Source organism: Alligator mississippiensis, chromosome 3, assembly GCF_030867095.1.
Source record: "Alligator mississippiensis isolate rAllMis1 chromosome 3, rAllMis1, whole genome shotgun sequence".
Classification (NCBI taxonomy): domain Eukaryota; kingdom Metazoa; phylum Chordata; order Crocodylia; family Alligatoridae; genus Alligator; species Alligator mississippiensis.
In genome coordinates this window covers 195,290,549-195,362,637 of record NC_081826.1, presented here as the reverse complement: position 1 = coordinate 195,362,637, position 72,089 = coordinate 195,290,549, and the positions used below count along the sequence as shown (strand labels likewise).

Here is a 72,089-nt window from a genome sequence, read left to right as displayed (position 1 = left end):
TTTGGGGAAACTGTACCTCAAGCTGCGGACAAGCAAAACTCGTGACATGGGTGACACTGTGTGTGTTAAGGTGTAACAGGGTGAAAGCTGCAGGGATGGTAGCCCCTGCTACTGCCATGAAGCCTGCGAACTGTCAAGAAGATAGGTGCAGGGCCTTCTGGGTTCTGGGGCCCTGTACCTCTAGCTGCTGACAGGCAAAACTCATGAGATGGGTGCTTGTGCAACTGTGTCTGTCTTGGGGCGGGTTGGGGGGGGGGACTACTGCAGGCCTGGCTGCTAAGCTACTATGTTACCAGTTACCAGTCAATCATGATTCACTGAGGGACCAGCCCAAATACACAGTATCTAGCTAATGTGATGCGTTAATGGGCAAGGATTAACACCTACAAAACCACAGAATAAGGAGAGGAAATAATCAATACAGACAATCAACTGCCCCAAGACAGACACAGTCAATTGCACGAGCACCTATGTCACAAGTTTTTTCTGTCAGCAGCTAGGGGTGCAGGGCCCCAGAACCCCCATGTGCCTATCTCCTTAACAGCTGGAAGGCTTTGTGGCCGCAGCAGGGACTAGCAGGCCTGCAGTTTTCACCCTGCTGTGCCTTAACACACACAGGGTCATCTGTGTCATGAGTTTTGCCTGTTAGCAGCCAGAGGTGCAGGGACCCAGAAGCCAGACTCCCTCTGCACCTATTACCTTGAAACTTGGCAGACTGTGGCCTCAGCAGGGATGACCACCCCTGCAGTTTTCACCCAATTGTGGCATAACACATACACATGACATGAGTTTTGCTTTCAAGAATTTGGGGTGCAGTTTCCCCAAACACCCCACACCTATCTTCTTGAAACTTGGCAGGCTTTGTGGCCTCTGTAGCACTGCTGCTTTTATTTTAAAATAGTCACCGTACATTGTTTTCCACACCCATGGAGAGTTTAAGGAGTTCACGTCAAAAGGTCTGGCATGTATAATTCTGTGAAAGCTCTTTATAAATATTGGTAATGTCTATGTAGTGAAAGTGTTGTGGGCTAGAAAATAACTCCATATCTTCAATTTTAACGTTCTGTTAAACCTCTCTACAACTGCTGCTTTGACTTCATTATGCATCACAAAATGGATATTATACTGCTTTAACAGTTTGGTTAAAGGCTGATTATAAACATTCTTTCCTTAATTTTCAAGGTACACGACCCTCTGTGGAAATGGTTTTAAAGTCCTGGGCTATTTCACCACCAAATTGTTTGTTTTTTAGATCCATAGGCAAGGCATGCTTTGATATGTCTATTATCATTGAGGAAAATTGCAATATTGACCTATCAACATTTTCTGATAAACATTTTGTTGAAAATTTGACAACCAGCTCTACTAAACACTGTTCAAAGAATTTGAACTATTGATTTTATTTTAAAAATTTCCAGGGATGTGTAAATATGGAGCAAATGTTGCAAACAGTATCAGAAAAATCTTTGACTGGCTGGGATATCTGCCAGCATCCCAGGAGAATAAGTCAGGGCTACCTTCAAATTGCAGAACAAGACCCATCAGCATACCTCCACACCTACTGTAAGTCATACTGTAGTATATGAAAGATGGGAAAGAATAGTATAAGGGGCACACCTCTTGTCAAACTTTAAGCCCTGCCCCTTGACAGGTGCCCCACCCCCTTGGACACCATGTTGGCCTCCATCCTGGAAATGGAGGTCCCGCCCCTAAAATCTGACCTTTGCCACCAGAAGTTCTGCCCCTTGCTCTGGAAGCACTTGCTTCATCATCTTGATTGCCATACTGGAACTGGAAGTCCCACCCTGTGGCATGGTGTCTGGCTCTGATAGCTTCATCCACATGACTCTGAAACCCACCCTCATTGTCACTATGCTGATCCCAGAAGTCCTTGCTTTATCACATAGTTCATGACCCCAGAATTTCTACCCACATGACTCCAAAACCCACCACCTCACCAGCATGTTGGTGGCTATGGTGGCTGCCATATTGGTTCCAAAAGCCCCTGTACCATCAGAAGGTCTCTGACACTGATAGCTCCATCCATGTGACACCTTGCCACCATGCTGATGGCCATCTTGGCCTCAGAAATCCCTCCCCTACTGCATAGTTCATGAAATTAGAATGTCCACCCCTTGACAGGAAAACACTGCCTCCCAGGGGGCCTGCCCTCATGGTACATGGCCTACCTCAAGGACTGCAAAGTTCTGTCCCCCTTGGCCATGAGAAGCAGGCACAACCTGTCAGGTAGTGGGGGGTTGTGACCCCTCTAACAACTTGTCTTATCATGGCCAGCTAATTGGCCCGCCCCAAGAGCACCACTGAACCAATCAGAGGAAGTATAGGACCATGTCTGGACCTCTGATCTTATTCCTCAAATCCCTTTCAACACCTTCTCTTTCTGATACAAATCCAAAGCCAATAGTATTCTGTTTTATCAGGACAAGTGTTTAGTATTATTGTTATACTCTGGAGTGTGGTAGTGCCAAAGGGCCCCAGTCATGCATCAGCATGATGTTAGGCAATGCTTGACTTTCTAAATTGGACATGCCTTTACACATTTAACTGTGCCTCCTCCTCACTGCTGCTGTACAATTTGTATGGAGAAACCCAGTGAAGAGGTATCATTCAGTTAGACACATGTCTACAGCACAAAAAAAATTCAGGTAAGGGAAAAAAAAAACAGGTAAAACAAATGTTTCTGAAATGTTGGGAAGATGTATTCAGAATCAAGTTCTCTTGTCTGTCTCTCTTGCACATTTTATGCATTGCAGGGCCAGCTAACAGGACCCTATGTGCAAGTTCATACTTGTAAGATATGGACCAAAACATCAGACAAGTTTGTACCCTGAGAAAAACCCTGCCAGTGAGTGGCTAGAGGGGTGGCAGTTGGGGCATAGAAGGCATTTGAGTGCCAAAGAATGGAGTCAAGGGGAGTCGGTCTTAACTACCATGGCAGCTCAAGGTCTCTGGTGGTAGGGGTGGCAGCTGCTTATGTTGCTCCAGCACAGTCTGACCCCTTCCCCTCCATTAGTGTTGTTTCTGCTACAGCACCTGCATAGGTCTGCTGCTGCTGCTTCAGTGCAGACTCCCTTAAGACTCCCCATATTGTGATGCCCTCTAAGTCAGCACCAAGGGCTGGTGGCCTGCTCATCCACATCAAGTTATGCTACTGCAAGACCAATGGAGGAAGCAAGGTCATCATTATCTGATGTCTTTCCCAGGAGCATTTCTAATGCATGAACATTAGAGTGGCCCAATGACAGAAGTGTCAGAAAACACAGCAACTGATCAGTCAAGTGCTACCAGAGCAAGTAGAATAAAAGAAGTAAGGAGTAAGGGAAGTGTTTCAGTGTACAGAGGGGTGCTGGACTATGCTGACTGATGCTACAAGACCAATTTAGGTGTTTTACACTTTTGCCTAGAAACTAGATCTGAGTTAATCAACTATTAGGCTCAGCTTCCATTTGAAGGACTAGCCATGTATCAATCAGTCAATCACTTTGCCATGATCTCCAAGGAAGTAGGACATCATTATAATAGCTTACTTATGACTTCCCTCCAAAATAGACATTCTGGGCACATCCAGACATATGTAGACATTTGGTTCCCTGGGGACAAGTAATGGCAGTGCAACTTGCACCACCATTACTTGTCCCTAGGGAATGCCTCTGCCATGTGCACTTTGGTATGTGGCAAGTTGCCCTGGGTGGGGTAGGGGAGGCTGGGGTCAGCACTGTGCTGGCCTCAGCAGCCTTACCTGGGGTCCTGGGGGTTTTTTCTGCATTTTTTTTTCCTCCTGGATATCCAGGAGTCATACAAACCCATGGAAGAAAAACCCAGCACAGCACATGCTCAGTCAGCATGCCCTTGCAGCATGGAGAATGCCAGACTGTGTGGTATGTGGTGCTGCAACCGTGTTTGCAGCACCCATACCATATGACCACACTCATCTACACGTGACCTCTATGACCAAACAAAGAACTTGTGTTAAGATCCTTCTTGAATCTTTGCTTTTTACTTCTTTGTCCTACTTACAATCGTTTGTGGTATTTGGTTCCTAAGTATTTAAAGGAGTTGACTGTTCAAGCAGCCTTCTTTTAGTGCATACATCTTTATGTGCTTTCTTGTTATGCACTCCTGTGGATGTGATTTTCATTTTGCCCAAGCTAATTTCCATCCTATAAGATGTTCCTGTGATGTCTAGTTTCTCAGTCCATTCTGACAGTATTTTTACTGTTCTCTCTAACAAATCTGTCACTTGTAAATCAAAGGTGACCGTATCTTTCTCTCTGTGATCAAAACGGAACCTTCAAAATCTTCAAGTGGCATAATATAATCAAGAAAGAAGCTGAAGAGAAGAGGCAACCATGACTTACCTTAACACACGTTTTAAATTGTGGTACTTCCCACTGAGTACCCAAAAAGGTACTTCCCACTAAGACAGAATTGAAGATGTTGTTGCAAAGTGATTTGATATGAATCGCTCCTGGACTGATATTATGTTTTGCTATAATTACCTACAGAGCTTCATGCCAAATATGAGAGAACTGTTTTGAAATCTATATAGATATGGTAATGGCTCCAGCTGGCAGTCAATTTATTTTTCACAAAGTAGTTTCAAATTACAAATGGGCTCAGTTTGACAGCCTTTTCTGAAACCTGTCTATTCTCCCACTAGTATATTTTCTACATTAGTTTCAGTTGACTCAACGAGATGTGCAGCAGTACTCACTAATTTTAAAAAGTGGCCAGTCACCCTTATAGTTATGTAATTACTGCATTCTTGTAAGCTTTCTTTTTGTTATAGGTATCACTACTGATTTTTGCCTAGTGCTCAGGCAAATTTCTGTAGTGCTATGTACTGCTAAAGATATTGTAAAGTACATCAATAATCAACCATGATCTCTCTCCCCTACTTCAAAACATTCTCCAGGGATGTTTAATTGCTACCTCAAATTCAGCCCTAAGATTGGTCATCTTCTCTATCTTGATTGTTATTCAGTTTGATGACTGTATTTGGAAGAGATTTAAGATTATCATTATATAATTCTGTAATACATTCTTTTTGTCCTTTAGCGAATGGTCTAGTTACAGTAAGATAAAGTTTATTTTTGTTTTTAATTGTTTTTATTGTAGCTTGTTGATTCCTGTTGATCTTTTTCACAACTTAAATGGTTCACTTAAAATATCATAGGAATAGCACTCTGCCTAAAGAAGAGAAGGTTGAGAGGGGACTTGATAGCAGTTTACTGCTATATCAGAGGTGTGCATCAGGAGCTCGGTGAACAACTGTTCACTAGGGCACCCCCAGGGAAGACCAGGACCAATGGGTACAAACTCCTGGAAGCCTGCTTCAGGCTTAATACCAGGAAAAACTCCTTCACAGTCAGAGTGTCCAGACTGGAATAAACTCCCTCCAGAGGTGGTGCAGTTGTCTACCATGGAGGTTTTCAAGAGGAGACTAGACAGTCACTTCTCTGGGGTCACCTAACCCTAGTTGTCTTCCTGCCTAGAGCAGGGGGCTGAACCTGATGATCTGCAAGGTCCCTTCCAGCCCCTACCTATCTATGAATCTCTTTGATCCTTTGACATCTGGTTAATGTATCTAGTTTTCCTTGGCTTGTCTCATCTTTGATCTAACTTCTTTAGTCACTACCTTGTAATCCTCTACCTCCTTTTGCTATTTTTCATTTTGGCTTTAACTTTCTGTGTTGACTACATAGGGAACCTTGATTATGTTATCTATGTTCTATTATGAATCTTTTGCATATGCTTGATATCTGAATATCCTCATTGGTACGTAGGCAGACAAGGTTCTTTGGGAAGATGTGATATCTTTTATTAGACGAACTAAATATTTGGAAAAAATGTTCTTTGCCAGCTTTCGGGCAGAAACACCCTTCTTTAGGCATAGGGAAAATCTACCCAAAGAACCTTGTTTGCCTATGTCCTTAGACCAACACAGCTACAATCAACAACCCTCATTAGTATGTGTGTGTTGCAGGGTTGGGGGTTACTTGTGACTATTTGTGCATGAAAAGGGTTAAATGTAAAGGGCAGGATGAAACAAAATTTTGGGTTCATAATCCTTCCCTTCAAAAATAAGTTTGTAAGGGTACAAATGTTACAAAAGAAAGGTTTCTTGAGAGGATATCACTTACTGTGATCTGTTCAGAAGTCTGCAGTAGAATTTGTCTTTGAATCTAGAGTGAAAAGGGGAGTGGGAGAGGGGAAGCTGGGAGTTGCCCTGGGTGCATTTTGTTATGCCTTTTCTTTCTAAAAGAGCTGTGATTCCTGAGCCCGCTATCAGATGATTCAAGGTCTAAGAAGGCCAGGATTCTGTTTTACAAACTGAAATGTAGTAGTGCCCCCTAGCAGCAAGGAGCATCAGCGAAGCAAGGAATGACGGCAGTCTCTGGTGTGGGGCTCCTTACCTGTCATCTACCATTTTGGATCATGTAGGTGGTACTGCTATTGAGACAATTCCTGGGTAAGCCTCCTTTCCCAGCATCTGGCCTGGGTAATGGAGCTCTCCTCCAATTTGCTCTGTGATGGAACAGAGAGTCCTTTTGCTGCAGAACTAGCACCTTTGGCTAAGGGATTAACTACCATGTCCCAAAAGGGCACGGAAGAGGTAAGGGCCAGCAGGTACACTAGCCTCCACAACAAGTTAACCCTGTATGGAACCTAAAGAGATCTCTGATAGAATGGATTATGGTAAATTGTGGTCAATTTTGAATAATTGTTTTGTTGGAACTATTAATTGTTAATTTTCCCTTTTAATAAATCTTGTTGTAGTTTGCTATTGCCTGCTCATTTTGGAACATTCAAGTACAATTTATTTCCCCAGATTTCTGGTATGAGGTATCAATCAAAATGGTAGAACTTTCTGTGAAACCCATACATTTGAATTTGTACTTTGTTACTGTCGTCCAGTGCCTGGCAAAAGGTTTGCACATAGGAGCAGTTTGTTTTTGGTATTGCATGCTCCTAGACTCCCCCTCCCCCTTCACCCCCCTGCTTCCCAAGTCTTTTCCGCAATCTCAGTTAGACTTTCATTAAAGTTATCTATAATGGCTTGAGAATTTTCTCAAAGGATGAGGGGAACATTTGTTTTTCTTCAAATTGGGTTTGTAATTATTCTTGAACCCAAGGATCTTGAAGTTTATCATGTTCATACTTCATAGTTCATTCCTTTCATTTTGTTTTCCTAGTCTTGAGTATCATCTTCACTAACTGATGATCACTTCCAATATCTATCCTAGAAAAGGTATGTGTCCTATATGTGTTTACAGAACTTTGCCAGCATTTGGACACAAGGATGCAATCTATCTGCCAACGATACCAATCTTTTGGTACAAGCCAGGTTATTCTTATGGAGGACTTGTGGGAATGGACATTAGCAAGAATAAAACTATTAAGATAAGCTAATTCAAATGGTCTGAAACCACATTCACTAAATGCCACACAAATTTCCTAGCTGTACCCTTCTATTCATCACCAACAGCCTCTCTAGCCTAGACGTTATGATGTCTCTGCATAATGCTGGTATCTTCCCCATGGTGTCTTGTTTAAATTGTTTCCAGTTCTCGTGCTAAACTCACCTAGTTATTACTCAGCATTTATCACTGAGCAGGTAGCACTCTAGAGGCTGGGGTGGTTTGGCACTGTTGACAGCCCAGAGATTGTAAGTTCAAGGCCATATAAGAAATGCTCATGACTCAGTCATATTACAGTGCTCTTTTAGTATGGTATTCACCACACTGCTATGAGTCTCATTATTCTAGATACTTTAGTTTCCCTTTAAGTGGGTTGTAGCATTGTCTTTTTTTCCTTGACCTTTATTGAATGCTTACTGGACATAGGCTTCTCTCTATAAAAACTGGGCTCAGATCTCTTTCTCTCTGATCTATGCATGCAGTTACCGTCCCCGCAAAATGGGACTCTGTGGCCCAGCTGCCCTAGAAACTTAGGATCAGTTCTGATCTTCCCCAATAGCTTAATCATACTCTTTCCTAGAGTCCCAATGTTGTGGACACAGAGTTTACAGTAAACTATTTAGGGGCACGTGATAGTTTAAAACAAATAGATGCACAGGCTTTATTCCCCAAGGCAATTACCGTTCACTTCAGATTGCACAAGCAGTATTGAAATCTAGAGAAAGTAATGCACTTAAGTACACATTGCCCATGCCCAAAAAACACACAATAGTGGGGAAGAAAATGAGGCAGGGTAGAGTTCTCCAAGGGGCTCAGGATCCCTGGTTCTGCACATAGTCCCTCCAAATTATGAAGAATCTCTCTGCCTCAAGCCACAAGTTTCCTACTTCTGTTGATCCCACAGTTAAATAAAATCTGTTATGAAAGCATGCTCCTTTTTTTTTTCTCCTCTTCTGCTCATACCTGTGTACCTGAGAGTCCCCCAATTTTCCAGCCTTTAAGAGGAGGGTTAAATAGCTGTACCAACTCTTGGCTCCTTGTTTTGCCTTTGGGCAAAGTCTACTGCTTTTTAGATTCTAATACGAGCTCCTTTTGTCCTTGGTAGAGAAGTTGGAGAAAAAATGAATTTTCTCTAAACTTCAGCTTTCACAAGATACTTGTACCTGAATGATTCTCAGTTGCCAGGTCTGTCACCAATGCTTGAAATGTCAGTCCAGTCTGGAAGTAACAAGACAACCAGATCCTTTTTCAAAATATTTGGAAGTCTGATGCAGAAGGAAGAGAGCCTGCATTATCAAACAAAATTTATAAGCTGTTCATGGATTTGTGCTGTGTCAGTTTAAGGGGTCTATATTAATTCATGTTTAGGAGTAAAGGTACCAATGGCATACCTCTTTAGCAACAGTAAATTTTAAAAATATTTTAAATGTATAAAACTTGGGATGATAGGAAAGGAAATTTGTCATGCAGAATATTGGGATGACTTTGTTTGCTTGCTAACTGCTTGGTCTTGTTAGCTTATTGTCCAGCAAGATGGTATCATACCCCTTCAAACAGTTCACAACATCTACAAAGAGTCTGGTTTGAGTTTAAGTACAGAGCCATTGGTGGGGCAAGTGAAGGGTGTAGGGCAATGCATGCAGAGTTATCCAAGCAGAATTAAGATATGTACAGACTATATCCTATTTTTAGGGAGAATTTTCTGTTAACTGATAGAGTGGCTAGAGTATATTTAGCCCTTATTCCTTTTCCCCCTCTATTTGACTGTTGTGATCTGACCTGTTTCTTCTTTCCTCACCTCCCCCTCCACCCACCTCCAACTGGTTACCAATCTGTGACATTTTTGCTCATTTGTTACAGTTGTGCAAGCTGGTCCTGCTGTGCATGAAAAAACAAACTGGCTCATTTCCTCTCTGCATCGCCATCCCATATGCACAACATCAACACAGGGCCCTCTAAAACTATATTACTATAGCAACTAGGCTCAGATCTCTCTCTCTCTCAGATCTATTGTCTGGGTAATAGATTCAGTAAAAGGATTCAGTGCTACATAAAAGGTTCTCGACTGGATGTTTTAATATCTCTTTATTACTTTGTTGCTTCTTGTATTACTGTAAAAAGGCACGCTCATAAATGTAAGATGAAAACCTAGTTTGGCATTGAGTGGTAAATATCAAGCCTCTAAAATACTTAGCTTCAGTTATTACCTTTTAATCTTTTAAATGCTTTAAAAAGGTAGAAATCATACTACTTTTTCACTGAGAGCAACTATGAGAGCTATGCCAAGCTAATCAAAGTTTGTAACTTACCATATATAGTTTCATGAGCTTATTACTGGTAGTGGCAATGTAGTTCTACTTCTGCAGAGTATTACAAGTGTGATTAACTCTATGTAGGTGAGTAGCACTTTCTTCCCTACCTTCGTCGCCCCCCCCCACCCCAATTCTAAGTTTGCGTAACCTAAATGTAGACACCGAAATGCACAATTAAGCACCCAGTGATGATGATCAGAAGTGCTGGCTAGCCACTGCAAAAAAAAGTGCCTTGAGTGCGGTATGAAAAGATGGTGACATGTTAAGTATGATCATGGTTTAGTTATCTGTATTTAAATGCTGCATAGTCTATCTTTCCTTTTCTATATATCTGAGGCTCACAACATCACTTCTTTTCTAGATTAATGCTCAATTTGTATTCAAGTATAGCTTTTTGCATTGATGATTTTTTTTACTTGAAGGTAGAACCTTAAAAAAATTTTAAATTGTATAAATTCGGCCTTTTTTTTGCAAGAAACAACTTCTGTTACATCTGTTCCATAATTTAAATAAATCCAATGAAAACAGTTACATAACAATACTACATGTTTTAGTAGTGTTTGAAAGCTGATAACTGTAACATTAAAGACCTGACACAGAAGTAGAACATAAACAATAATGAAGCTGAATTAATTTCCTTTCATTCTTCAAGTGAAAGGAATTTAAACATTAAACAAAGAATAGATGAATCCTGACAAGAAGTTTAACTGTTACATTTTTTCATTTCTAAAATTTTAAAGTGCTATTGGTAAACTATGTGAAAAAAATGGATCTTTACAAGATATGATTTTTAAACTGAAAATGTCCCTTTAAATATGGATACAAATCTTTATTTTTAAATCTCATTGCTCAGTTTTCCTCTTCTGTATCTTCTTCTTTTGAAGTAAGGTGGACTCTAGTTATTTCATTTTACAGAATGAAACCTGATGAAGTATTTGATGTGTGCATGCTGTTTCATTCATATATTGGCTCAGCTGTCAAAACCTTCAATGGAAATGGATCATGAGGGTAAGATGAGTAGGACTGGGACCCATATGTATATGAGGGTTTCTTTTTCTAGCCAGCATCTCTCTTTAGTTTTCCCTTTTCTCTTGTTTTATCTTTCACAGAAGAATGATTTAGTAAACGATGAATTAAGGCATGAACCGATAAATTAGTCTGCACAGTCAATCAAACAAGAAACATAGCCTTTATAAAAAGGGAAGGAAATATGGTTAAAAGAACTGTGCCCTGGGACATCTTAAAAGAAAAATGAAGGTAGGAGGCTGCTTACCCTCTCAAGAAATAAGAGGTAGCAAAATAGCCAAATCCACAAATGTAAGATCTTTATTATTCACAGGCAATAAAGGTTCTCCATTAAAATCAATGAATTGGCTACACTGTTGAACAACAGAAGACTACCGGCAGTGTTTGGATGAGTCAGTTTGCACTTGGTTGTTTACAAATTCCTAGATTAACTAGTATTTGTGTACTGAGGTAGTTGCCTCATGGTCTTCAGTGATTATTGGAATTCATGATCTAAAACTGAGAATATTGATAATAATTTTTATGAAGCTGCAAGCATTTTTCTGAAGCTTAATATCACACACAAAAAGCTAAAAGAGTAACCAACACTGTTAAAAATGTCAAGTGCTTTAAAGATTTTCTGAAGACAAAGGAGAAAATTGAATATTGATGCTCTGAAATATCCTGCATGGCCAGTAATGAATGATAGAGGTGGCCTTTTGCTGGATGTATGCACACAAATCGTAAGGAGCTTCCTTTGTTTAGTAAAGGAATTGTAATTCAGCTTTCCATTTTTCATACCAGCTTTCTAATGTAGAATGGGTAAAACAACATGACTTCTGCTGAAAGTTGTTTAACTCCAGACATTTGCTTTAGATGGAAGAGGTGTTTTATAGGACTGGATATATAAAGAATCCTAGCAAAATATGAGAAATCAACAGAGCATATGAACAGCTATCATACCCAAGAGACTTGAATTCAGTATGAAGCAAGATCATAAAATGATAAAGAAAACCAGTGTTGAATTACTTCTGTGATTAAAAAAAATAGACAAGCTGTTTTGGAAAGGCTTTTTGAGTTGACAAGCCTGTATGAAATAGAAAACCTTCCTCAACAAGGCTTAATAGGCAAGCTGTATTCATATCACAACAGGAAATGTTTCAGTATCTTGGAAAATATGAAAGAACATATCTGACATTACCTGACGCAGTGAGCTCAGGCTCATGCTTTGCCTCTCTGCTTTAGTTACTCTATGGTGCAAATCTACCCTGAAAGGAAATTCATGATTGTTACCTGAGAAAAAATGTTTCACATTCAATTATTCAAAATCTTGGGGATATCATCAAGAAATAAATTATTTGTCTTGAAAGCTGTCAAGTATTCCATCATGCTTGACTGCAACCAAGGCATTGGTAAAAAAGAAGTAGACATCAATGGTTGTTAGATATGTTTCTGCAGAAGAAATAACTGGCACAAGAGAAGGCAGTGTTAGGTTGAATTTTTAACACGACAGCGTCTAGAGGTGCTGGATGGAAGGCAATTTTTCCTTGAACAGTTAAAATATATGTGAATGAGTGCAAGGCCTGAGACCTGAGGTGAATGGCTAACTGATCCATAAATGAATTATAAAGCCAATTTTTCTATGGTGTTTTGAACACAATCCCTTGATGGAAACATTTTACAGCTAGCAAGGCAAATTCTTTAAATCTTAACTCAGTGATGACACAAAGCATTGCGCGGAAGCTACGTTATTTTTCAATACGAACCAAAGGTTTTTGCCTGGCCTTGCTAGAACTTCTCCGCTATTAGAAGCCTTCAGAACTTACCAAGCTTGTAAATTTATAAAGGCTGGGAGGTATTGTGACTCGTATGTGATCAATCTATTTCCAAAACCCTTAAGTGAAATGAGATGGGAAGGCAGAACTGACGCAGTCCATGTTTTTTTGGTATCAAATATCAGCAGCTTGTGACTTTAGGTTCAGTCACTGATGATTTATGTTTTAAGTGATGCTGACCTGCTGGTTCACAAGATCTACAACTATGAATTCCTGTGCAGTGTGGACTTCGGCATGATGTATTTTAGGAAGTCAACATCACAAGTACCTTCAAGAAGGTCAAGTGGCTATTGAACATACTGTGTATCAGCCAAAAGCTTCAAATAAGGGATTTTTTAGCTAAGTTACTGGCTGATGGGCAGGAAATTAAAGATATCATATTTACTGAATTAGAAAATGAGGTCCCTCCCCCCCCCAATTTAGCATGGATGAGGGAAGCCCCTTACCTTACAATTCAGCATGAGGCAGCTGGGGGGTGGTGGGGAAGGCATGCAGCTGCTGTGGCTCTGGCCCCAACCTGGGCCTGAGCCTGGAGCCAGGGCTGAGGTTAGGGCTTGGGCTGGGACTGGAGCTGGAGCCATAGCAGCCACATTTCCCCCCCCCCCCCCCATCTCTGCATACCCTGCCACTCCTCCCTCACAGCCCCTCATTTCCCCCCTGACCACCATGCCACTCTCTCTCTCTCTCTTTTCCTCTCTGCCACTTTCCTCCTTACCTTTGCTCTGTGCCACTGCTGCTATGGGGCCAGGTGGGAACAGCAGTGCCAGCTCCATGTCACTGCTATGGGGCCAGGCTGGAGTCTGTTCCATGTCCTAGGCTGTGGCAGGGATGGAGTCTGCCAGTGTGGAGCAAAGGTAACAGGAGGGGGGATTGAAGGGCAGGCAGGGGAGGAGAGACTTGGAGGGGGGAAGGGAGATGAGAGGAAGGGGGACAGGGACCTGAGGCTGTGGGTGGCAGAACCAGGGGAGCGGGGACCAGGGGAAGGGGGAATTGGGGCAGTCTGAGGCTGCAGGGGGGTAGGCACAATGGGGGTAAGGTGGTGGTGGGGTCAGGCAGCCAGGGGGCAAGCTGCCCATCTCTCCCAATGCCTGCCCCCTATCACCTGCCCCATTACTGCCCTAGCACATCCCTCCTACTGCCACCCCCACAGTCTGTCCTCTACCACCTGCCCCATTACTACCACCCTCATCACCAGGAATCCTGGTTTTCTCTGATTTTAAACCAAAAATTGGGGATTTTTTTTTAAGAAGTAACCCCAAATCCACATTTTTCCACGATTAAAACAAAACATCATTATATATATTAGTGGTGTTTTATTTAAATCACGGAAAAAATGTGGATTTGGGGTTGTGTTTTTTTTTTTAACTGAAAATTGGGGATTTTTTTTTTATCAGAGAAAACCAGGATCCCTGCTCATCACTCTCTACCAGCACCTGCAGTAGTGGGGGTGGCAATTTAAGATGATCCTCCAATAATTAGATTTTGTACATGGAAAATTATAATACATTTATAAATTTTCTGTGTGTAGAATCTAATTATTGGAGGTCATCTCATATTCAAGTAACTACGGTAGGTCGCCACAAGAAAAATAACTTGAGGAAAAAGGGAACACTTGATTATGAGGCCTGAGCTTACTGGTTAATTAATCCAGAAAACTACAAAGCCAATTTTTCTAATATGTTTTGGGTACAGTCACTTGATGGACGAATTTTACAACTACAGAAACACCAGAAATTGTTTTTATATGATATGTTATGATAGTGAAGGTACCTCAGAGAATGAAAAAAAGCAAAGAATTCAGTTAAGTAAACCAAGAGAAGCTGGATTGGACATCCTTTGACCTAAATGGCCTAGATCTTTGGAATGAACTGAAAGCTCTTGAGAGGTATGTGAAAACTGGGACATCTCCACAAACCACATTGGAGTTTCTGTACTTTGGCAAAGAAGCTTCTATCCTCACTTGCAAAATGTATCCTTGGTACTTGAAACTGTATTAACTTTGTCTGTATTTGTTGCGAGTGGAGAATTACAAGTTTTCTAAATTCTAAAAAATGGCAGTTTAAAAAGACATATTTGGATTCTATAATAGCTCAATCTTGACTGGCGGGCCTTGCTTAAATTTCAGTTTAAAGCCAAATTGCAGAAATTATTGGTCTGAAAGATGCCACCTCTGAGTTTGTATGTATAAAAAAGAAAAAAATACTAACCAGTAGTCCCAAATCTTTGTGAAAAAAGGTTTTAAAGGACTACTTGTGTGTGTTATTTTTAAGTTCTTCCCTTCTTTCATACTTGTATTTTCACAGTAAACAAGAGTGATAAATTATTTCTCTTATTTTGTTGGGGAGAAGATAACAAGAAAAGCCAAACGGTTTCTGCCTACACTAGAAATAGGCCAAACTGTCACAGTATGTGCGCCAATGTCCAAGGTCTATGGTGCCTTCGTCTGCAGGGGATCCCAAACTCTGATCAGGATTATGTCCCTGAGTTCTCTTCTGGCTTGAACTACCTATTCCAGTCCATTCTCACAAAACACAGTACAGGTGTTGTCACATGACTAGGGGCCAACGCATTCACCATGTTGAGCTCTTTCCTTTGTGTGAAGAAAATCACTTCCCATTCCCCAGGATCATGCTCAAATAAGTAAGCTACAGGGGACTGTAGAAGAGCATAGTTCCCATTCCTCCCCTCAGCAATATTGAACTTTGCATGGGAGTACTTCTTTGAGAGAGACTGGGCTCAGTAAAAGAGTCCTGATAATCACACAAATGAATAATTTCATAGAAACATTATAGGCCAGTTCCTATCCACAGTGAACAAAATCTTTCCCAGGTTAGCCCATGAAAGGAGCACACTGGGGCAGATTTCCTAGGGCCGCTTTATGCTCTTGTCTCCCCACTACTGTTAATTGGGTAGAATGAATGCAAGAGGCTTGGTCTCTTGCTGAGTAATGCCTCACTGACTCTGGAAGACAAAGAGTCTCCCCTTGCACCTCCAAGTCTCTTTCTTCTCACCATCTGAGGAAAGATCATCTGCACTTCTTTCCCTATTCCTCTGAAGTTCAGTTACATTATGTCTGAGCTGAAGACAGAGGTTGAAGAGAATACTTCCTCTCTTTTCTCCCGGCTTTTTTTCCCATGAAATTGCTTTCTACTCCATTGCCAAGTTCTGTTCCCATTTTTGCATTAGAGTTTTGAATTGCAGCACTTTTCAGCTGTGCTGTTTCCAGCAGAGTTTTTGGAAAGTTACTGCTGATTTTGTTTCCTTGGTCACAGTGTGCAGTAAGCCACAGTATGCTGGCCTTGACAAGTTAGCATCTGAAATCTAGTCTATCATTTTTCTATCATACTATCAATATACATCAAAAGAAATATCCTCCAACATTCCCACCATTAGAATCCCAGCTACAAATAAAGTAATGAGGTTTATTGTAGCGATTTTTGCCTGTCTACCAGCTGTAATTGACTGTATGGGCTGGAATTTGACTAAGGGCTAAGCAGTCCCAGTGTTTTTACATCCGTCAAGTGTGTCCTCATTGACCTGTACCTCCTGGTGCCATTGGGCTTGGTCTGGCTTAATACTATGCTCAGGGGTACAAAAAGGCCCATGCACCACATGCTGTGGCATGAGTTTCTGTACGTGTGTGCTCTATACCCCACCTCTGTTTCCATTCATGAGTAGTTTGGTGCACTGCTGGAGCAGTGTCCCCATTCCTGTCTTGCTCAGATGTTCCAAAGTTAAGATGCTATGGAGGATAGCCATTTCACTGGTATATAGTGACTGGGTAGTTTATCTGTTTTCCAGTCCATGCAGATGTAGTATCTTTCTCTGATCCCTGTAGTCTGTGTACTTCTACTTCCTCTCTAAAATGCCCAGTAAGATTTGAAATGTAGCATTGGGGGTTGGCTTGAAGCTTCTTTCCCCTTGGCTTGGGTTTGTCCACCTCCCCTCTGCCACGTGACCCCTCAAGTTCTCTCATGGGTCCCCTGTAGGGAATGATCCCCTCTAAGCCTTTTCTCTAACTAAATCAGGTGTCTGCAAAAGCATAGAGTTACTTCCCTTTGGTGGACACATCCCTTAGGTCTCAGTCTCTTAATCAAGGTTTTAAATTGCAGGAGCAGAATATAGGTAACTATTCCAGGCTCATCAACTCATAAGCACCTTCAGCATGTTTGGTTACCAATCATTTCCCCATTTTTAATGTCAGACAATCAAAAGAAGTCTTGACGTATGGGGCAAGCATGCAAGAAACATTTTCAGCTAGCATCATAACCCTGGCTGATAACTTTCTAACCAAAATGTTCAATGGGGGCTTGGAAGGCTAGAAACAAGGTCTTACTAACCTGATGGTAGCAGTAGGCCTTGACTGCTATTACTTACTTTTCATTATAGTTAATATGCATACAGAGTCTTCAGCCTACTTATTCTACCATCACAATCCAATGACTGTAAAAAATTAAAATGCAGGTAATTCATGTTGAATATGATTCAAAATCCACTTAGCCAATGAGTCTTTCTGTTTTCTTCTTTGGGTTTGGATTAGGTTCCTAGTCACTGCCAAGATATCACTAAAGATGTTGTTTCCACACAAAAAATCCTAGAAGGTTGTGGTCCAGTAACAAGGGATGAAGAATTGTTCAGACTAACAAAATAATTAATATGACAATACCATAATGCAACAGTTTTACCTCTGGAATGAGTTAATACCTATCAATCTATATGCTTACAATCCTCTTGCACTTTTCTTTCTTTGCTGAAAATTCACATATGCATTCCTCTTTTTGGGGCACATGGCATATACATTACTTGTCTTCCTTTTTCTTCTGAGAAGAAAGATGTTTTAGTGGTTAGGGCATTCAGTTGGGCTGTGGAAGACGGATTAATTTCTGATCCATGAAAAAAAGCTTCTGCCACCACATACTGAGATCCCCTGAAGTATTTAGTTCCTAAATTTCCAGGGTTTTTTTAATTATTATTGGGAAATGGGCAACTATCTACTATGGAAAATCTGAGCCTTACTCTCTGTGTCTCTCTTCCCATCTGTAAAGTGGAGATAATAGCACTTTCTAATCTTATGGGGTTGTTGTGAGGATAAATGCATAAAGATTCAGAGGGCTGAGATAACATGGTGACCTAATATAGACAGACTAACTTCAAGGTCATTGGTGTTGGGCTGCTGTTGTGTTAGATATATATAGTGTTAGCTGATGGTAGGTTCCCCTTCCCCGCCAAATATTTGAACAGGATTTATCTAGTATCCTTAGATATTTCACCTACACTAAATTAGCACAACTGAAGTAATCACTGACTTCTAGTCATAGGATGGTAACCCTTCCACATTGCCTTGTAGGCTCTGTTTAAGATTTAGACTAAATTTCCAGTCTTTTTTTCATTATTGGGAATGTGGGCACCTATCTACTATGGAAAATCTGAAGCTTACTCTCTGTTTACTCACCTGACAGTGCTAATATTGCATGACATCCTTTAAAGATCATGTGGCACCTGTGTTGAGAATCACTGTGTTATTCTGAACTCAGGCAGAAGGTAAAGCAGAGTAGCACCTTAGATACTAATGGGTTCTAAGAGGCCTGAGCTTTCATAGGCAGCAATGCCAACATCTGACCAAGTAGGCTGTTGTCTATGAAAGCTCAGGCCTCTCTGAACCTGTTAGTTTCTAAGGTGCCATCCTGCCCAGTCTTCTGCTTGAGCTAACTGATAATCATAGAAAATTAGGGTTGGAAGGGACCACAGGAGATTCCATGACCTCTCTGGGTAGCCTGTTCCAGCGTTTCACTATCCTCCTAGTGAGAGTTTTTCCTAATATCTACCCCAAACTTCCCTTGCTGCCACTTGAGGCCATTGCTCCTTGCTCTGTCCATCTGCCACCCCTGAGAACAGTCTAACTCCATCCTCTTTGGAACCATCCTTCAGGTAGTTGAAGGCTGGCACTTCCAAGTCACAGCCCCCCAGCCCTGCTGGTGCCCCTCACTCCCCACCACAGCCCTCTGGCCCCGCTGATGCCCATTGCACTCTACTCACAGCGCCCTGCTCCTCCTAGCCCTGCTGGAGGGGGTCCCAAAGCTGACAGGGCTATGGGGCCAAGGACCCAGGTTTGCAGCCCCCCTGCCTCCGCAGCAGTGCCCAAGCCCTGGCTGCTGCCCATAGGACATAGCAGCTGCTGTGGCAGAGCGGACCACGGAGCCCAGCTCCTGCTCCTCCATGGGTGGCACAGCTGGACTGGAGCCCATGGTGGGGGGTGGGTGTGGGCTGATGCTTCAGGCTTGGGTTCCACACCTACTGCCCTCCCCTGCGGCTTCTGTAGCTCAGTGAGTGGGACCCAATGCAGAGGGCAGAGTAGGGCTGAGTGGGGGAAGCCCTTGCCACTGCAAGCCCCATCCTGCCATGGCAAAGTGCCCTTAGCCCACCTGGCAACCACAAGGGGCACAACTTGGCCACCCCCGCTGCTGCTGGGTGGGCAGGGAGTGCCTTGCTTGGGCAGCACAGGGCTCACAGCAGCAAGGAGCTTCTCTGCCCGGCCCCACTTTGCCCTGTCATACTGGGTTCTGCCTGCTGGGCTGCAGAGGCCCCTGCAGGGAGCCTGAGCCTGCACTGGCCAGCCCACCACTGCCCCCCACCCCTGTGCACAGATCTGGGGAGCAGGTCATCCCGATCCCTTCTGGGAGTGCACACAGCAGCAAGGAGCCAGTCCCCTCCCCACTTCCCAGGTGAGCTGCCTGCAGCTCCATCCTGCTCCCCTCCAGGGCCTTGTAGCCGTGCATTCTGGTCCTGGGCCCCAAGCCCCATGCACTGCTCAGCTGGGCAGCAGCCCCAGCCCCAACTCTGCCCAACTCCCTCCCTTCCTTCCTCACTATGGGGCCTCAGTTCTCCACTGCCCCCCGCCAGGTTTACCCACTGAAGCTGCTGTCCAGGCTGCCTGGTGGCCATGTGCATGTGTACATGCAGACATATGCATAGTGCCCCCTGCCTGACTGTCCTCTTCCCACTCCCCCAAGCCCCTTGCAGGCTGGAACTGCGCCAGCCTGTAGAGAACTTGAAACTTGAAAAAGTGGAAAATCTGTATATTTCTCCATTAAAATGAGAAATCAGCATATTTCTCAGTTAAAAGGGAAAATCTATGGGTTTTTTTGTTTTTCCATGAGAAACAGAAAACCTGGATACCTGCTCATAAGTCATGTGCCCCTAACTATTTTCACTGTGCTCTGATGGACTCTTCTCCAATTTGTCCATATCCTTTTTGTAGTGGGGGGACCAAAACTGGACACAGTACTCCAGATGTGGCTTCACCAATGCTGAATAGAGGAGAATAATCACTTCCCTTGATCTGCTGGCAACACTCCCATTAATGCAGCCCAGTATGCCATTAGCTTTCTTGGCAACAAGGGTATACTGTTGGCTCATATTCAGCTTATGGTCCATGTAACCCTGAGGTCCTTTTCTGCAGAGCTGCTGCCCAGTGAGTCAGTCCCCAGCCTGTACCAGTGGGGATTATTGATTATCTTGAATTTAACATGACCAAAAAGTTTAGCCTATAATTTGGCTGCTGTAGGGCCTGGGTTATATTTAATCACAAAATATGAGCTGTGAAGGGGGGTGAAAACAGATAACTGGATCTCAATTTCAGATCTACAATACTGGATTGATGCAGTACTTGTTTTTCTCTAGTTTTGTATTTGATTAATTATTTTAAAAGTAGAAAACTCTGATTGTCATTAAATAGAATATCTCAGTCTATCCTTCAGAAAGCAAGGTCATGTTAGCATGTTTTGTGGAGTATAAAAGGAATCCAGGAGGGAGAGAAAGAGAGTCTCTTTTTAAAAAGTACCACTAATCTATGGATTGGTTACTGAGTATAATGCAGAGGTAGGCAATTATTTCAGGCAGAGGACTGCTTACTGAGTTTTGGCAAGCCATCAAGGGCTGCACGACAGGCAACCGGGGCAGATAAATATTAATTTTCAACATTTTTAGGGGCCTAGAATGGCCTGGCGGGCCGCATCTGACACACCCATGGTATAATGCAACCTGATGGACTAAAGCTGGGAAGAACACTCTCTCAGCTTTATTTGCATAAATGCCAGTTTACTTTGTTTATTTCTGCGATCACAAGAGAAAAGTTTGAATACTTTGTGTTGCCCAGTAAGCCAGTAAGCTTTTTTCCCCTCTAGGAAAATGGTTTGTTGTTTTTTTAATCTCAGCTACCGCTACCTACAAGTGATTCACAACATAGTTTTGTTTCCATTTTAAAGCGGTACCCCTAGTGTCCAGGGTCGTTTATGATGCCACATCTTCCTCAAGGAATGTGCACTACTTGTATATCTGTGACCCTCATCTTGCTAACAGTTTTTTTCATTTTGCTTGATTTTTTCCATGCATTTCCAAACCCACTGAACTCAGGAAGATGAATTCAGGATGAAGAGCATACTGCATACATGTAATAGTCCTAAGAGCTAACAAAGCAGTATGTTATGGTTTGCTCCAAATTTGAAGCCATTCTCATCTACCAGTCTGGTCCTGTATCAAAATTTAGGTAAGACATTGACAATGCTCTTACATCTGAGGACTGAATTGACAATCAAGAGACCATATAGACTTGCTCTCTTCTGGCAATTTTTAAAATAGGATGAATTGACCAGGTAAATGTTTTCCTTTTGTGGACAATAAACAACACATGAAAGCAGAGACCATACCACAGATTTGCATTATGTGGCAGTCAATAGACATCCCCAAGGCTGTGTTTTGACATCAGTCAGTAGCAATGTCTCAGTTTCCACGTAATACCTGCACAGCTGTTTTGCCTCAGCCTTTATTTAGATCTGCCTATGTAAGGAAAGGGACTTGTTAAGTAATCACCAACTGTTTTATTATAGCTTTGCCATAATTGTGAATAGGCGAATGTTTTACACATACAGCAAGTAATGATCCTTCCAAAGGAAATGCATGGTGCCACTCCAGGGAAATCCTTTATTCCCTCATGGATCCCATGAGTTTGGTAAACAGAGGCTGCTTAGGCTACAAAAAGAAGTAGACCAAATGAACTCCTGTATCACAAAGCATATCGCACCAGTTATAATAATAATAATAATAATTAGTGTCACTCATGGATCATCTTAAAAGAGAATGGAGCTAATTATCACCTACCACTAAAGGCAACAACAAAAAAAAGCACCAGAACGAGGAAATCGATCATTTTACCTCCGGTGCAGGTGGCATAATTTCTTTCCTCCCTATGCATTGATTATCTCCACAGTTGACAAAACCCCAGGGCTTTACTGTAGGAGTCAGCTTAAGGCACACAGTGATTAGTCTTCATTTGCACGCTCACAGCTCAATAGGCAGCAATGTCAGAGGAGAGAAGATCAGCCAAAGCCAATCACTGCAACCTGTGGCAGTAACAACATGCCAGAACTCTTAAACTGCTGTAAGGTTTGACTTCCTCCCCTCTCCTAGGCTCCTGCCACACAAATACACCAGTATTGCTTTCTGCTGACACTTTTGCACCTGGCACCTTCTTGATTTCCCAGAATGTAGAAAAGACAGCTGGATTCTCACAGGTTCATCTGTTGAAAGTTGCCTGCTCAAATGAAGAACAAACAGACAAACCTGGTGAGTCTTCCATTTCTCTCAATTTCTCTGAGGCAAAGGGAGAGGTTTCATTTTTATTCCAGAAATTCAGATTTTATCTTTAGTTGATCTTCTATGACTTTCTTGGTTAGAAAAATCTTTGGGAAGAAAGCTGTATTTTAGCAGGCTTTTTTTTATAGGGGTGGGGGATTTTGGGTCAACTCAAAATTAAATACAACCTTTTTTTGTTTTTTCAAAGCTAACAAAACCCTTATTGACTCAATTTTGATGACTGGCACAATGTCAGGGCATTATGGATATGGTTTTACAGAGTAAGGAGTTAAATAGTTTTCAGCTGTATCTCTTTAGACGAGGTAGATAAAACAATGAGCAGAGAAGGATTTCCACTCTATTAAGCAGTCTGACAACTTCCACATGAATGAAGTGCTATAATTTAAACCAGTCATGGAGTTTAACCCACATTTAAAAAAAAAAAAAGTCCATAAAAATTAAGTGATTAAAAACAACCCAAAGAGTCAGAAATTGTGTTTATGAAACTTGTGGTATAGATGTGTCCATTTCTGTTCGTGCATTGCTGAAGATATTTTAGTTAGCATGTTAATAGTTGTCCCTGTACACACACATGCGGATGCTTTGTGTAAAGGGGTATGTTTGCTTTGTTGCATGTGTAGTTTTTCCATTCTCTTTTAATAAGGCGGATAATGCAAGTGAATGAAAATATAAGGTATTCATTTTATCTCATGGAGAAAAGCATAGAAATGAAGCATTAGATTTGACTCCACTTAACCATGAAAGTTTGTTTTAAATTATATCTGCATGTTTTTGAAAACTGGAGTTTCTGTGTAATGAAATCATCTGTCATAAAAAGCATGATTTGATTCTCAGGGAAGACAGACAGACAGTTTCCACCTAAAATTCCTTGTTTTCATTTTGTACCTTAAGGAGATGTACAATTATATTAGGTATTATAGAGTGGGTAAACTTTTATATTACTTGTTTAATTTGACCAAGTGCAGGTAGTAAAATGTATTCTTCTAGGGATTCTCTGAAAAATATTTTAGTAAAGTAATATGTTGGGTGTAGTTACAATTTAAAATAGCATTTTATTCCAGATGGCACTAATTTTAAAGGGCTTATTAGACTATAACTTCCAGCACATTTTTGTCTCTCTGCTTCCATTTTTCATGGTATTATTTTATTAGAATAGTTGGCAATGCTTCAGTAAGGTAAGTTTGGTGTTGCTTCCTAAGGGAGGTAAGTTTGAAACCTGTCTTGGAGTTTCAGGCATAGGTGTTACCTTCTGTTATTAGAGCCAATGCTGGACATCGACTTTCTTGAACAGCACTTCTTATGTACTCTGAAATTGTAGTCATTGCCCTGTGATTTGAAAGAATGAGGAACTATATGCCTAGTCTATTGCCCATTGCACTGGTTTAGCTTGAAGCTGATTTTGCAGGACTATACAAGCTATTTTATTATTATTGTCAATAGTGTTCACAGAGGTTTAAAACTGAAACTGTAAATTCATGTGACTATAAAAAGAGGTCACTGGATGGTAACATCTTTAAACAGAATCTTAGGGTCTTTTTAAGTTAGATATTTATGCATAAACATTGTGGGGTCAAAAGGTATACAGTACAAGTGGTTTTTACTCCTGAGATTAGTAAGAGCATTCCCATGTAAATAACCAAAAGAGACTTATAAGTGAGGTTGAGATCTCTTATTGCTATGAGAATTTTCCAAAAGGGTCCCACTGTGTGTATTGTTATAGATAGTGGAAAAAGCACTCCACTCTTCTCAGTACCACAGGGGTCTAATCATTGCTTAAAAATTATTTCAAATATATTTTCTTTTTCTTAAGGCATGCTATGCGTGTGTGTATGTGTGTGCATTTGTGATGTTAGCATGTCTTTGAAAGGTATGTTATCATATGATGAATTTCGTACAGTTTGTTGTTCTCTGGCTCACTAACTTTAGTCTACCATAGTTAATTGTAGAAACCTATTGTAGGTTGTTTTTCATCTGTGACCAATGATGGATATAGAAGTTGATTATTGTTCATATATTTATGATTAACTGATTCCTCCCAATTTTTATAGCACTTCAAAAGTCACCTGAGACTTTCCAGAAATTTTTTTTGTATAATATCCCACTTTGAAAGTAGTTTTCTGATATATTTTTCAGAGTTTGTAGTTTCTCCTCATGCTCCCCCCCCTTAAAGGAAGAATATTTGGATGACAGACATCTATCATACTCCTGCTGCTTATGTCATAATATTCTCAAAAGCAATTTAAATGTTATGCCACAAATAGAGTATAACTTGAAGTAAGTAGTAACCAATGTGAGTAAGACTGAAGTCAACCGTTCTGCTTTCATGTGAACTTTTAAAAAGGAAGAAGACTTTAAAAAAAGAAAAATTCCTCCAAAGATTATTCACGAAGATATGTTTTCCAGTAAGGCATGAGCAGGGATCTGGGATTTCCATTTCCCATGGAAAAACAGAGTAAAACATGGACTTCCTCCCTTACCAGAGTAAAATGCGGATTTCTCATTTTAGTCCCCTGCAGGCTGTCAGAGTTGCAGGCTGCAACGGGCTGAGGGGAGAGGGAGAAGGGTGGTGAGGCAGGGGGCAACAGTCTGGAGAGCAGCTCCTGCATGTAAGTGGGACTCTATAGGGAGGAGGGGCATTGGGCAGGGCTGGGGCTGCCCAGCTGGGAGGTGCATGGGACTTGGGGCCCCAGCAGGGAGAAGGATGAGGCTATGGGTGGCTCATCCCATGGGCAGAGGGGTGGGGCCAGCTCCCTGGTGCTGTGCGCACTCTCGGGGGTCAGGGTGGACTTGTTCCCCCCAGATCTGTGTGGGGGGTGGGGGTGGGATGGGCTGCCCACTGTAGGCAGAACCCAGCGCTGCAGGGTACAGCATGGCTGCGCAGAAAAACTGCTTGCCTCTGTGAGCCTGGTGATACATCCTCTGTGCACAACCCCACACCACGGCCCCCTCTGCACATGCTCATACAGGGGAAGTGTTGCCAGGGCAGTGCAGAGCTTGGAGTGGCAAGCAGTTTTCCTGCATGGCTGTGCTATGCACTGCAGCGCGGGGTTGCACACACTGGGCTGTGGAGGCCTTGGGGGAGGGCAGCAAGGCAGGAGCCCAAACCCGCAAAATGCCCACCTCCCCGTGTACAGATCTGGTGGGCACAGGTCCCCCCTGCCGCCCCCAGGAGCATGTGCAGCAGCAGTGAACCATCCATTTCCACCCCCCCAACTGAGCCCACAGCAGGCAGCAAGGGGGAAGCTGGGCTCTGCACCATTGCAGCACCCAACTGCTGCGGGTTCTCGACCCAGGTCCATGGCCCCATGACCCTGCCAGATGGGGGCCTCCTCTGGCAGGGCTGGGGGAGCAGGGGGCTCTGGGTGGGGGGGGTGAGGGGCGCCAGCAGGGCTGTGGGAGGGATGTAGGGGGAAGTGAGGGGCATGAGCAGGCTGGGGGGGGGATGTGAGGGGGCGAGTGAGAGGCAGCAGCAGGGATGGGGGTGCTGTGGGGGGCCTTTAATTCTAATCATGGATTTTGGGGTTTTTATCAGAGAATTTGCTGCTTTTTTATCAGGGAAAACAGGATCTCTGAGCATAAGTATACTTTTAAACTACCGGAAACTTGGAGGATTATTCACCTGACAAAAGTAAAGAGTAAACAGTAAACTAATTTATAATTTTGCAACTAGAAGTTAAAAATCTTAGTTGCCTTGTAGAGTTGCTACGTGGAACAATCTGTGTTGAAGCTGCATCTACTATAAGTATATTAATATATGCAGTATAATGTTTTCTATTGATTAGTACAAAGACAATCTTACCCTGGCTAAAAACAGCCTTTTAATGTTCAAATCTAGGTGTGTGTGTGTGTGTATTTATATGGGTATGCATTTTAAAAGTCCATTTTCCCCCTATCACAACAATGTTAAACTACTAATAATGCATATTATTGCTCACAAACTGTATTTCTTTTAAATTGTTTTGTAAAGTGTATCTTCACAGAATCCAGTGCTTTTCAGCCAATAATAAAGCCTGTACAGCTATATAGTATGCTCATTAAGACAGTTTTACATTACTGCAAGGAAAATATCAAGCTGACTTTGGGGGAAAACGTGCAGCGATCACCACAAAAGAACAATGGATTATGACCCTCTTTATTTTGCTTGAAGCTCTGGAGTGACTTCTGTCCTCATGGAGTCTTTGCCTTTAATCTGTTTCTCCTTTCTATCTCCAGTTTCCTGATACTATATCCCTCAGAAATCCAATTTAGTAGGCAGGGGCCATAATTCAGGAAAGCCATCATACATGTATTTTAATCAATCCATAAAACACTTAACTGCTTATATTAATAATAACTAGTTCTTGCAGGGCTTTTTATTGTCAGGTGTCAACACTTCTTTACAAGATAGTGAATAATTATATTTACTATCTTGTAACTGGATGTGCTTAATTGCTTTGCTTTATTTATTTTTAAAAAAATCAAGACCAGAACTATACTTTCCTGTGTCTCCCATATCATCAATGTTTATTACAGTTATAAGTATGATTTGTGTTTTCACTTTATTTGGATATCAACTCAGCTTTCTGAATTATCCAGCGTTGGCTGGATCATTGTTCTTGAATTCTATATCCAAATTTAGTGTATTGCTAGTGAGGATTAGACTTCACTTTATTCTGAATTGTATCCTGTGGTGTTAGCAAATTTTACCAGTGGGCTGGCTTATTGTTTCAGCTGGTAAAGTACTATACAAGCACTCAAGACTCCTACAATTGAGTTCAATCTAAGGACTGCTTGAGCCTTGAAATTATTTTGGCACTATCATGCATATTGCATTTTCCTTTGTTAAAGGAGGCTAACTTTCTCTCAGCCTGTTACTGACTCAGAGTGGCATTACAAGCAAACAAAAAGAGCTTTGTTTTTACAAGACTAGTACTCATGTGGTGTAGGTTAATAACCTACTGATGGTGTTGATTTATATAAGGAAAATGAGGATATGAGAAAACAAGGCTATTGAAATGACAGGATAGCTGAAAACATTAATGCCTGACTTGGAGAGGCCTGCTAACTTCTAACTTTTTTTATCCCTGTAACACAATTTTAAGATTTTAGCTGCTGTTATACGAATCAACTAAGGTGACCTTCACCAAAGATTAGGGTGTGAAAACTTTTCCTCCAGTTTGTTTATTTTGGAAATAGTCACTTTCACAGTTTCTCCGAGTTAGCAATTTCCCCCTGCTGTTTGTGCACATATTTCACAAAGATGGGAGAAAAAATACAGGAAAATGACTGTTTAAAAAATAAAACAAAAGAAACAGAGTTTGTTGGTGTTTTGTTTTGTTTTGTTTTGTGTTGTTTTTTTTTTTTTTTTTGAGGGAGATCAGGGATGGGTATGATGTCTGAAACCTGACTTTCACTTTGTGAAACTGCCTAGATTTTAAGCTGATTGTATCTCTTTAAATGGCACCCTACAACATACAATGTACAAGTTTTATATTGGCCTTTTAATAGGTATATACATCTTGCAATTTGGAGCACGATAATTTTAATGTTACACAAAATGCGTATCTGTTAATTTTGGGATAATAAACTTTTAAAGAGCAGCTATGTTCCAGCTTACCATGTTCTCAGTCTGGCAGCCCATCTTGTGATAACTAAAATTTTCCAGTATATTGTGAATTTCTGACGTAGCACTCCTTTATTAGATGTATGCCCTATAAAGTAAACTGACCATTTGCATGTTGCTGAAATGGAGATGATTTAAATTTTGAGAGGCATCCAGGGATACTGCAAACAGTAGAGGCTGTAATGTAAGCATTTTCCTTGCCTAAATAAATAAAGACTTCCACAGCACTGTTGTTCTTTTTAATAGGAAAATATGCAAACCTGAAGATTCCCTTTTTGATACTAAAAGGGGACTGTTTGGAATGAACAGTGTTGATACTTGACCATTTTGGTAGGAAAAAACACAATTCCAACCTAAACCCCTGCCACAATTCCAATGAACATTTAAGTAGAATTTTTAAATGGTATTACTGAGTGTAAGCCTTCCCATTTTTTTGCCAGCAAAGACAGTGAAATTTAGTCATAGGCAACTGCATAATTAGCTTGAAAATTAAATGATGCCTTTTACCCCAGGAAACTGGTATTTCATCATGTGCAAAATACATTTTAATTTATCAAAAAATTTCTTCTGATACTTCACGTGGGCAGATAGAGAGGGAAGGAATCAACAGGTTAGTTGGTAAAAATGTTATACCATTTTTGAAGCTGCGTAATTTTTTCCTTGAATACTCCAGCATTGTCAAGATTTGTCTTACAGGCATCTACTGCAGACTACAGAGGAGATGAAATGGTGATAGTAGAAATATGAGTTAGAGTGAAGTGAGCTCTCTAAATGTTGATCTTTTTCAGTATGTTATTTTTCAGAACATGCCTCCATCTTCTGAGTTGCTGAGTATATTTACACTTCAGATTTAGCAACAGCAAAATAATAACATACATCAAAGAAAATGTTATTACTGTACATTTATCAGGGGTTTAGGAACTTTTTAACCAAAAAGCCCCTGATCCTACAAAATACTGATACCCAAGGTGAGTTTTAAATATAAGGGTAAGCCTGTTTAAGTATTTTGGGGCTTAAAGTTAAGCCTGTATGTTGATATTTTATAAGACAGTAGTCTCTTATCCCTCACTTTACTGCTCTAGATACCTAGGGCAGTGGTTCTCAACCTTTTTAGATCTGGGGTACCCCTTGGAAAATGCTGGTTTTTAGTTTTTCTCCTGGGGTTTTGTTTTGTTTTTTGCTCTATTATGGTTCTACAGTAATTGCTCTGTTGTCAAGGACTCAACGACCAAAACAGGTCAATGTTTTTAACACAATGAATTCCTATTTGAAATCTCTGGGTTGATCTTGTGAATCATGTTTACATACCTAATAGTACTAATGTTGTGTGGCATCCTTGAAAAGCTCTCAAGGGACCCCAGGGTGCCCTGGCACCTGTTTGAGAATCACTGACCTAGAGTTATCTCCTGAAAAAGGGGAATAACTAATTTATGGAGTTTTGTCAATGGACTTTTGCAACTCAGTAGCCATTAGATGAGAGAGCAATTTGTTGCTTGAGAACTGGCCAGCCTTCTCCTCCCACTACTCCTAATATGATTGAATGATGTTCTCCAGGGTAGAAATAATTTAAAACAGTACTATTTTTCCTCTTAAGGAATACTAAAAGAGATGATGTTCAGTATGCTGTATTTGTTAACCATTTGAAGTCTGTGGTAGATTGCAGATGGGCACACATGTTTTCGGCTTATTTTAGATTAAGGAACATGGTGAAAGATTTCAGAAGAAGCAAGCAAACCTAGGTAATTATGCAAATTAATGGCAGAAAATTCTGTCTGGTGTATGCTCTGTTAATGTGTTCATGTTCACCTGTACACTGCATTGGCTAAGGTGCTGTCCCTATACAAACGTGCATGCATGTGATTGTTACCTTCCTCTTTTGATGGCCCCTGAATAAAGAGAATGAAGGCTCCAATACTGTTGCCAGTTAATGGAGCCTTTTTTTTGGTTGAGATACGATTTGGGTGTTCAGAGTTCTTGTGGCTTCCTTGCACACCAGTTTTATTGGAGTGTTTATGGCACCTCTGATTTGAACTGGTCGACATCACAGGCTTCAGAGAGAACAGCTTTGTGATGATGGCAATATGTTGACTAATGCAGCTGTGCTACTACCCTCTCCTAGAAAGTATGAAAGAATAGCTCAAACATGTTAGGTTTGCTGGGTTCCACTGGGTTATGGCCAGCCACTAGAGGGCAAAATGTATCCCAACAAAAGTGAAGTCTTTCACAGAGAAACATCTTTGTGTATATTTATATAGTGCTGATAGTAGTAATATATCAGATGTTAAGTGAGAGGAAAGTGTTGAAAACTGTAATCTTGGGCACAATGCATTTATCTATTAGGAAGGATAGAGGCACTGAGAAGTAAGAGAGAGACATTGAGTAATGCAGAATCAATAGAATCACTGAGTAAGATGTCAAGCTCAATTTTATCTACTGTGTTTGTAATGCAGTAGTTAAATAAAAAGCAATCGGGGCTCATAGTAGAGATCTTTTATTATAAACAAGATTTTTGAGGAAAAAAAAAACCTAATTACAAGTTTTCTGGCACAAACCCCCTTCAGGCATTGGAGAAAAGATTGTAAAAGTTCTCCTGGGTAGAAAAGAAAGTTCATATTTCATAGGATTTCACAGAGGAGTCAATAGATGGAAAACTCCTCTGGGCAGTAAACCTGGATACCTGACACATGGAAGATATTGAATTTTAGCCAATTAAAACAAAAAAAAAAAAGAAGAAATCTTCAGATTTTCTCAAAGAAGAAAGCAACTCTGACCATCTGAAACCTGAGACACTACTCCTGCCTTTGTTTAAAGGTAATTTGCATCATCACAGATCCTCACAAGAGGTGAGAGAGTCCATATCAGCTATGAACTGCCTGCCCAGAGGGGTTTTATCATTGATATCTTCTCTACTACGAGCCCTGATTGCTTTTTCCTCTAGACCAATACGGCTACAACCTGGATACCTGACACATAGTTAAATAAAAGCATCTATCTGAAATGTGAGGATTTTGGAGAGTAAGACAGCAACATAGATATTTATAAAGGAGAAAGCAAGACCTAATTCTCCAGCTGGGTATAAATATTTGTCCTCCAAGATAACTCTCCTCTGTCTTAATACAGAGGATTTCTTTTCTCCTGGAGCTCCTTGGTTAAAACCTGAATTTTTGATCGGACTGGAAGGGCTACCAGCCCTTCTTTGTAATGCTATCTACATTTATGTCCATCCATTAAGCTCTGCCCCTTCCTTGAATGGGCATGCCCCAGAGTGTGCACCCTGGGGCACCAGAATGGAAGTAAGAACCAAAATTTTAGTGGTGGCTGCAGGGCCTGGAAGGGATTAACCTGGCTTTTGGAAGTGATGCCTGGCACTTCCTCTCACAGCAGCTTCCTGCCCCCACTCTGCTTCATGTGGACAGAGTCTTGAGCCCCCCTACCTCAATTTTGGCACCTCCTTGTACTGAGTGCCTGGGGCTCATGTGCCACGCACAGCTGCAGCTCGTGCCACTTGAGGCACTTACGTTTCAGGTTGGCCTCCCCTAGTATAAATCTATAGCTGGGGTCCTATTCCCAAGGCCTGTGGAAACTGGTTATAAGGTATGGAAAAGATAGATTTATTACAATGGGAAGGAATAATTCTAAATATTTAACCCCACGTTTTCAATCTTCTGTAAACATGTCAGAAAGCAGTGCAGTAGTCACCAACAATTCCCTTTAAGATGTCCAAGCATATGACAACACTTGGAATAACAAATGGAATATTATGCTATATTAAGCGGGTATATTTGATCATACCTAGTTCCTATCTGTAATACAGGTTGTGTAAAATGTATCAATGTGGTGATAATATAAGTTGATGTATTGAATTTAGTTTTGGCTAACTAATATTCAAATTCATAGGAAGGAAATGGAAAAAGGAGAGTGAAAGTGAGGTAGAGTATATTATACTCAAGGACAAGTTTTAGGAAAGACTGGCAAAAGAATACATAGAATGAAAATATAGAAGAAATGAATGGTATGAAGAAGGCAAGTCAGATGCTCCTCCTTTTTGCCTGCCTTTAATATAAGAACAAGGAAGATGTCAATTAAATGAAAAGATAATTCAATTAAAATGGATATATGTTAGTGTTAGTTTAACCCAGGCAACTTTAATTTACAGAAAATACAGAAACGGTTAAATGAAATTGGGGGTGGGGAAGGTGTAGTAATATACATCTGGTGAGGGATGATTGTATGACAAGTTTTTTTTCAGTTTCATCTGAATTGGCTTGTATAGAGGAGAAAAACACAGAACTTGATTGCCACATTAGTAGACTATTCTTGTGTCCCTGGCAGATTGGAAATTATAGCATGTAAAATCCAGAATGAAATACTGTGCTTAAGTGTTAGCTCAGTTATGGTAGTAGTTTGCAGACTTCAGGAGAGAACAGTGGAATTATTCTTCTTACCCACCCTGAGTTGCAAAGGACGCACTCCTAACTTTACTTACTTCCTCTACTTAATTTTTTTTTTCTTCTGTCTTTTACTTTGTCTCGTGTCAATTATCCTGTATTTCACAAAAACTGACAGTACAGTTTCTTTTTCAGTTGCAGTTTCAATTCAGTCGATATATTATGCAGGTGGTAACGGCTTCTGAAATTGTTCCAGGCATTCATGCTTCCAAACTTCCACTGAAATATGTCAACACTGTGCTTAGGAACTGAATGCTGATATGACTGGATCATAAGTGGTAACTTCACAAACATTTGTTCAACACTGTTCTCAATTATTATTGATGATTTCAGGGGGCCACAATGTTTCCACCTATTTATGAAGCCTGGCTATATAGATGTACAGTATTGGTGTCCCAGTTGAAAAATATTAATGTCCACTTATGTGTCAAGACACTCAACAATATTAAAGAATATATTGTTTAAATCGTAGGCCTCTCCTAAGACATAGGTGAAATATACAAGAATGAAGGTTTGAGTTTAAAAAACAAACAAACAAAAAAAACTTTGCTCCCCTCTTCTCTACCTGTGTTTTTGTTTTTGTTTTCCCCTGGATTTTCCTCCCAGTCTCTCCTAAACTTTATTTCTCCTTTTTTGGTCCCAGACTCTTCTTGACTGTTTCCACTAATCTATACTCTTTCTTTCTTCCCATCTCCACTATCTAATCTAATCTGTTTCATGATTGTTACCATGATGTCTCAGCACTTCACACTTCCTCGAATCTCCATATTTCAAATGTCTTGCATAACAGCTGTATGCCTGCATTAGCTAACAAGGTCTCTTCCTCCGTTGCATCTCTTCTTTAGGCCAACACCTCCAAATGCGGACTCTGCAGTTTTCAGCCCAATTGCAATCCCACCCAAACTTATTGTCTTCCAATGAGGATCAGTGGAAGTGACATGAGGTACATGCAGACATTACATTTTGATCAACATAACTAGAGTTAGGTCAACCTAAATGCTGAACTGTGCAGATGTTTTGGGAATTTAGATTGGACCTGACATTTTTTGACCAATCTAAGTTAGTTCACTGATAAGGTAAACTAACTTGGATCAGGAATGGGCTAGCCCAATCTGATGAATGTCTACAACTGTTCAGAGTGCAGCCTCGGAGCTGGAAAAGTTCAACTGTTCACCCCAGCCGTGGGGCTATGCTCCCCACACCCTCCCAAAACAGGGCTATTCTTAGCCTGCCAGCCCTCTCACTTCTGGATGACAGATGGGCAACCTGCCTCTTTCCCACCCAATTTACTTTCACCGGTGCTGGGAGCCCAAGGAATGTCTGCACACACAGTTTCCAATCTATCATCATAATGTAAGGCAGTGACAGACTGCGGTGCATATCTGTACTTACCCTAGGTCTATGCCCTTCTGTTTCTGGCTGTTCCAACCTCTTGCAGGAGGCCACCTCCTTCTGATAGCAGGGCCAACCTACTACTGAAGTTGTATAACGCTTCCTATTAGACAACCTGAGATGTGCCCCAAATCAAACCAGCCTGTCTTCCTCCTCCTCCCCCCCCCCGCTTCCCCCTTTTGATACCGTGTTCACCTTCAGGTCAGAGACAGGTCTTTAGTGATAGCAGCTTGAGCCCTAGCTGGCAGCAATGTTTCTACCTAGAGGATAGCACACTAAGCAGCCACAGAGTCTCAAGCTGCCACTTTCCACCTTTTTATTGGGGATGTTTTGTGCCTCTTAAAGGTACATATTCATGATTGGGGCAACTTTTCCAGAGATGGTCAGTACAACTATTACCCTGAAGTTCCTACAAGGAATTTCTGTGTGCACATTACCCTGCCATGACCATTATTTTTCAGTTAGAATAATTACCATATATGATTAAATTATTATTCTTAAATGGTAAAAATATCCTATTTTAAAGCCCACATTTGTTACATGGAAAGTTTAATTTATACTCATTTAAATAAAAAAAAAACAAAACAACCCAGAAAACAAAAATTAAATAGTGCTCATTTGAATCTATTTTCTATTCAAAGTCAGGGATATATATAATATTGATTACTACTCCTATCTATTATTGACATGATTCTGTGTATTTTACACTGCATATTCTTGAGGCTCATACTGGAGAAGATCTATGCTTCCAGAGATGTACACTGTGCCAGGCATGAGTATTTATGTCCAATGAGAATAATGTTAGCATAATTTACACTAACTGGAACTGACCTTGAAGCAATGTAGGCCTCCATTTTCACTGAATCCAAAGTATAAAATCTAGTTTGGGGAAAATATTTTAGGGAATTTAATCAAACAACTTGCTTTCTGGGGAAAAGTTCTGTCTCTCTCCTCAAGCAGTGTCCCCCCGTAGAGTGTAGCAGGTTGTCACGCACTGAGTCTCAAGTCACTCCTGTCTACCTTTTATTGGGGATTTGCACCATTTCTTTTGGTTGGGTATTTTTGGTGAAAAACTTCTACTGTTCCATAACCAGTTCTGATTAATATCTTGTTACATAAAGCTACTGAAATCAAACTACCATATTTATTTACGTACCAGAGCGCCCCTCCTCCCCATGAAGATTAATGATTGAAAACTGTGGTACATGTCTTAAATGAAGAAAATGTTTTTGAACAGTTTGGTTAAAAAGAACATTCTTTTTTCTGCCTTGATTCTGTCTTCCCCAAACAGGGTACATATCGTATTTGGTGGCAAGCAGTATGTGAATAAATATACAGTACTACACTTGATTCTGTACAAATATTTTCATGCTAAAAAGAGCTAGGATGACCAGTAATATTTGTGTGATATAGAAAGATAAACATTGCCTTATCAGCCATCACTGCTAAATGTACAAATGTTTAAGGTTATCTGCCATCCACCCAACACAAAATATATTTTATCTTTTTGAGCATAATATATTTTAAGTAGAGGTGGGCAGAAAAGATGGTTTCAGGTGGATATGCATTCCAATTTTGAAGAATGGATACAGATTCAGAGGCCCCACAAATCTCAAACTAGTTCTCAAAAAAAAAAAAAAAAAGTGGGGGGGAGTGACAAGTCAACTTGCATTTGTTTTACTGGGTCCCCTTTTGAAGCCACATCAGAAATGGAAAATGGGCCACTTCTAGCTTTGGATCTGAGCTAAAACCCTTGCCGTATGTGGACCTTGGAATTTTCTTAAGGGGACAAGAAGAGGAAGGCTTCTGAATTAGTTTAAACACCCCTTGAGCTACCAAGATTGCTAACCCACAAGTTTAGAATAGGTTATGAGCAAGAATGCTTTGATGGTAAAATGAAAGCAGACATGAGAGCATCTGTCTAGGCTGGTCTCCTCTCCCTTTCCCCTTAGGTCCATTTCAGAGATAAGAATTCATGGTCCTTGCTCAACAGACATTACAATTTGCAGGCAGGGTAAATTAAATATGCACTTACAAATATGTCATGTCATAATAATAAAAGGTTATTTTTAACTATGGAAATTGAACTTCTAATAATTTTTTTTTCAAATTTCTCAGTGTCACCTTGGTTGGTTCCACACAAAGATTCAAAGCAAAATGATGTATTTAAGAGGGATCTGATTGTGAAGAACATAGAGGCTGCAGAAGACAGTGGAAAAAGTTATGGAAACATTTGTGCAAGAAGCTGATAAATGGGTGGATGATGTAAACTTTATTAGTGGAGCAGATGACTTAATGATTTAACATTAAAGGTTGAAAGTGGGACAGTGTGATGTAGTGTGGTAAAGATGCTCACAAGAACAGTGCCCCAGAAGGGATTGCTGAAGTGGGCCCTGGTCCAAATGATTGGCAAGAGAGATTGTTAGTAGAGGTTGATGTGGGTGTGGGGAGAATAGTGACAAAGATCAGGGCTGAGAATAATAAGGACTTGATCAAGAGTTTGAGCAAGAAATACCTGATTTCAAGACATATGTATTCATTTTATCCAATAGTTTCTAACTGGATAAAAATGAACTGAAAGTGTGTGTCTGTATCTGTGTGTGTGTGTGTGTGTGTGTGTGTGTGTGTGTGTGTGTTTATATATATAATTCTACCACCCTCTATCTCTGCGTGAATTCCTTACCTTCTTTCCTTATTCCACTCCTTTTGTCCCTCCACTGCTACTTTTTCTTTTTGTGGGGGAAGCACATGATGGCTAAAAATGGTTTTTAGAGATTTTGGGGGTGGGGGGGGTGGGAATTGACTTATAGATGGACTCAGATATGCATTAAAATAATGGTCCAAGGCAACAGCAAGGGTTAATTGATTTCTAAAAAGCCTAGCTGTGATAAAGTTTCTTCAAGGTCTGCGGTGTCTACTACAGGCAAGCAGTGAGCAGACACAAAGGCTGGGAAATTAAAGACACTGTTCCATAACATAAGATAAGGTGGCACCAGGTCACAGTGCCTAACTGCAGGGCCCTTGGGATTTCTGGTTTTGAGGGAACAGACCAAATTTAGAAGACTGGAAAAAGCCCAAATTAGTATATGTGCATGTGATGGGTTTGTGAAACAAAAGATTATGCTGACAGGACAGAATGTAGACAGTATGATGACCACTGAGAGACCAATCATGAGGCCCTAAAGATGAAGCATCATCAGAAGGGGAAAAAAAAGGATACAAAAGGAGGGATTTCAGAGCAGCAAAGTGTTCCCAAGGGGAGAACCCAAGGCCACCATGGACAGAGAGCACACTACCAGCCTGTCTCACCACCCCACTAGGGGGAGGTTGGGCCTCAGCCTCAGAATGAAGCTTGCATACTGGCCAGTAGGGCTGTGCAAAGTTTCGGTAGTTGATTTGATTTGGAGGAGATTCAGCCTAATCTGGGGACCAAATCTCCAAATCTGAATTGAATCAGGAGACCAATAAAAAGCTCCACATTGATTTGAAGCCTCTGAATCAATTTGGCCATAAACTAAACAGGCAGCTAACAGCTGCCTCCAGCTGATAAGTTTGTTGGAGTTGGGGAGGTGGGAGGGAAGGTGTATTGGGAAGGGAGGGATTGGGGCTGGGACAAATTGCCCAGCTGGGGTGGGGTGGTGTGTTACTCGAGGAGGGGTACAGGATGTGGGTGCAGCAGCGCTCAGAGTGGGGGCTCTGCCCTGCTGCTGCTTGCCCAGCTGGGGTGGGGACGGGTGGGTGGGATGCAGGTGCGGCTCACTCTGGGTGGAAGGCGGCAAGCGACATCAGGGCATAGCTCCTGCTCCCAGTGCTTCCATGCCTGCATCCCATGGCCCCCCCCCCCCACCTTTGGACAAGTGGTGGCAGGACTGAGTCCTCACTCCCACAGCTGATTTGGGCAAAGCAGTGCTTGGAGCAGGGGCTCTGCCCTGTTGCTGCTTGTGCAGCCAGCACGGGCAGTGGGGGCCACAATGCAGGCATGGCTTGCTGCAGACAGAAGGAGGCAAGTGGGAATAGGGCATAGCCCCTGTTCCCAGTGCTGCCATGCCCACATCAGCTATGGGAGTGGGGGCTCTGCCCTGCTGACACTTACCAGCTGGTGCGGAATGCAGGCACAGCAGCGCTGGAAGCAGGGGGGGGGCAGGGGGTATGCCCTGCTGCCATTTGTCCCTTTTCACCCGGAGCAAGCCATGCCCACATCCCACCCACCCACCCACCTCAGCTGGGCAAACAGCAGCAGGGCAGAGCTCCCTCTCCCAGCATTGACACACCCGCATCCCGTGCCCCCCTCCCCGACCCGTTCTCTGAGTAACACGCCCTCCCCCAACCCCAACAGACTTACCAGCTGGAGGCAGCTGTGTCAGCTGCCTGTTTAGTCTAGTCTATGGCCAAATCTCCAAAATGGCACCTGATTTTTTGCATCTGATTCAGCTGAATTGAATCAGAACAGTGATTCAGATCTCCAAGTCAAATCACTGTCCTCCAAATCGGCTGAATCCTTAATACAAAGTGAAGACTTGCCACTTTGCACAGGCCTACTGACCAGGTGCACCTTTACTCTGACAGCTCTATCACTGTGTATCGATAAAATTTGCCTATTATTGAATAGAAAGGTCATGGTTGGTCTGAGGATTTGGGGTCTGCCTGGAATGTATCTGGGTCATAAATCCAGTGTCAGCAGCACCAACCAATGTAAGCACACACATAATCAGTTTAGCTAAAAAATAACTAATTTTCTGTTAGCAATTTAAATGGCAGTGTTCAGCATACTCTTACCCCCAGCAACTGACTTTAAAAATATTTAAGATTCAACTACCTGCAGTAAAAACACATTTGCTGCAAACCTACATGCAGCATTTTATGGCTCAGGTGTTAAATCTAATTTCATTTGCTTTTAATTATGGGTTGACATTTATTTAACAGGCAACAACAAAATCCTTATTGGAAAAATTTGATTGAAAGTGTCACCAGATTTCCTTAGCTTTCAAAGTAAAAAGTTTGTTTTTAATATGTTTTTTTTGTTGTTCAGTTTTATATCTTGTATTTGACATGCTAAATAAGTTCCATTGTTATACACTACAATGAAGATTTCAATAGTTTTTTTTTCTAATTCAAACAGAGAAGAAATCCTTTGAGTCCCATAATAATATTTATATTTAGTAATGGTGGTTTTGGAGAACTAACTTTTTCAATTTTTATACTAAAGCAAAATAATCAGAGTAACTACCAAATTAATTTTGTATAAACTAACAATACAAACACTACATGATGACCTTAATTTTAATGGATTTAATCATGATGACCTCAGTTGTGCAAGCGAGGAACCAAAGAGGTTAGGTCTTGGTTATGGAAAACCAGGTATTATTTGGATCCAGCCTCAGTTAATACAAATTCTCTTTTCTGTTCTTTTTAAGGGTTTTTAATTTTTTTTCCTCATTCCCAGCCCCCCCTTCCTCAGCTAAAATTATATCTAGAACTGACTCACCTGAGTATAAGTTCATCTTTTTAGATGCTTATTACATTTAAGACTCATGGGGCACATCTACATGTGCATTAATGGACCATAGATACTGCACATTAAGTTTAGTACTTGTAATAACTGAATGTGCAGTAACTGGTGTTATTTCACAGTAGTGCCAGCACATGCCTTTTTAGTGATGCTAATGTGCAGGCCACATCCAAAACAGACTCAAAAGCTCCTATATGACTTTTGCTTAATTCTGGAGGTGCCTCAGCTCAATAGGTACCTTGCTTTTTTTTATTTTTAAAGTACTGTATGGAATCTGTTCACTGTTTCTGTAATTGCCTCAAACCATCCTGGGCTGAACACCTATTTCCTGAGGGCCCAGTTCGATACAGGTTTGCAAAGCATGCCTTATGTACTGTGACAGGTTTAGACCCTTCACAAAGTGCAGTCATCATGTCTTTTACAAGGTAGTCACCAAAGAAGGATATGCTGCTCCTTTCTCATTTTTATGTAATAACCTGGTAGTTAGACTGCTCATGCAGGAAGAAGAGATTTAGGTCCTAGGTTTTCCTTAGCCTGAAGTGGGATTCAGACCCACATCTCTCACCCAGGAGAGTGACCTAACCAAACGTGATATATTAGGCTAGGTAAGGACACTTTTTTTCACTGCTGTTGCTGTAGTGACATAGCATTAAAATATGTAGGGTTTGTGAGGCCAGAGGGAGCTCACAGGAAAGAAATCATGACTTAACTAGTGATAAGAGGAATCTTGGGTTCTTGTCCCTTCACCCAAGGCTATTTACACTTTATTCAGTGACTGGAATAGAAAATGTAGAAACAGCCCCTGAAGCAGAACCCGGGCCTCCCAAGAGTGTCTGAACTGCTAGTCTACAGAATTGCAGTAACTCTTGTGTTCCTTTCTGTACAGCTTCAACTGGAGAATAGGCTAAGCTGAGATGCAGGCAAAGTATGCCACTTCTTTGAGAAATGTGCTTCATCCTCCTCATTCTAGTACTAAGCCTTTCTTTACCATTGCTTTTGGTTCTGAAGATCCTTTTTATGTTGCATCCATAATTTTAAGCATTTCTATATCTACATTTTCCAAGTAGTATCCTAGGTGCTACTATTTTACAAGTTGGGCTTGAATTGTTGCATCTCTCTTCCAGAACACATTATTTTATAAAACCAAACAAATCTGGTTCTTACAAATGTGTGCCTTATGATGCCCGTCAGTCTGAGTTAACAATAAAATAGCTTTAAAATATCTACGTTGTTACTGTGAGTAACTTAATAACATCCTTATTGCAGGGGCTCTGGCATCCAGTCTTAATTAGGCATTTACAAAGAGATTTTTAGAGCATTGATCCTTTATTTGACTCATTAACCAGTTCAAATCAAGAATCCAGAGCTACCCACTCCACATGGAAATGTGCCCAAGTTGCAGAACCCACAGATAAGGCAATCATGGAAGACAATCATCCTCAACTGTGAGGGATTTCTAATGATGAACCTGTTACACAATCCAAGATGTAATAAAATAAAGAAACCTATGCCATTTTCCTAAGGGTGAAGTCAAGGTCTGAAAAATATTAAGACTTGAAAAGAGAAATCCTTGGACAGATATAAAACTTCTTTGCTAATGTTATGTATTCTGAGAATGATGTACAGTCATACAGCAAGTTGGTAAAAGCAAATATGTAGCTGTTTATATGTGTAAAGTAACTAGATGCCTGGATTATGGGCTAATCCTTTTAGACTGCACTGAAATCTAGTCATTAAAAACCCAAATGGAAGAAGAATAGGAAGCATAGCAATATAATGTATTGCACATTACAGAGGCTACATGTACTTCAATTAGTGTTAACTATTCCAATGGAAAGTTTTTTAGCTGAAGTGTCTTAAACTACGTAATAATAAAGCCCTGCTAAATCTGGTTTCAGTGTTTCTATGGCAACAAGTTTTATGCTTTTAAGATGTAAGCTTTCTGTGGCTTCTGGTTAGATGAAACACAAAATAAAATGCACTGGAACCCTGATTTGGAGAACTTTGTAAAAAAAATACTGACTTGCACATCTAAAGCTTTGCTTCTACAGTGATTGCAATAGCAAATAATTATGGGAGTAGAGTTTAATTTAAGCCTCTTTTATCAATGACTACTAAGAGGGAGAGACTAAGTCTTCCAAAAACGTGCTTGTAGATGCATGACTAGATTCTCTTCAAAGCTGCTCAGTCTGCTTAACTCCCTCCCCCCCCCCCCCCCACACCTGTAGACAGGTCACTTTCCAGATTATACAGGAGAGCAATTCATTCAAAATATTTTGAAGCTGAATCTGAACCAAGACTGTCATATTGATATGCCTAGTAGCTCATATCACCTTTGGTTGGAATAACCAATTTCAGAGTGGATGGTATAAGCTTCCAAAATACAAGAATGTTCCTGCATTTTTAGAGTCTTTGATAAAATATTGTTATGTAAATTGATTATTGGGCATTCTGTGCATAATATATAGTCTGAATATGTCTCTGTTTTCATTCTTGGTGACTAAATTCCAGGGGTCCTGCTTTTCATATAAAATTAGAACAGTATGTAATACAACTTTCTATCCAAATAGTACCATGCAAAACCAATGATCTGAACACACTAGTCCTTGCTGTGATATTACTATATTTCTTCATTGCTTTACCTTGCAATATGCTCCAACAGCCAGTAAAACTGGACTTAAAGCATGCCAGGGTCCTAGTGAGTCTTATAGAGGATAACTAATCAGATCTCTTTCTTACCTTGAGAGGGATGTAGTACCAGCACCTTTGCTACCAACAAGGAAACTGTTGTAAAAGCACAGAACTTTTTTTGGTAGGCTGCTCCTACACTATTTAGGTCCAACTGAAGCCTTAAAGCTAGTAGTTTTCAATGTAGTAGTTAGATAACTCTTTGGGCCCTTAGCTGTTAACTGAAAGAGAGAACCATGTGTTGTCAAACACTGGCCGTGTCACTGAATGCAGGATTTTTATTTTTTTAATTTTTTTTTTTTTTGTCACCATTCCAGTTAGTCACTCTTACTTCTTTACGTAGGATGACCAGATGTCTTGGTTTGACTAAGACAGTCCCAAATTTTGTAGGTTGGTTCCAGTTAGTTGATAAAAATTAAAATGGAAGTCTTAGAATCACAGGGGCATGGGGCACAGTTTGGCAGGAAGGTGGAGTGGCATGGTGGGCCAAGCAGGCAGAGAGGTAGACTGCTACTGCCTGCTGCTGTGCTACTAACTTTGCAGGGAGAGGGGAGGGATTTTTCTGGATTTCCTTAAAAGTAATATGGTCACCATATTAACAGCATAGAGGCTATGTACAAGTGCTACATTTCTACTGGGAGAATTGCCATTCTCCCAGAAATTTTTACACAAGTGTAAAAATGGTCACACTATTTCTTCTGGACCAAAAATAACGTAACTCCAGCTTGGTAGAAATTGGTCCTGGGAGGCTTTCTCAGTTGCTCCCTGCCAGCTCCTTAAATGCTGGGGAATCCTGTATAAAAGGGTTTTCAACCTTTTTAAATAAGTGTACCCCCAGCAGCTGGATGCAGAGCAGGGGGAAGAGGGTAAGTGCCGTACGTGGAGCAGTGGCAGCATGAGGTGGTGGGTGGTGGCACAGTGGCTACAGCCACCACATGCAAGATCTGCCTCCCTCCTGCCCCCCCCCCCCCATCTGGGTCCAGCCAGCCAGGCAGTGTGACGTAGAGGGACACCGCTGCCCTCTTCCTCCCCCGGCCTTGCCCCCTGGAGGCAGTGGTGCAAGGTGGTGGGTGGCAGCGCTCAGTCCCCACCTGCCCACCCACACATCCCCCCTAGGAACTTCCCAAGTACCCCCCAAGGTATGTGTACCCCCCAGTTGACAAACCCTGCAGTACAAGAAGTGCTACTAACACAATTTTAAAGCACAATTAACCCTTAAAGGGAACGTGAAATACAAACACAGGCAACTCAGTGTCTTAAAATCAAAGTCAAACTTTATTTGTACAACAAATACTATCTTAGCAGTTTCTATATTCAAAGAGAGAAAAACATTCAGTACAATAATCTCATCTAATCCCAGATGTTACTTTGCTTAACAGAAATGATGGCCTCTCAGTTTCTGAAAGTAAAGGCTATATCATAGATTTCATAGACATTAGGGCTGGAAGGGACCTCGGAAGATCATCGAGTCCAGCCCCCCGCCCAAAGGGCAGGAAGTCAGCTGGGGTCATAGGATCCCAGCAAGATAAGCATCCAGTTTCATCTTGAAGGTGTTCAATGAAGGCGCTTGAACCACCTCCGGCGGCAGGCTGTTCCAGACCTTGGGGGCTCGGACAGTAAAGAAATTCTTCCTTATGTCCAGCCTGAAACGATCTTGTAGTAGTTTGTGACCATTCGTCCTCGTCATCCCTTGGGGTGCTCTGGTGAACAAACGTTCCCCTAGATACTGGTGATCACCCCTGATAAACTTGTAGGTGGCCATCAGATCACCCCTGAGCCTGCGCTTTTCCAGGCTAAAGAGCCCCAGGGCCCTCAGCCTGTCATTGTAGGGTCTGCTTCCCTGACCCCTGATCGTGCGCGTGGCTCTTCTCTGGACTCTCTCAAGCTTCTCCACATCCTTTTTGAATTGTGGAGCCCAAAACTGGACGCAGTACTCCAGCTGCGGCCTCACTAAGGCTGAGTACAGGGGGAGAATGACGTCCCGGGATTTGCTTGAGAAGCATCTATGGATGCAAGCCAGCGTTTTGGTCGCTTTAATAGCCGCAGCATCGCATTGCAGGCTCATGTTCATCTTGTGGTCAATGATGACCCCCAAGTCTCTTTCTTCCATAGTGCTAACCAACATAGCACTGCCAAGCCTATAAGGATGCTGCGGGTTTTTTTTCCCCAAGGTGGAGAACCTTGCATTTATCGGCGTTGAACACCATCAGATTCTCATCTGCCCACTTGCTGAGCCTGTCCAGGTCAGCCTGGATCACCCGCCTGTCTTCTGGCGTGGATGCTTTGCCCCAAAGTTTGGTGTCATCGGCGAACTTGGCCAGTCCGCTTCTGACTCCAGTGTCCACATCGTTAATGAAGATGTTGAACAGTATGGGTCCAAGGACAGAGCCCTGGGGGACCCCACTGGTCACAGGACACCACGATGAGTGACTTCCATCAATTACTACCCTCTGGGTCCGACCCCGGAGCCAATTTTCCAGCCAGTGGATCGTGGGGGACCCAAGGCGACAATTGGCCAGTTTCTCCAAGAGACGATCATGGGACACCAGATCGAAGGCTTTTTTGAAGTCATGATATATGACATCAATCTCATCTCCCTTGTCCAGGTGATAGGTCACCTGATCGTAGAAGGAAATGAGATTGGTCAAGCAAGACCTACCCGCAACAAACCCGTGCTGGCTATCCCTTAAGATGTTGGCGTCGGCCAGTCCATTAAGGATGGCCTCCTTAATAAACTTTTCTAAGATCTTCCCCGGGATAGAAGTCAGGCTGATGGGCCTATAGTTAGCCGGATCCACTTTCCTCCCTTTCTTGAAGATAGGCACCACGTTGGCCTTCTTCCAGTCTTCGGGCACTACACCAGAGCGCCAAGAGTTTTCAAAGATCCGCGCTAGAGGCTGGGCTATGATGCTCGCCAGCTCCTTGAGTACCCTGGGGTGAAGATTGTCAGGGCCGGCCGACTTGAAGGTATCCAGCTTCTCAAGATGTTCCTTCACAAAGTCAGCATTAATGGAGGGCAGGGGATCACCCTCACCCGGACTTCCCGGCCCTGTAGCAGGCACGGGCGTCCCATGGGGCTGATGAAAGACTGACGCAAAGTACCTATTGAATAGGTTGGCTTTTTCCTGGGTGTCAGTTGTCAGTTGCCCCATCTGGTTCAGCAGGGGTCCAACGTTGCCCCTGCTTTTCCTCCGGCTCCCCACATATCTGAAAAAGGACTTTTTATTGTCCTTGATGCTCAAAGCTAGCTGGAGTTCAGTTGCAGCCTTGGCTTTCCTGGTCTGCTCCCTACAGGACCGGACCAGTGCAGAATAATCCTCCTTGGAGGTGACTCCCATCCTCCATCCTTTGTAGGCCTTTCTTTTTAGCCTCAGGAGGTCTGCTAGGTCCCTGGAGAAGGTCTGCTAGGTCCCTGGCTATCATTGACTGGGATGGTCCAGACAGGTGTTTGAAGGCTGGATTTATGATGACAATGATGACTCCTAACTTTCTTGTTGCCCCCTTTTATGCATTAATTCAATTTCACTCTCATGATGGCTGTTTGCTTTCAGATTAGTCTCTCTGTGGTCAGCATACTGTCCATTTTTTATCCTGTCAACATATTCCTTTGTTCAACAGGCCCATCACGCGCACACCTTTTAATTTGGCCTTTTTCCAGTTTCTTACTTTGGGCATTGTTCTTTGTTCTCCCTTATAATCTTTCATTAATATATCCAATTATTTTATCCCCGATTCATCTGATTAGTGCCAAGTTTAGTTAATCTGAGCTAGTAACAAGGCAATTGCTATATCATGTTAGAAGAACATCTCACTGATTTAAAAGAAAAGATATAATGTACAGCTCATAGTGCTCATTATAAAAACAACTCAAGGTCAGCCACTACAAAAAAAAAATAGTTAATAAGGCTATACAAAACTTAAGCAATGATTAAATAAGGATAAATATAAACAATACTATAATTCACTACTCTATAAGCAGGTGTAACTTCAAAGCATTAAATATAAAAAGCTACCCTAACAATGGGGTTTTGCCGCACTGGTCCAGTCCCCCTGGGAATGGAAGAACTGGAACAGCCACTATTTCCCCCATGATTTCCTCAGACCAGGATCATCCTGGTCTCAGGAAGGAGCAAGGGAGAGGGGGTAGTTGTAGGTTGAATGCCTGTACTGCTTCCTCTCCCAAAATAGCTTCTTGTGGAAGAAATTTTCCAGTACTAGTGGGTGGCCAGAGTTTACAGCTTCTAGTCTCCCCACTATACTTTGCTGGTGAAGATCTATGCTGAGCCCTCAAGAACTGTTGCAACCTACTGTTTACTGGATCATTTGTGAAGAAGTCTGGGCTGTTCCAAATTCCACACTTCTGAGCTCTCCAAGGCCTCGGAGCACATGCTAGTGAATAAGAGACTGTGGGCACATCTACATGTGTGCCCCACTGTGCAGTTGGTAGGTAAAGCAAGTACCAAATGACTGCCCAGTATCTGCTGGGACTACACAGTCCCAGCAGTGTATGGGTAATTTCTGATCCTACTGCACAATAGGCAGTGTCATGGCTAGTGCCTGGCAGTGCTACGTCACCGTAGCTCATTTTTACGGCTAGCTAGCGTCTTGTGTAGGTAATACCTAGTACAGTCATGGCCTGGAAAACATGAGTACGTACCGTTACCCTGACCAGAGCTGGGCACAGGGTACTTGCTTTCTCCTCCAATACTTGTATGCTTCTGAAAGCCTTAAACTTAAGGGCTAAATTTAATTATGTAAGAAGAAAGGTTTGTGCTCTTCAGCTATTTGTTATAGGAGCTGTGGTTTTGTTTTTGTTTTGGTTGGTTGGTTTGTTTTTTTTTCTCTGTGCCATCCCACTCAGTCTGTATTAAATCTGTGGAATGTTTTGCAGTATTAAATTTTAGAATGTGTTCTCAGCATTCACATGGTAACGTTTACTGCAAATCCAATATGCACAATTTGTACTTTACCACAAGAGGCCTAACAGACCTCCCGGCACAGTGACCTGGATCAATGCTTTCCCATATTTCCGAAAGCACCTGAGAACTGCTGAGCATAGATAAAAACACTGAATGGGCGACCATCTCCCTGAGGCAAGGATGTCCCTCGTGGGCTGGGTACAGGGTCCCCAATCCTTCCCTGACTGTTTCAGCTGAGATGAGATCTATATGGATTTCCTGGAGATGACGAGTGGTGGGAACTAGACGAATCCTTGCCCTATTCTGTACTAATTTGCAGGCACTCTGTCCTTCTTATTCTGAGTTCAAGGCTAGTGCGACTGCCTTGGGTGGTAGAGGTTAAGCAGCTACAGGTTAGGCTGGTGGCTAGCAGCTGCAACACTGGGCCAAGGCATTTCCTCAGGGTCTGGGAAGAGACCCAGGGGTTGCAAGACTGGAAGCAGTAGCATCCCACCAGGGAACTCACTCCAGAGGGAGAGAAGGGAGACTGCAGTGCTGATAGAGCAGCAGAGAGCACATCACTTTTTCAGGACCCAAGGGAAGGCCCAGGACTGAGTTAACCCTTTGTAGACTCTGTTTATATTTGTGTACTGACTTATGATTTATATAATTTATACTGAAGCCTGAGGGGCAAGTGTGCCCAGAAAACGAACAACTGTGCTGATCTTGTAAAGACTGTTTGAGCCAAGTAATCCCCAATCCGCTACAAGTTGCACTCCTCCACAGTGGTAACCACCTTGTACAGGAAGGAGTTGTATGACTCTCTTCAATGGACTGGAGAGAGACCCATGTTCTTATTGTGCACCAAATAGGCTTGTTCTCAGCTAGCTGCTTTCTCCCCACACTACTACCATCTTGGAGGTATTGCACTACTCCCTGGAGGTTCCTGTTGGGAAAGTAACTCCCCCACCCTCCCTTTAACTTGTCTGTCTGCCCCTGCAGATAGGACACAGCTCTCTGGCTGATATCACCTTGGCAAGAGTGTCCTGGTAGCACAGAGGAGCTCTTTGAGCTTGCACATGGTGACCCTGCAAGATATACCCTGCTGCTTCTGTGAGCTCTTGTGCCAGCACTAGTCATGGAAGGGAATAGCCAATTATGATGGCTCCCTGGGAAAGGTAGCACTTCTGTGGAACATGCATGAGGCATTGGAAACCTTCCTACCCCTGTGTTACAGCTTCATAGCTCTGCCAGGCCTCCTGGCAGTGAAAGCAATGATCAATTACTTACTGAACTAAGATGGTCTTACCCTCCAAGCTCTCCACCCTGCAAGCTCTCCACTGAAGAATGATGCCCCAGCCTGTGCCCTGCCCAAATGCTGTGAGCCTGCTGTTGCTATGACCATGAGCTGCAAGGGGAGACCTGGAATCCTAAAAGATGACAGCTTTTACTGCCACTTGAAACAGCTGCAGCTGGTATCCCTGTGGGGATGGAGGTGGCTGTCATGTTATTACCCAGTGACAGCTTTCTAATGGTGCTGCACTCATCTACTTCTAGCCTCCACAGAGGAGCATATGGGACTGCTACCAGCCATGACCACAGTGCTTTTGTGGGGTGGGGATATGCAGTGTCATGGGACTATGTTCTGTTCTATTCTATACTTCCCTTCCTGTCATGACTTTACTGCCTCTGCCACATCTCTGCCTTAACTAGATTTAATTCTAACAGACCCAGGCATTGAATGCATTAGCTAGCTCATTTAGCCTTAATTTGGCCATAAGCTCAGGAATAATTGCCATGGTCCAAGCATGGGTATACCACCAATTCTCTCACTGTACACATCATGATACCCTTTTCCTCCTGGTAAATCCCAGGGGCAGGGTCAATTTGTACTGATTTGCTACTGCTGCCCCTACACCTTTTCTCCCAAGCCATGAGTCTCACCCAGAGCAAGCCCTGAATGACCCCTGAACCATAAGAAACACTCAGAGTGAGCCATGAGTCACCCCAAGCCATGTACCACAGTCAGAATGAGTCACCCCATTAGTAACCCTTTTTTCTGGAGTTACTGAAACTTATCAGTGGCTGATGCTAGGCTTTCCATGCCACCTGCTCAATAAAAGTCTCTTTTGAGCTGTTTCTGTCTTTTTGCATCATGGGTCTGGGTCTGGGTCTGAGTGGGGAACAAGTCCGCTTAGCAAGCATCCTCATGCTCTTTCATGGCTATTTTGGTATTGGGGTGGAGATGGGATTCCATTATCACTTTTGTTATTGCTGCCATTGTTGCACTGTATCAGTCCCATGGGTATAGCAGGGAGTGACAATGTGGTATGCCTGGAGGACCCTTGATAGGTCCTTGTGATAGGTGACCACAGTCTTCATGGTGCCCAATGCCTTGTTGGCATCCCTGCCCTGAAGATACTGCATCTTCATGCATTTGATTTTAGTGTGGATCTGCTGCCAGTCCTAAAGATGTATCTGACCCACCATGTAGGTTGAAATGCCTTCATAGACCATCTGGTTTTGTCAGCTGCCCTTTCTACTCTTGGTGGTGGTGATGGTTCTCTCCTCACTCTAGATCTTAATGCACCTCATCACAAATCCAGCTCATAGATTCCAGGGACTCAACAGATCATCAAGTCCAACCCCTGCCTAGGCAGGAAAGAGTGCTGGGGTCAGATGAGCCCAGCCAGATGCCTATCCAGCCTTCTTTTAAAGACCCCCAAGGTAGGGGAGAGCACCACCTCCCTTGGAAGCCCATTCCACATTTTGGCTACCCTTTCTATGAAGAAGTTTTTCCTGATATCTAGCCTAAATCTGCTCTCTGCCAGTTCATGGCCTTCCTTGGGCCCCAAACCATTCACTGGTTTGGTTTACTGTTCAGAACAGAGCACTAAAGGAAAGGTGGCAGACCTCAGCAAACCTTGAGATTTCAATGAGTGCTCAGGATAATGCCATGTGGGCCAGGTTGTAGCCAGATGACTGCATGAGGTACATAGTGACCCTAAGTTAAATCATGGTGACCACTGTATCAGCAAAATAGGATACCATGTATGAAAGTACTATCGTTATGATATCTATGTAAATCTATCACTAGTTGATCACAAGTAGTGAGCATGAGTGCAACAATGTAAAGATGGGGAAAGGACCTAAGTGAAGTTGGAAACAAAAGAAATGAAAAAGTACTGCAGAAATACAAACAGAAAATGGGACTATATATATGGAAAGACAAAATGCAAAGACGAGACACCAGCCAGACTTGCTACCAAGATAACAATTCAGTGTGCGTGAATCCCAGACTGTTCTTGGAGATTGATAAACCCTCAGGACCTGCTCTGACATCAAGGCTATGTAAGTGTTATTTCTTTAGTGGATTGTATTGCCTATTTAGGTATTCAATAATTTCAGTACCCTGAGCAGACTGAGTGCCTGTGCCTGCATCATGAACCTCCTTCACTATTGCCTGAAAAAAAATGTAAGCAAAAAGATCAACTTCCCCCCTCCCTCCCCACAGTGGGTGAAGAATATTGCCTCGATCTCAGCACCAGTCCCCTGGACAGTAGTTTGAGATGGTAGATAGACTGGCCATGGCAGCAGGAGGGTTGGGAGAGAGTGGTGCATCCTAGAAAGTTGGAGGTCTGCAAATTGTTCATATTATTTACATGAAGCAGGGAATTGAACATGTGTTACTTAATACTATCTGCATATACTCCTCATGCAACAAGTTGTAAGGTTGTTATGATAAAAGCGTACTTGGCAAATGTTTTACCTTTTGAACGTGTGGATGGATGCTCACATTCTAAGTGCATTTAGCATATACTAAGTGTTCCATGCAATATGGTCTAGAGAGGTAAGGTACCTTGCATCCCCTGCTGGGAACCTTTAGGAGGTAATGGCAATGCAGTGAGAGTGTCCTTATGTCCTCTGAGAGAAACTGGGATTGAATCGTCCAGTTGTGCCCATTGGAAGGAGCAATTTAAAGATCTCAATTGAGACTCTGTTGATGAGACTGTTGTCAATTCCATCCCAAAACACCCACAACAGAGATGATTTTGGAATCCCACCAACCTTTGAAGAGGTGAGGAAAGCCAACAAGCAGATGGAGAATGATAAGGCATCTAGAGAAGATAGAATCCTTGCTGAAATCTTCAAGCAGGGTGGGAGAGGAGCTTACATCACAGGTTCATGCCCTCATCTTAAGGATTTGGAATGATGAGGAAAGCCCAGATGACCTCAGGGATGCCATGATCATGACAATCTTTAAGAAAGGCGTCTGGTCTGACTGGAAATTACAGAGGGATTGCCTTGCTGTTCATCACAGAAAAGATCATAGTAAGAACCATCCTGAACCATCTCCTTTCACTTACTGTAGAGCTCCTCCCAGAATCTCAATGTTGGATTAGGGCATCAAGAGGCACAACCAACATGATCTTCACTGCTCACCAGCTGCAGGAAAAATGCCAGAAACAGCATAAACTTCTCTATATACCCTTGTTTGAGCTCACAAAAGCCTTAGACTATCAGCTGAGAAGCGTTGTGGAGGGTCCTTCTGAGGTATGAATGTCCACTGAAATTCATCACCATTCTTCACCTGCTCCAGGATGGTATGGTAATTCTCAGTAATGGATCTATCACAGATCCCTTTGATGTTAAGACTGGAGTTAAGCAAGGCTGCATTATTGCTCCAATGCTGTTCTTGATATTCCTTACCACGATGCTAGATCTGACCACCAACAAGCTCCCAAGTAGAAATGGAGCTAAACTACTGAATGGATAGTAAGCTTTTTAATTTAATCCAACTCTGAGCCAAAACCAAGACTATCCCATCCTCAATCCATTGAGCTCTAGTATGCTGAAGATGTTGTAGTGTGTGTCACTTAGAAGAAGATCTTCAGATAATCATTGATATCTTTACCAAGGCATGCAAGAAAATGAGACTGACACTTAACATTCGGAAGACTACTTCCTCCATCAACAAACTCTTAATGTCTACGCAGGATGCTGACTGAGCAGTAGCCTAATAACACTGCACAGTAGTGTGCTGGGCAAAAACCATGCTAATTATAGAATCATAGAAAGTTAGGGCTGGAAAGGGCCTCAGGAGGTCATCTAGTCCAACCCCTTGCTCAAAGCAGGACCATCCCCAAGAATTTCATCCCAGCCAAAGCTTTGTCTAGCTGTGTTTTGAAAACCTCCAAGGATTGAGTTTCTACCACTTCTCTGGGTACTGTATTCTAGTATTTTACTACCCTCCTAGTTGGTGTTCCCTCTAAGATGTGAAGCCGTGCAGGCACGTTTGGCAGTGCGGCATGACCATGCCTGCGTGGCTGCGCATGCTGTACAGCTTAGAAGGAACGCTGCTCCTAGTGAAACCGTTCTTCCTAATATCTAACCTAAACTTCCCTTGCTGCAACTTGAGACTGTTACTTCTTGTTCTGTACCTGTCACCACTAGGAACAGCCTAGCTCCACCCTCTTTCAACCCCCCCTTCAGTTAGTTGAAGGCTGCTATTAAGTCCCTTCTCAGTCTCCTCTTTAGATTTAAATAAGAACAGTTTCCTCAGTCTTTCCTCATAAGTCATATCCCCCATTTTCCTCACCATTTTTGTTGCCTTCTACTGGACTCTCTCTAATTTGTCCACATTCTTTCTGTGGGGGGGGGGCGGGTCCAAAAACTGAAAACAGTGCTCAAGATGTGGCCTTACCAGTGCTGAATAGAGGTAAATAATCACTTCCCTTGACCTGCTGGTAACATACCTACCAATGCAGTCCAGGATGCCATTAGCCTTCTTTGCAACAAAGACACAGTGTTGGTTCATATTCAGCTTATTGTCCACTGTGATCTCCAACTGCTTGTCTGCAGAGCTGCTGCCCAGCCAGTCAGCCCCCAGCCTGTACTGGTGCATGGGATTGTTCAGAACTTTGCACTTGTCCTTGTTGAACCTCATGAGATTCCTTTTGGCCCAATCCTCCAATTTGTCTAGGTCACTTTGAATCCTAGCCCTACCCTCCAGCATATCTACTACTCTTCCCAGCTTGGTGTCATATGCAGACTTGCTGAGGGTGCAGTCTATGCCATCTTCCAGGTTGATGAAGACAAAACCAGTAGGGCTGTGTGAATCTTCAGTAACTGATTTGATTCAGAGGAGATTTGGCCCGATTCAGTGGCCAAATCTCCAAATCCATATCAAATTGGGAGACTCATTAAAAGGTCTGAATTGAATCGGAATCCTCCAAATCAATTTGGAAAAGATTTGGCACTAATTCAGAGATTTAGTGGCTATAGATTCAGTGGCTATAGACTAAAGAGGCAGCAGTTCTTGACTATGCTGGACAGGACACAGTTGCCTCCAGCTAGTAAGGCTGTGGTGGGCAAAGTGGGGAGGAAAGAGGCACGGGGGGCAGGTTAACACCCCCCCCCATGAGGAAGGGATTGGGGGTAGGGCTGGGACCTGGGCTGGGGCAAGTGCTGCCCAGGGAGGGGGTAGGGTGGCTCGCACCACTGCCTGCCACCAGTCTGGGAGCTGCTCATGTGGCAGGTTGTCCAGTGCCTCTCGTTGCCGCTCCCACCACCAGTCAAGGAGGGCATGGGGCGGGGGCACGTGGCCCAGCATCTGTGTGGGGCAGGTGGAAGGCAGAAGGCCTTCAGAAGCTGCAGCCCAAACTTCTGCTTGGGGCAGAAGGTGGAAGGCACTGGGAGCAGGGGCTATGCCCCCATGGCACTTGCCCAGCCAGTGCAGGGCTGGTGTGAGACTGAGCCAATGCACTACCTCCAGACAAGTGGCATGCAACAGTGGGACCTGGCTTGGCATTCATGCACCACCCAGACAAGCAGCTGCTCCGCCCCAGCTGGGCGAGTGGTGGCAGGGCTGCAGAGAATTTTCAGGTGGCACATGCCCCCTCCCCCCCCCCATGCCCTGCTGCCACTTGCCCAGCCAAGGTGAAGCTGCTGCTAGTTCATGAGACATGGGGAGGCTGGGCCAGCTCCTGCTGCTGTGCGCCACTTGTCCAGAGGCAGCACAGGGGCTCAGTCTCATGCCAGTGTCATGCTGGCTGGGCTAGCAGTGGGGAGGAATAGCCCCTGTTCCTAGCATCTTCGGCCTTCCACTCAGCGCAGCCCTGGCCCTGCCTGCCCCATGCAGATCCTGGGGCATGTGTCCCCACCCCATGCCCTCCCAGACTAATGGTGGGAGCAGTGGTAAGAACCACCTGAAAGGCCACCACATGAGCAGCTCCTGGACCAGCCCCACAGCAGCGTGAGCCCCCTGGCCAGGGCTGTGCTCTGGGTGGCAAGCCCCTGCTGCCGGGCTGCACTCCATGGGGTGGGTAGAGCCAGGGCTTCACTCTTGGTGGCTAGTCCCAGCTGAAGCCCAGAGTGCAGTCCTGGCTCTGCCTGCCCTGCAGAGCACAGCCCGACAGTGGGGGCTACCTGTCTGGAGCACAGTCCTGGCTTCACACACCCTATGGAACACAGCCCAGTGGTGGGCAGCTGGGGCTAGCCTCCTGGAGTGTAGCTGGGCCCAGCCCAGCCCACCCCACACAGATCCAGGGGCACACACCTGCTCCCATGCTCTCCTGGACCTGCAGTGGCAGAAGTCCCCCTCCCCAAGTCCTGCCTCCTACCACCCCAGCTGAGCAGCTTGCCCCAGCCCCAATCCCTCCCTCACTCTGGGGGCGTTGATTTGTCCCCCCATGCTCCTTCCCTCCACCCACCACAAAAGACTTATCAGCTGTGTCCAGAGTTGAGGACTGCTGCCTGTTTAGTCTGGCCAAATCTCCAAAGCAGCACCAAAACTTCAGCTCTGATTTGGCTGAATCAAATTGGGAAGTGATTCAAATCACCCAATCGAATTGCTGTCTCTTGGAATCGGCCAAATCTGAATCCGAAGTGAATACTTGCCGCTTCGCACAGGCCTAAAAACCAGGCCCAAGACTGATCCCTGTGATGCTCCACTTGATACCAGCTGCCAACTAGACATCGAGCCATTGATTACTAGTCTCAGAACCTGATGCTCCAATCAGGTTTCTATCCGCCTTACAGTCCGTTCATTCAACCCATCCTTTCTTAGCTTGCCTGTTGTGGGAGACTGCATCAAAAGCTTTGCTAAAATTAAGGTATACCACATCCACTGGTCTCCCTGCATCCACAGAACCAGTCACCTCCCCATAGAAGGCAGTTGAGTTGCTCAGGCATGAATTGCCCCTGGTGAATTGCCCCTGGTAAATCCATGCTGACTGTTCCAATCACCCTTTTCCCTTCCAAGCCTTTACAAATGGATTCCTTGAGGATCTGCTTCATGATTTTTCCAGGGACTGAGATGAGGTTGACTGGTCTGTAGTTCCCTGGATCCTCTGTTTCCCTTTCTTAAATATGGGCACTATGTTTGCCCTTTTCCAATCATCCCAGACCTCCTGATTGCCATGAGGTTTCAAAGATGCAGATCCACTGATCTGCAATCTTATCAGCCAACTCCTTCAGCAGCCTTGGGTGCATCCCATGCAGCCCCATGAATTTATACATGTCCAGCTTTTCTAAGTAGTCCCTAATATGTTCTTTCACCACTGTTGTCTACTTACCTCCTACCCATACCGTACTTCCTAGTGGAGTAATTTGGAAACTGACCTTGCCTGTGAAGACTGAAGCAAAAAAAAGCCATTGAGTACTTCAGCCTTTTCTGCATCCTCTGTCACAAGGTTGCCTGCTCCATTCAGTAAGGGACCCACACTTTCCTCCTCTTGCTACCAACATACTTGTAGAAACTGTTCTTGTTATCCTTCACATCCCTTGCTAGCTGCAACTCCAATTGTGCTTTGGCCTTCCTGGCTTCATCTTTGCACGCCCGAGCAATGCTCTTATAGTCTTCCCTAGTTATTTGTCCAAGTTTCCAGTTCTTATAAACTTCCTTTTTGTGATTTAGTTTACAAATCACATTTAATTTAGTATTAGGCTACTGTGCAGTAAGCGTCACTAAAACCCGTTTGCCAGCGCTACTGCGCAGTAGTGCAAGTTACTGCACATTGATTTAGTACTTGGTTATCCAAGTACTAAACTTTCAAAGTGCAGTAACTACAGCATACTAATGAACATGTAGACACACCCAATAAGTACTCCCCAGCTTCAGTAATTCAGATTTATAGTGAGACTCAGGAGAACATTAAGTACTTCCTGAACCTTGGAAGCCATCTCTTGCCTGATATCAGCAAAGAAATCCCATATCATCTCAAATGTGCAAGTGCAGCCTCAGATTCCTGAAGAAATGGGTGTACAAAGACCATGGCATCATATTTGAAACCAAGCTCATGGTTTATCAAGCAGTCATGATCCCAACCTTACTGTATGGAGCTGAAATGTGGACAACATATAGGAGATGCCTCAAGTCACTGGAGAAGTACCATCAACTCTGCCTGTGGAAGATCCTTTGAATCCAGTGGGAAAACAAATGCACCAACATTAGTGTCCTCTCTCAAACAAACACCACAAGCATCAAGGTGATAATCATCTAACATCAACTTTTCTGGGTCAGCCGCATCATCTGAATGTGTGACTCCAGACTCCCAAAGCAAGTTTTATTCTCCCAGCTCAGTCAAGGTGTACACTCAAGAGGAGAGCAGAAAGTGTTTCAAAGACATCCTCAAGGCCAACTTGAAAAAAATGCAACATAGTCTCCCATGAGTTGATGTCAATCACCCAGGATCACCCCAAATGGAGGAAGAGTTTGCTGCAAGGATCTCAATCCTGTGAAACCTCATGACAACAACAGGAGACGGAAAAATAGAAGTGGCAGAAACAGCACTTTGCCGACTGAACCAAGAATCTAGAAGCACCCACCCCACACAGAAACACATGCTGAGTTGCAAATAAAACCTGTCGATCCCAGATTAGTCCTTTTTCAGCCATCTTCAGACCCACTGATCATGGAATCACATAATCATGGAAGACAGTCATCCTTGGATGCAAGGGATTGCTGATGATGAGTGCCATCTGAAAAGGAATGAAAGCAGCAGGATACATAGGTAAGATAACCTCCTTTTTTGACATTCACTTTTGACTGCGTTTGGGTGACAGCAGGGACATAAAATAGCTAAGAGTCAAGATTCTCAAGTCCCTTTGAGATCTGGGAAGAGATTAAGGTATTCTGTCAGGCACTGTGTCTCTTTAAAGAGAAAATGGAACACTTGTTTGCTTATGCCAAGAAAAAAAAAAGCTTCCATGTATGACAAGAGAGAGAGAAGAGAGATGGAGCCCTTATTGCTGTTGGCAAACTTCACATGGTGCAGTCAAGTCATGGAGACAGCCAGACGATTCAGCCTGTTTTCAGATCTAAGACATAAAAATATAGCATGTTAAAATAAAACTGCCCTGAGTTAAAAATATGATTTAAAGATCAGAAATATATATTAGAAGAAAAATACACCAGCATTTAGTTGTTAATTGACATTATTAACATAAGTATTGTTTATACTTTTTCTCATGGTTTGGTTCAGTGAACTCTTAGGGAGAAAATGAAGTGGGTGTCATGATTTAAAAACAATCAGTTGATGTAGGGAAAGGGTTAGGTCACTCATACTGACTTGCCTACTACAAGTAGATATTTACATAGGAGAGAAGCATCTGTTTTATTAACCTTTTGTTATAATCAACTATTTTATGAGAGCTCCAGTTTATTTTAGATTAACTGGAAGAATGCTAAAATGCTATATTATCAGTAACAACCTATAACCAGCCTTTAAAACTGTGCACATTGTATTAATAAAAAGGTGAAATATTGATAAATCATGTTCAGAGTTTCATATTATGACTTATTTTTCAATTAACTTTTCTGCGAAGGAGACAATTCACCCAAATTCTGGTTTCAAACATAGATTTCCCTTTTCTCCACAGGCTCTCTTTTATTTCCCTTTGTAAGCATATCCCCGCTTTCCATCTCCCACCACCCTGCACAGAGACACAGCACTCCCTATCCCCAGCCTCAGGGCTGGTACCCTTCTACTATGTTTATGAGATCCCCAGTCCTGGACATCTAACCTAATCTTGAGGCTTTTCCTTTTCTATTAATTTCCAGTGTATTCTTGGAGGCATAATTCTCCCTAAGGCATCCTTCTCTTCACAGTTCCATTTGTTCTACCACTGCCCTGGTGAGATGGATAACATTTCCTTCCCCCAAAACCCACCCTGCACTTGCATGTATTATTGCTAGTGTTGAGGCTGCTTTGGGACACAGTCAAGGGTTCTGTAAGGATTTTTTTGTGAGGATAGACTGAATAAAGCTAAACAACGCCAACACCACTGTGAATTCTTTTCAGGTCAACAGTTTTCCAGATCTTCTTACAAACGGCTTCTTCAGCCTCCCACTACAAGGAATGTGGCAGCTAGGGGAGCTGCATGCAACTTGGCTGTAGGCAGACAGCACTGCACAACACACCCCATAGGACTCAGATCATCTGCAAGTTATCAAATAAAAGATCAAACTACATTATTACCCTCTCTCCAAAGAACACAGCCCTGAGATACAGGCCTGTCAGTGTGACTGGCCTCCTTTTGTTCATTGTACTTCTACACAACCTTGAAGGACTAGAATTCAGTAGGAGCCTAGTAGAAACATTATATAGGGAAGGTCTATATTGCCTCCATGCTGAGCCAGGGGTGACACTTAGAAGCATGTCTGCTATGCTGTGCCAATGTTAAATACCATAAATGAGGTAATTTTGCCTCTTCACAGTGGATGCAAGCACATGCCACTGAGCATGCATGAAAGAGCCTGCAAGTAGGTCTGTGTGCAGTCGGCACTACTTTGAGGTGGCTAGATTACCTTGCTTTTCAGATTTGGCATGTGTGAAGTGACAGTGAATGTATGGATAGTGCTTGTTGGCAGTATTCCTGGGCTTAATATGGAGGTGGTGTAAATAAGCCAAGCCACACCCCATATGAGTGCAACCTTGGAGTGCAAGAGCTGCAAAAGTCTGAGAATTACCTGAATTCCTTCCCTTCCTGGAAGCCTGGTTTTGGAGCACAAAGAAGTGCCTGGAAGTGTCTGGCAGCTGTCCAGATTATCGGTCAAATATCTCCACCTCCACATTGGTCCCCAGAAGCTTTTCATGCGGTCTTCAACTCCATTACATCTCACTAAAATCAGATGACCTCAGAAAGGCTTTCCAGTTACTCTTTTAGTAACTTTACTAACTGCTTCCATAAGTTATTCCCATGTGATGGAATACTCCCATATACAATGTCTGCAGCAACATATAACAATTGTCAGATGCAGGAAACTTATTTGTCATCAGCCTGGATCCTGTTTGACAAACAAATAGAAATTGGGTTCACTTCTAATCAAAGAATTAGGCAGGCACAACACATGCCCAGTAAAATATTTTTTTTCAAGAGTCAGCCTCTGTGTCTGATTTAGGACTAAACTGCGTTTGATTCTAAAAGAAAACGAACATGTGTACTCTAGCTAAAGACTGCCTGGTCAAGTGCAACTGCCACTCATTTGTGTTGTAGGTGCCAGAACTGGTCAGCATTGTTGGCCTCTCACCATGCAACACTTTTTAAAAAAATAAGAATTGCCACTACAGTACACTTCCACATATGCTATTACCTCCTAGGAATTAACAGGGTTGTTTTTGACTTTTGTTTCCACTTATTACCTGCTTATTTTGTGACTCATTTTTTTCTCTTGCTAATTTACAGCTACAGAAAAACCTCAGCTTTAAAACCATAACACTTTCCGCAATACAGATTTTCTCTATCATTATTCTTTTGCTATGTGCAGTTCTGTTTCTTATTTTTAATGAGCTGACTCATTGTTTACTTGCTAAAGAAGAAACTATCTTTTTCATGTGCTCTAGCCTTCCTTAAATCCGTTATTTCTATTAACTTCTGCCTTAGCACAGAATTTAATCTGTTCATGAAAACAACAGATAATCAGCAACCCTGTTCCTCCTTGCACGAAGGAAAGTGGGGGGGGGGGGGGGGGAATCCCTGGCATGAGTGAAAAAGGACGTATTCCCTATGCATAGTGGGTGGTAAGGCTTCCCTTTGTCATACTGTGTGTGTATTAGGGATACAACAAAACAAAACAAAACAAAACAAGGAAGCAATGGTGCTGTATTGTAAAACAAGGAAGCAATAGCCTGCTTCCTTCAGCCCAGAGAAATAGGAGGATTGCTATCCATTATTTATAAATGGCCTTGAAGAAATACTATCTCACCATAATAAGGAAAAGGGGAACTGGAGTACATGCAGCATCTATGGCCTTTAAAACTAGGAATAGTTTTATTTGTTCTAAAACTATGAGCTGGGCCCCACAATTACAGGCGCATTTTTACACGTGCTCCAGGGCTGAGGGTGGGGGCAGCATTTTAATTAAAGTGGGTTTTTGAACCTCTCTAATTTAAGCACTGTTGCGTGTCCTATATTGATGTCCCTGTGCTTAAAAATGGCAGCAGGGGCACTCGAACTCCAGCTCATTCAATGAGCTGGAGTTCGAGTGTCCCTGTTGCCATTTTTAAGTGTGGGGACACTGATACACATGATGCAGGATAATTGCGATGGTCCAGTAGATTCAGTTAATTGAGTCTGCTCTGATGCGCTGGCATTACATAAGCCTTGGTGCTTATGTATAAGTGCCCAAGAATGTCTCTAAAATCATGAGGGAAGCAAAGCTACCACTTAGGAGAACTGTGTGTAACCTGGGACCACCCGAGGGTGTGCCCGTCCTTAATTGGAAGAGATAGATGAGGCAGGCGACAGTTCTGTGACAGGGATGCCGGTGATTTGAGCGCGGGTCCCTCTTTCCTTTATAGAGTCAACTCCATGTTGATGCTCTTTAACTAGTTACAGTTTATTGAATTATAATATACATAAACATAAAACTAAATATCATATACATATAGTTACACAGTGAACATTTAACCAATAACCAAGGTCAAACCCTAAATAACACTGTGGGAAAATCACTCCCAACCACAACAGAGAAAACAATATACCCCCAAAATAAAACCAGTAATTACTGTGTTCTATGATAATACTATTTACCCATCACAACCAAATAACTGCAGCAATATCAATGCAATACAACATCATAATACAACATCTCAATTACAAAATTTAAGGTGTAGACACAGGGGTTTAGGTTGTAGCCGTGTTGGTCTAAGGACATAGGCAGACAAGGTTCCTTGGGTGAATTTGATATCTTTTATTAGACCAACCCAAATAGTGGGAGAATAGTTATTAAGCAAGCTTTTGGGTTCAAAAACCCTTCATCAGGCTAAGGAAGTTTCAGCAGGTGTAGACACAAACATTCTTAATAACATCTATTCCTTAATATATCCCTGACCCATGTTGAGAGAGAGTCCTCCCAATTGGGTCCCTTGTGGGGAGGGAGGGGATGTCCAGGATGCAGGGTTGCAGGCTCAAACTGCCACTTGCAACTCCCAAAGCTTGGGCTCCGTGCACCGTGATGGGTCTGAGCAGTCTCGCACTGCTCCCAGGGCCAGGTCTCTGTGCACCGTCCCCGGGCGCCATCTACAGTCTGAGCGGTCTTGCACTACTCCCATGGCTGTTCCTCCAGTAGTGGCTTTAGGAGCCTTGAGCCTATTGCCCACTGGGGAAGAGCTCCCCAGCTTTTCTTGATCCACTCTTCTTAAGTTCCTCATGGCATTTGCCCAGCGTGCTAGGTACGCCGGGCTTTTATCTACACCAGAGGCCCTGCCTCTGAAGTCTGCCAGACCTGCAAAGCACAATCTTCAATCAGGTCCAGGGGCTCCTCACAGCCCCTCACCTGAGGAGGGGCAGGGCAAGCCCCTTCCAGCTGTTACCTGATTGGTAGAAATGTTCCACCAATCCAAAGTTCCTTTTCCAAGTCAGGCTTGCTGGGCAAAAGCAGTGAGCCTGCCACATGTGAACTGCAAAGCCATGGTGACCTAGAGGGCCGGTATGATGGTTTGCATTGCACTGTATTCTTTTCAATTTCTGTTTCCAAGTTTATAAAGAAAGAGTGTGAAGAAAGGAACTAGGACTGAGTAGCTTAGAATTTGATGTCTTCCTGCCCACAAAAATATAGGATAACCCTACTTGATTTCCATTTCCACATAGGAGGGATGTAAGGCCATATTCTATTGTACCCTATTCAAGTCCTTAAAACCCATTGATTGCATCTGTTTGTAACATAGCATCATCTTACCCTCAAACCTGAGTCATAAAAAAAGCAGGAAAGAAGAGGATCCACCCAACTTCTTCAGTAACTTTTTTCAGGGACTTGAGCCAGGTGAAATAGAATCACACTTAGGCACCTCATATGTGAAATAGAATTTGGTCCTAATTAGCATGTGATTTAAAATTGTAAAATAGTACTGTTGTGCTGGTGTAGTCATGATGGTCCAAGAAATATGCCAGAAGCAGGATTTGTTTAACAATTTTTTTTTATTGGACCAACTATATATCTGGGTGAAATCTTAGACACATTTTTGAGGCTGTTTGTTAGCATTGGACAGTAGTACTGCCTCAGTGGCATTCCAGTGAGGGTGAAATTTGGATGCACAAAATGCCTTTTTTATTTATTTTTTATTTTTTTGAGACATCCACTGCTGCTGGCATCAAAAGGCAGCTGCTGGCAAGAGACGCAGGGAATGACTCTTCTAGCTCTCACATGCCAAGATAAGGAAAATCGATTAATTAGAAGGTTGTTTAAAATCTAAAGCTCTCCCGTGAAGGGGTAGCTGAAAAAATGAAGATAGACTTAGAATGAAATCAATCCCATGCTTCCTCATTCGTCTGAGGTATCATAGAGGGACTCAATCCAGGTGCACTTAGTCTCTGCCATACAGACCTAGAGGAAGCTCCTGTGCTTCTCACAGGCAGATGAAAATCATAGTTCCTCCATGAGAATCCACTCTTCAGCATCTATGAGATATTACACTGGTTGCTGTTGTGCATCCCTCTTTAAATTAAAGCTTGATTTTAGTCAGCTCAATAGTGATGGGGCTCTTTACAACTATCTAGCATTGAACTCCACTGATCATTTCATATATTAGATTTATATGCCTTCCTTCCCAGGGAGGCTTATAATAAAAAAAACAAACAAACCCAAGATAAACTATAAGAACAGAGAAAAATATTATAATAAATGATACAAAATAATGCCAGCTCCCCAAACAATATCCCCAAACTTAACCCTGTCTGTGAAAGAGTGACCAAATAAAAAAAGATTTTGGATAGATTGAAGCTGTCAAGGATCAGGTTCTAATGAGAAACAAAGGGAAGAAGTTTTTTAATGATATTCCCCCACCTGTAATTTAAAAACTGATTAACTTCTTCCTGTCCCCCACTATCCATTGGCAAGAAAAAAACGTTAAGATGTATCATAAGAACAATTTATTTTTATGCCCTTTCTGGGATGAAAGCTGTTGACGGTAATAGATGGCATATTTTTTTTCTTTTTGCCTTATTCCAAGAATGGATGAAATTTATTTAACCATTTTCATGTCTAAATCCCCTGAAAATCAGGGCACCAATCTGTGCAGAGCAAAGCTGCAAGAATCCATGTGTATATATGTTAAAAAAAAAAAACTCTAGGGCTTTTCATATCAAACTGAAGTTTTAAGTGTACAGTACACATTAAAAAATATCTGTGATTAATGCTAAGAAGAAAAAAAGACTGGAATCATGCTGTTGGCTTCAAAATGAGAAGGACAGTCACGACAGATTAGCCACCCATGTCTTAATTTAGAACTTGTCAAAATTTATAAAACCATAACATAAACCATAAGTCTCTCTTCTTTACACTGACTAGTGTTTAATCTGTGGCTTGTAAAAGCAGTCCTTTATCCATTTAAGGCCTGATTCTGTGGACCTGACCTCTGGATTCTCATTGAGGTCTATCCTGGGTCTGGTACTGTTTAATATTTTTCACTAATGATTTGAAGGATGAGGTTGAATACACATGTAGCGAATTTGTAGTTCACATCAAACTAGATGAAGTTGCAGACACTCTGGAGTGTAGGATTGGGATTCAGAATGACCTTGATAAACTGGAGAAATGGTCCAAAATTAATCAAATGAAATTCAACAAGGATACATGCCAAATCTTGCAGTTACAATGGAAAAATCCAGTACCCAGATACAGACTGGGAAACAACTAGCTGGGCTTCAGTATTGTAGAAAAGGACCTGAGGCTTATGCAAGCTGAGTAAACTTTGCTCAGGCTGTAAAACAAGCTAATAGCATACTAGATTATATTAACAGGAGTGTCACTTGCAAGCTCTTCAGCCAGTCTTCTAGGCTAAGTACAGACAGTCCAAAAGCCAGAGGCTGAATCAATTCAATCTTTGCAGGTTAGTCTAAACTGTGTAGATTGAACCAACAAACAAGCGGACAGACATTCACTTTTGATTCCAGAAATGTAGCCATATGCTTGCAGTGGCCCAGGCCAGAAGGTAGGGGGTGCTAGAGCACACCTCTATGCTCTCCTGGAGCAGACCACTTGAATCTGAAGGGGATCTGGGACAGAAGTTCAATAAGCCAATTTTAGCTAAATCAGCTCATCCATCCAGATTTATCTTAAACAAATTTTGGCCATTTTAAAAGCAGTTTATGTGCACTACGATTCTGTTGCCTTACAGAGTTGAACTGGTTTCCGATCCCTTATACCAGCTTATGTGTAACTTCTGTCCCTAGCCCTAAACACAAATATAGTCCTTACACCAAGCAAACAAATAAATGAGAAAACAAAACTTTTAGTTTTTCTCTGCATGTTAGGAGAGGCCCTTTAGCTTTGGCCCATTTCTGGTCCAAGATTTTATAGGTTCTAGTTCACCTCCTGGCTGCAAACTGATCCACTGATGTCAATGTCAAAACTTTCTCTTGCCATTTGTCTCCCATACAAGTATGTCTAGTCATATGTGCTTCCTAAGTTCCCAGCCATTTCTTTATCAGAAAAAGTATTACACAGTAAAGTGATCGGGGCACATAAACTTGAAAGTACAAACCTTTGAGCTCTGAAGCAGAACAGCAGGTATGCTGGATTGTGCAATACCTTTCATTATGTTGAATGCCACTTGTCTAAATAAGACAATCCATTCTCCTATTTTTAAGAGCATATCCAGTTAAGTCTTGGCTTTTCATATCTGCCGTTTTAAATGGAAAAACATTGCACTACATTGTATTTTAACCTATAACATGAAGGTGATTATTACCATACTAACTTGAATCTAAGATTATCCTGAATTTAAGACAACCTCCCCGCAATAATTAGATTCTGTACTTGGAAAATGTATAAAATTGTTATAATTTTCCATATATATTGAACATAGTTATTGGAGGGTTATTTTAATTCATTCCCACCATTACTATGGGGGCGGGGGTGGGGGTAGGCACTGGGGAGGCAGGTGATATGGAGAGGCTAAGCAGCTTGCTCCCAGTTTGTGCCTGCTCTTTCTTCCTCCCCAGTCTCTGCTCCTTTGCTCCTCCCTGCAGTCTCTGCTCCCACCCCCACCCAGCCTTTGGTCTGTGCTGACAGGCTCGATCCCTATTCTAGCTTGGGACACTTAGCATGGCCCCAGCCCAGTAGCTGTGTAGGCTATGTGCCACTGCTGTGGAGCTGGACTAGGGTTGTGCTCACTTTCACAGACTGTAATGTGCACAGAGCCTAATGGTGTGGAACAAGGGTGAGGGAAAGAGGCAGAGGGGCAGACAGTGGAGCAGAGGCTGCACAGGGTGAAGAGGAGATGGGGAGAAAAGGCTGCAGGGAAGAGAAGGCAGGGTACTGAGGTGGTGGGAGGCAAAGGGGGAGGGATGAGCAGCAGTTGTGGCTATGGTCCCGACCCTGGGTAGAGACTGGAGCCTGAGCCACAGAAGATGCCTACCTCCTCCCCCCACCCCCCACACCCTTGTGCTCAATTCTAAAACAAGGACTTTCCCCTCCTCATGTTAAATGGGGAGGCTTATCTTAGAATCTAGTAAATAAGGTAATGTTATCTTTGCCAGACAAAAGAATTGTGTATAAAAGGGGCAAACTTACATAGTAATGTTCTTCAAAAGCTTATGTATTCCCACCATGAAAAATTTCAAACAAATAATTTTTTTTCAAAGGTTTTCTTGCTTGACATTTTTGGTTATATTTTGAAAGCATATTTTAATTCTGTTTAGATTTAAAATTAAAGTTACCTTGGAAATGTTTTTTCTTTTTTTGCTCAAAATGAAATGAAATAACATTGGCACTTTGCTTTTTTGTTTTTCCCTTCTCTATCTTGCTTTTTTTTCTACTGCTAAAGAGAATAGAACAAATAATTTTCACACTCTCCCCACTTCCCATGCCCTGCCCCTTTTCCATTCTACCTCTTCAAAACTTTAAAGGGAAATAATGCAGCTCTAAGGGCATGTCACAGTGAGCGTGCATGCATGGTTTGCGGCACCTCAAACCCATCTGAAGCACCACAAACCACACACAACACACATGTACCCATTTGCTGAACTGCTAATTAGCAGCACAATTTTTTTTTGACACCAGGAGATCCCGGTGTCAAAAAAACCATGCTGCTAAACAAAGCAGTGTGGCACATGTGGCAGCAGTGTGTACTGCCAGGAACTGGAGTCTGGTTGGCCAGAACCATGCTCTGGCTGACAGCCAAGCTTCAAGCAGCTTGCTTGGTGCAGCTGCTGCCCCGGAAGGCCCTCCAGACCCCAGATAAGGCTGCTGGGGCCAGCACAGATTCAGGGCCCAGCCTCTTCTACCCCACCCAGGACAATTTGCCCCAAACCAACCCCACGTGCAGGGGTGTGCACAGTGGCAAATAGCAGCAGCACAAATTTGTGCCACTGATATTTTTGCTGCAGCAACTGCATACCCATTTACACAAATGCCAGGAACTCAGGGAATAAACAGGAGGAACATGTCCACCTGCTTAACACAAAGGAATACGATGTCATAGGGATAACAGAGACCTGGTGGGACTCCACCCATGACTAGACCATGGGTATAGATGGCTATACCCTGTACAGGAGAGATGGAGGGGACAAAAGGGACGGGAGTGTAGCTGTCTATGTCAAGGAGAGCTACTCATCCCTGCAAGCTGGTATTGGTGACCAGAGTGGATGACCGGAGACCCTCTGGGTTAAAACCCATGGGGAACATGGCACAGGGGACACAATGGTGGGAATCTACTACAGACCTCTCCCCCAAGTCAAGAGTTTGACGAGGAGTTCACCAGGGAACTGGCTGAGGCCGCATGCTCCCAGTCCATGATTGTCATGGGAGACTTCAACTAGCCAGACATCTCATGGGAAGAGCACTTGGCCAAATCCGAGTGGTCGCATAGCTTCCTCTCATGCGTGGATGACCTATATCTGACACAAGAAGTCTACGGGCCAATGAGAGGTAAAATGCTGTTCAACTGGGTACTGGCAACTGGGGATGACTTAATCAGAGACCAAATGATCAAAGGGAAGCTGGGTGACAGTGACCACGAGCTCATCACCTTCACCATCCACCATAAAGCTGGCAAGTCAGTCAGTAATACAGAAGTCCTTAACTTCAGGAAAGCTGACTTTGATAAGCTTAGGAGGCTTGTCAGTGATTCCCTAAGGGACCATGACCCCAAGGGGAGGGGAGTTCAGGAAGAGTGGTTGCTCCTCGAGGGAGTGATCCTCGATGCACAAGCCAATACTATTCCATCTCAGAGGAAAAGCAGCAAAAGGGCACAGCAGTCCCCTTGGCTCTCCAGGGAACTAGCAGACCTCCTGTGGCTAAAAAGAAAGGCCTACAAAGGACGGGATCCACCTCCAAGGAGGAATATGCTGCACTGGTCCAGACCTGCAGGGAGTGAACCAGGAAAGCCAAGGCTGTGAAAGAACTCCAACTGGCTACTAGGATCAAGGATAATAAAAAGTCCTTTTTTTAGATATGTGGGGAGCTGGAGGAAAAGCAAGGGCAACATTGGACCCCTGCTAAACCTGATGGGACAACTGACACCCAGGAAAAAGCCAACCTACTAAATGGGAACTTTGCATCGGTCTTTCACCAGTCCCACAGGATGCCTCTGCCCATCACAGGACAGGGAGGCCCGAGTGAGGGAGATTTCCTGCCCTCCATCAATGTTGACCTCATGAAGGAACATCTTGAGAGGCTGGACACCTTCAAATCAGCTGGCCCTGATAATCTGTACTCCAGGGTACTCAAGGAGCTGGCTAGCATCATAGCCCAGCCCCTGGCATGGATCTTTGAGACCTCCTGGCACTCTGGTGAAGTGCCCAAAAACAAGAAGGCGGCCAATGTAGTGCCTATCTTCAAGAAAGGGAGGAAATTGGATCCGGCTAACTACAGGCCCATCAGCCTGACCTCTATCCCAGGGAAAGTCTTAGAAAAGGTTATCAAAGAGGCCATTCTTAATGGACTGGCTGATGGCAACATCCTGAGGGATAGCCAGCATGGGTTTGTTGTGGGTAGGTCTTGCTTGACCAATCTTATTTCCTTTTATGACCAGGTGACCTTATCACCTGGACAAGGGAGAGGAGATTGATGTCGTATATCTTGACTTGAAAAAAAAGCCTTCAATCTGGTATCCCATGATCACTTGGCAAAACTGGCCAACTGTAGCCTCAGGTCCACCATGATCCTCTGGCTGGGGAACTGGCTCCGTAATCAGACCCAGAGGGTGGTGGTTGACAGAAGTCAATCGTGATGGTGCCCTGTCACCAGTGGGGTCTCTCAAGGCTCTGTCCTTGGACCTGTATTGTTCAACATTTTAATTAATGATGTGGACATTGGAGTCAGAAGTGGACTAAGTTCACCAATGATACCAAACTTCGGGGTAAAGCATCCACACCCGAGGACAGGAGGGTGATCCAGGCTGACCTTGACAGGCTCAGGAAATGGGCAGACGGGAACCTGATGGTGTTTAACACTGAAAAATGCAAGGTTCTCCACCTTGGGAGGAAAAACCTGCAGCATCCGTATAGGCTTGGCAGTGCTACACTGGCTAGCACTACAGATGAAAGGGACTTGGGGGTCATGATTAACCACAAGATGGACATGAGCCGTCAATGTGATGCTGTGGCTAGTAAAGCAGGCAAAACACTGGCTTGCATCCATAGATGCTTCTCAAGCGAATCCCAAGACATCATTCTCCCATTGTACTCGGCCTTGGTGAGGCCGCAGCTGGAGTACTGCATCCAGTTTTGGGCTCCACAATTCAGAAAGGATGTGGAGAAGCTTGAGAGAGCCCAGAGAAGAGCCACATGCATGATCAGGAGGTCAGGAAAACAGACCTTACAACAACAGGCTGAGAGCTAAGGGACTCTTCAGCCTGGAAAAGCACAGACTCAGAGGTCATCTGATGGCCAACTATAAGTTTATCAGGGGTGTCCACCAGGATCTGGGGGAACATTTGTTCACCAGAGCGCCCCAAGGGAAAACAAGTTAGAACGGTTATAAACTCCTGCAAGACCATTTCAGGCTGGACATAAGGAAGAATTTTTTTACTGTCCTAGCCCCCAAGGCCTGGAATAGCCTGCCACTGGAAGTGGTTCAAACACCTACTTTGAACACCTTCAAGAGAAAACTGGATGCTTATCTTGCTGGGATCCTATGACCCCAGCTGACTTCCTGTCCTTTGGGCAGGGGGCTGGACTCAATGATCTGCTGAGGTCCCTTCCAGCCCTAATATCTATGAATGTGAGGATGTGTCCTAATTGTTCAAAATGTCTTGAGCTGCAAAAGAGTCAGAGTAGAAGAGTTTCATCTGCAGAGTGAGAGTCAATGCATCCCCTTAATAACCTGAGTATCCAGTAATCTGCTCAAATAGGGAAACAGAATGCAAATGAAATAACATCTAAAATGCATTTTGGTCTTGTTATTAATTATCTGTATTGCAGTAATATCTAATGATTCAGTCAGTATTGATACCACAGTGGGCCAGACACTATGTAATGACACACAGAAAAAGCAGCTTACAGGCCCAATAAAAATACAATTTTGGAAGTCCCACTAGCTCTTTTACATCTGTTTTTGCAGCATGGGCTCTGTGCACTTGAAAACATGGCATTCTCATACATAATTAAATAACATCTCATTATATTAGGACCCTCCATAGTACATTTGTTAAATTAATAATGTAAATGCTATGTTAACATACAACATTTTTAGAAGGACAGTTAGAGATTTTAACAGTGCACATAAATCACAGACCTGCTGGCAGATTTCACCATCCTTCCATTCATTGCAGTTTCTCACTTTAACTACATACATTGCATTCAGATAAACTGTAAAATAAAATGTTAACACTATTATGGAATGCTTTGTTTTATTATTATCAACAGAACTGGTAGTGACATCTATCACTAAATTTCAGATGCTAACAAAGCTGTCTGAAACTTTCAATTATTCTTCTGAATTTGCCAAACTTTAGCTGTTGGAATGAAATCAGGTTCATCATTTTCTGAAGAGTAAGCAAAATCAGTTTGGCTAAGGTTTAAAACAAATATAATCTATTGGACATTTAAAAATGTTAACAGTTCTTTCATGGTAAAGCAACAGCATCCATTCCACATGCTTTGGAGCAGGGACTAAAATTTAGCCTTGCTGATGGTATATTCCTATGACAATCCATTAAAATTTCACCAGAAGTGATATGCTTCTCAAAAATCTATTTGGAAATGTCTAGTTAAGATTTCTTAGCATTTTCTCTCATTGTCTATCTTGTACTGATGGATTTTTTGCTACTGTTAATATCCTGAATAAATATGGAGTTTCTTTTTTTCTGTTCTGCAGAATAGGGAGAATGTTTTCTAGAATGTAAATCTAGGAATAATTGGAATGATTATTTAGAAGTCTAATATATCTTAATATTATGCTAAATTAATTATCTGATGGTTTAACAAAAAGTATTTTACCTAAAACCCTTGGCTGTTTTAATATTTTTGGCTACAATGTGTACATAAGCTTAGGCAATGGATTCACAGAGAAGGATTCACAATGGAAATCATCCCGACCAAAAAATAAGTGAAGAGTTAGATTTATTTTTATATTGTAATAGGCACATATAATAGACGTGCTTATAGAAAAGAAGTGCTGTTGTTTTTTTCCTTTGAGAATTTCAGAATCCTCTAATATTAGCATAATGATTATGTATGACTGCTTTGGATCAAAAGGCCAAATGAAGCAATTTGCTTTTCACAGTGTTATCACTGCTGACAATTGTTTACCTGCAAAAGATAGATTAAAAGCAAATCAGAAGCCTATATCCATGTGCAACACACCAAGAGCACACCAGAACATAATATGGAAATACTATGATATAGAGTAGGGGGCCATATGAACAAATGTGATTGAACATTAGGGCTGCCAACCCTCCAGGAATGCCTTGGAATCTCCAAGGACTTAGATATAAATCTCCAGGAGACTGCTGAGAGCCACCCGGGAGATAAATGATATGGCATTCATTAAAATGTTGAATCCAATTTATACAGTAGTCCAGCATGTTTTTCAAAAGTAATAGTAATTTGCATTTGCCTTCCTGACGTAAAGTCTATGCACCGTAATTCATAACTGGCTTTCTGGAAACCTCCTAGAATAGATTCAAACAGAATTGGCAACCCTATTGAACATGTGCACTGTGAACTTGATGTGAAAGTCACATACACAAATGCATGTAAAATGTTGTTGAGTTTGGTTGGTGAACAGTACATATTTGGTTCAAGAATTCAGTTGAGAGAAAAGTGTAGTGATCTGGCTCTTGGAGAGAGACATTCAAAATAATAACAACTATTACCATGCTAAGATCACTGAAATGTAGGGATGGTACAGTCGCAATGCTTTTCTGAAGCTGGCAGCAAGGCAGGATGATGATGTAGGAGTCACTGTGTCATCTCCACAACACCAACATAATTCTTTTATCTTTAAGTGATCCTCCTGTGGGCACTTGCATGGGATTTGGTGGAAAATGCATAAAAGGAGCCACATCTGCTTGGAGGATCTAGGATTGTGTCAGGAGCTGAGGAAGCAAGCAAACTAAATTTCCCCTAACTGGTACTGGTTATGGAGTGGGCCTGGCTGTCAGTGGCCTAACTACCTGCAGCTGGCCTGAGTTGTCTGTATGGACACGACTGCTTGCTTATAAGCAGTAGCTCGTTCAGAGTCCAGAAGGCTATCTTGCTTTGAGCTTATGATTTCTTATTCTTAGTTTCCTGGTTCCTATCTATGATTCCTAGTTTCCTAATGCCTGGATCATCCTGGTTCCTAGTGCCTGTTTGCTGCTAGTGGCCTAGGTCCTACTTGTTTGTTCCTTACTCCCCATCTGTGGTGTCCTGCTTATTGG

The 72,089-nt window shown here is 42.7% G+C and overlaps 1 long non-coding RNA gene across 1 annotated transcript; it reads left to right on the top strand.

Moving 5' to 3' along the window:
• The first annotated feature begins 22,016 nt into the window (after nt 1-22,016).
• Nucleotides 22,017-36,300, top strand: LOC109280782 (uncharacterized). The gene is made up of 3 exons (XR_002087196.2): nt 22,017-22,215; nt 33,141-33,238; nt 35,806-36,300. It is a non-coding gene; the product is annotated as an uncharacterized LOC109280782 (long non-coding RNA).
• The last annotated feature ends 35,789 nt before the right edge of the window (nt 36,301-72,089 follow it).